Below are 72,089 nucleotides of genomic sequence, written 5' to 3'. Positions count from 1 at the left end.
GCTAGAGCAAGTTCTATCGGTTTTACTGAACTCATTGCTTTCGACTCAAAACATATGAGGAAAAAATTTAAAAATTTATACATATAGTAAGACTATATTCTGATCTCATCGGCACTAGATCCTAAATTTGTCTGCTATATATTGCTAAAATGAAAAAGAAAAAGAGAACTTAAACATACCAATGGTTCTTTTGCAATGTAGAACTGCTTCATAAATGGAGCTTTCAGAATCACAAGACCTGCGCCAATTATCAACAGAATAAGCTACACTTGTCCTGGGAGATGTTGCTGGAGAATATTCCCACTTCTTCACTTCCTTTCCACTTCTGCACCTACCAAGTCTACATCTTCTTATTTTTTGGCAAAAAGGCCTCAAAAAATCCAAATACTTGAGCAAAACTCGCCTTGACAAAGTCCGACATCTTCTCAACGATACACAACGATTCACCCTCCTAGATGAATGTGAATCGTTCAGTGTGACTGAAGATGTCGGAGAATTTGGGATGGAGTCGGAACTAATTACATCGTAATCAGATTCCAACTTCATCGGCTTCTTGACGAAAAGAGGCATCAAGAAACCATTGGAGATGAGTTCATCAGCATGAACAAGAGTTAAAGGAGATTCAGAAGTTGGAAAATCAAAGTTCAAATCTTGTGGATTAACATTAAAGAATCTCTTTGAAGGAGGAAGTGTAGGATCCATCTCAATAAAAGCAGTTTCATAATCATCTGATGCATCCATAGATGCTCTAAAAGAATCTCCCAAGTCCACTAACCAACTATATGAAAAGCTCTCAATAGAAAGAGACTGTGAAGTTTCCATCTTTTTGATATTCTAATTGATTGCAGATATTAAGGATCAGAGAAGGAAAGGCTCTGTAGAGATTTAAGGAATAGAAAGAGGGGACTTTTCATGCATATATATATGGAATAAATTCTGTGTATATATGTAAAGCAGTAGTGATTGAATTATGCACTATCCTTTCCCTAACAATAACATATGGGGTGGTCCGTGGTCAACTACAGACAACTTCAATTAATAACTGAAAACGAAATGAAGAAAGAGTAATGAAATAGAAAGACAAACCCCATATACACCCACGGTAGTTGCCTTACATTACCTTAATTTAGTATACTATTTATATTCAACTAGTTAACTTCACATACAAGTTGGTGAATATTGCCACTTTCTTTTTATGTTCTATTCTTGAAGAAATTAATTCTCCCCTGTAATGCTTATATAACGACTTCTAGACTGCCCATAACCATGCAACGCAAAAATATCCTATAAATACTTTGTCCTACCAGTAATAGTTTATACTTTATTCCACATTGTATTCTTGATATATTAATCCACTAAAACAACATGCTCATACTGCCAATCATAACCATGCATTACATTGTTAACACAACAAAAGCACAAACAGTTTTTCAGAGCATCTAAATGAAAACTTTAAAGAGTAAATGTTTCTTCTGATTCCAAATTCTGCTGTCAAAATCGTTAGTCCTTGTTGTGGTAAATACTACTCTGCTGCGGATTTTCACCTTTTTGGAGTCATAGCTAGGAAAATAACATGTATGCTTCGGTGATAAAAGAATATAATAAGAAGAACATGATATTTTAAGGATATTATTGATGTTTATAGGTAGATATATCAAGAAACAAAGATCTTCGATTTTTATTTGTTTCTTATTTAACATTCCCCCTTCCTTTCATGACAGCAAAGACAACAATCATTTCCATGGAAATGTGAAAGCATATCTTGATTTTACATACTATAACCTATAGCCATATCAAGAACTTTTGTACCATTCATTGGTGGATGCATCTGCAATCCAAACAAGGAAATATCAGAACTTCTCTTGGTAAAGAAATCTCAAGCTTTTACATCCACCAAACGCCTGAGTGGTGGCAATTCAACCGTTCACATTTTTTTGATGCTGAAGAGGATTGTCTTTTTCTTTTGGAAATTTGCACAACAAATTATTTACAAACAGCACAGAGAAACAAAAAAACCAAACAAAGGTCCCCACGATTGTCGGAGAAAGAGATTGACATTAAGGAAGCCCTTAGGGAGCAAAACCAGAAACTTGAAAGTGACTTAAAACCAAATGGTCCCCTCTCATTGTCTCCTGGGGTCTAAAAGCAATAGCAAAATATACAAATATTCTCAAACAATTAAGTTAGCATATAATTGTCTTCTAATGTGGACCAGTAGCATGGTGTAGGCAAACACTTTATCACCACAAAATATGACCCCCCAAAAGAATAATAAAGATAAGAGTACATTAGATGTCATCAAATTCTTTTAGGACTGTAAAGGTCACTTGATTTTGCAATGAGCTGAGGGCACTTGAAAAGTCTGGAAAATGTCATCTATAAACATGAATTCTACTGTGGCCAAGTCTTGAAGCAGTAGATAGATAGAACCATAATGACTTTAAGGTAAGTTAACCAGGTAATTTTGGAATTAGAGCCTTAAAATATGGTGTTACTAGACAACAAAAAAGGGCCAAAAATTAAGTCATTTACCATTCTGTCATATTTCTCTTGATGTTGTGCATCCCCTGTTCAATGATTACACACACAGGATTCCCAGACACAGAAATCGGAGAAATATTTTGTCCAACAATGTCAAAGAAGCATGGACTGCAAAGCAGAAAATTTCAGAACCAAATATTCATAAGACAGAGTATTTAACTCATATAAAGCAACATATATCAAATTTAAACGAGAAATGTCATTTTACTAAACAAAGAAATACAAAGGTTTTCCAAAGGATGTGCAACCGCATTGATGCTAATAAGTTACTCCCTCTATTTAAAAAAGATTGGCATTATTTTCTTATTAGTCTGCTCCAAAAAGATTGACACCTTTCAATATTTCCTTAATAGGAAGTATTTACAGTCACACAAATGTTATGGCAGGTTTCAAACCAAAAGTTTCAAAAGTTCTGCAGCCACACAAATGCAATGACTTATTTAAGACCACATATCTCAAAAGTCTTCCCCTTCTTTATTAAAATTTGTGCCAAGTCAAACTAAAGCAATCTTTTCGAAACGGAGGGAGTACAGAAACAACACTGATTACAACTCCTAGGAAATAGGAATACAAGTGCAAGTACCTTTGGTAAATTAAAATGTGCCAAGGCAAATGCAATCAAGCTCACCAAGACTGAGCACCATACAGGCTTATACGTTAAAAAGGATGGGAGAAGAAACCCAAGTAAAACAAATACGGAGAAGGTCCAAATATACCCTTTTATTTTTGAAAATGGTCTAAGAATACCCCTCGTTATACTATTGGGTTATTTATACCCCTGCAGAGTCGTACTTTAGGTTCAAATATACCCCTCATTTAATCGGAGTGACACGTGTCATCGTCTTATTGGCCAATTCTAAATATCTCTTAATTAATTAAAAATACTCATTATCCATACCCGAAAAATAATTTTATAAAGCAATTTTTTTTTGTAAAAACTAGAAAAAACTGGTTTTTTTTTTTTACTAAAACTGAAAAAAACGAAAAAATATTTTTTTTTCATTTTTTACAAAAAATTCTACTTCAAAAAAACTGAAAAATATTTTTTTTAAAAAATATTTTTGTAAAAACTGGAAAATAAAATTAAAAAATAATTTTCTAAAGCAATTAAAATCCGAAAAAACTGAATGTTTTTAAACTAAAAACTGAAAAAAAGAAAATATTTATTTTTTCAGTTTTTACAAAAATATTGCTTTAGAAAATTGCTTTTCAGTTTTTGTTCTTTAGTTTTTACAAAATAATTGCTTTATAAATTATTTTTCAGTTTTTTTAAAGCAATGTTTTTCTAAAAACTTAAAAAAAATATTTTCGATTTTTTCAGTTTTTAATTGTTTTAGAAAATTATTTTTCAGTTTTGTTTTCCACTTTTTACAAAAATATTGTTTTAAAAAATATTTTTCAGTTTTTTCTAAGCAGAGTTTTTTGTAAAAAATGAAAAAAAAAATTCGTTTTTTCACTTTTTAGTATAAAAAATCTATTTTTTCAGTTTTTACAAAAAAATAAATTACTTTATAAAATTGTTTTTCAGGTATGGATAATGGGTATTTTTAATTAATTAGGAGATATTTAGAATTGGCCAATAAGACGATGACACGTGTCCGTCCGTTTAAATAAGGGGTATATTTGAACCCAAAGTATGACTGCAGGGGTATAAATAACCCAATAGTATAACGAAGGGTATTATTAGATCATTTTCAAAATTATAGGGGTATATTTGAACCTTCTCCGAAACAAATATCCTCCCAAATGGGGACCCAAATTGAAACCACCACAGCATTGCAATAAATGAATATTCAACATTTGAAACTATGATGAGTAGCTAAGGATGTATTGGCAAGAGATTCTAGTTCACATGTAAGAGCCAGTTGACCATGGAAAACATTAGGCAGCCCAAGATTACCTCGAAGTGCCACTTGTCATCAATGCTATATGTGAACCTATAAGATGGAAGTGGACAGATCCTCGGAAGGCGGTGATGGAGGATCACAATACCAGCAAAGAGTGCAAGACCTTATGAAACATCAGTTAATAAACGCTTGCCCTCGATACTCTTTCCGAAATCTGCTGAATGAGTTCAGAGTGTGGAATTATTCAAGACCCAATGGACCAAAACGATGGGATTCACGGAAGCATTACCTGTGAATTCCTACCAAATTTTCAGAATAGAGATTGTCCAACCACTTCTGAATTCCTACCAAATTTTTCAAAAGTAAACACGGTGACACTTAACCCTAAAGCGCGCCGGTAAATTCCATCATACTAAACCAAATAACATGAAATGAAAATAATGAGAAATTTAGATAGGAATTGAGCTACGAAACAAGCCAAAGTAATTCAGAAAACATTTTGAAAGCATTTATTTGCACATTAACAGAAAAGCTTCCATATACAAGATGTATACCCTTTTGAAAGCCACCAAAGAAAAAAAAAATGGCTTCCCAGAGAATAGTAGGCTTAACATAATATTCATCCATTATATGTTAAATCTCATAATTGAGAATTAGAATGAAAAAACTAGTCTGAAATTTCCAGACAAGATTAGTCCTGATTTAGCACTCAAATCCTTTATATCAACAACAACCCACTAAAATCCCACAAAGTGGGGTCAGGGGAGGGTACTGTGTACGCAGACCTTACCCCTACCCCGATGAGGCAGAGATGTTGTTTCCGAGAGACTCTCGGCCTTAGGAGGACAGAAATAAAACAAGAAGAGACAATATATCAGTATCATCAACAGAAACCATAGAAAAAAAATAACATCATAAAAACCATAAAATAGATTGTATGCAATAACAATAACCAGTAATCAAGTCCCGGAGCTATAAAAAACAAAAAGGATAGCGTGGACACAACAATAACCACTAGCCATCTAAGAACAACCCTATCAAATCAGCCTCACCCCCGGTATAAAGTAGAAAAAGCTCGACTACCCCCTAGCCTACAACCCTAATGCTTGACCTCCAGACCTTCCTATCAAGAGCCATATCCTCAAAAATCTGCAGTCGTGCCATGTCCTGCCTGATCACATCTCCCCAATACTTCTTATGCCGCCCTCTACCTCTTCTCGTACCCACCAAAGTCAACCGCTCACACCTCCGCACGTGTCCGAACCATCTGAGCCTCGCTTCCTGCATCCTGTCATCCACAGGGGCCACATCCACCTTCTCCCGAATATCTCAATTCCTAATCTTATCCATCTTGGTGTGCCCGCACATCCACCTCAACATCCTCATCTCTGCTATATTCATCTGGATATGAGAGTTCTTAACCGGCCAATACTTTGCCCCATATAACATAGTCGGTCTATACACCGCTCTATCAAACTTACCTTTGAGTATCGATAGCACTTTCTTGTCACACAGGACTCCAGATGCTAGCCTCCATTTCATTCACCCACCCCAATGCGGTGAGTGACGTCCTCGTCGATCTCTCCGTCCAGCTGTATAACCGACCCAAGGTACTTGAAACTACCTCTTGGGGATGACCTGCGATCTAAGCCTCACGTCCATGCCTTCTTCCCTCCTCTATATCCTTATAAACAAATATTTGAAAATTAGACTGAGCATTATCTGAAAAAAGAGAACTCTCTAATCAACTCAAAGATATGCCGATACGGATTTTTGTTAGTCCCTTTTTTTTTAATCTCCAAAACTGTTAGTTTGGACTATCATTGTTTCCACTCATTACGAACCCTCCAAGGCTCCAGCCTTGTCATCAGTAGACCGATCAACACCACCTATGCCATATGAGAGCGCAACCTGAAGATGCCAACGCAAAACAATCTTCCATCAACTTATTGCCAATCTTGAAAGAAGCCTGAACTTTGAATTAGAAATAATTTTTTTTAACTTTAATTATCCTTTCCTCATTTGAGCCACTTATAAGGTCAAGACCAAATTATAAGGTTTCACCACACCAGCGACACCCAATCTTTGCCAGAGACGCCCCCTAGGACCTCAAAGCGACCATAACCACCAATCCTCAACTCCATTAATCTTCTACATCAAGGGCAGATGTAGTATCAAAGTGACAGGTTCAATTGAATCTATAACTTGCGACATGGAGTACAAATTTGTATAAAAATTTATTAAATTTACAAAAAATAATAGATATGAACCCATAACTTTAAAAATATCATGGCTTCAATGCTAAAAACTTTAAATATTGAACTCATAGAGTTTAAATCCTGGATCCGCCAGTGTTCTACATGGCACAAAGATCCTCGAAGGCAGAGTGGTTAGATTAATTTCTTCTGGTTGCTACTCATAGTGTCCCAACTCGACACCCTTTAAACAAACACCTGTGAGCAAATGCAGAACAAACAAAGCAGAAAACCCTGTAAGGCTTCCTAAGGAATATTGGTTTTTCCGTGCAATCTAACTTATGCCTCATCACACTAATTAATAAGAAAATAATTTTTGACCTAACTCAATTCCAAAAGCTAGTTCTGTTCACCTCAATTTGCGCCCTATTTGAGACGAACACAAATTGCCACATCCAATGCTGATGTGTGATACTAACACCCTTGCACGTGCGTAAACAACATGACATGGGGTCCAACACAGGTAAACCAAGAATTGAGATGAGTGCAGCTCTGATACCATAATAAAAAAAAATGAATCTTGGGCCTAACTCGAATTCATTGCCATCTCAAATCGAGGTATGCATGTTGTTTCTTGTGCCATTACTGGTGGTATCCCACATCGGATCATATCCATTTCTAGCCCATCTCTGACAAAAGGTCCCCCAAACCCTTCCCTAGTCTCCATTTGGCAATCCCTGATCTTTGCCCATTCGATCACTTGTTGCGCCTTTAATCGAAAGTGCTACTTCCTTTGTGTCGTTTTGTTATAACATAAATATACGGGAGAACTTTAACTATAAAATATTTTAAGTTCATCTAATAAGACTACTAAAATATGAGAACAATATGTGTCTACAAAAAATAATGGTCAACTATTTCTTGAGGGCAATTAACACACCATTCTTGTAAATACTTTTGAATCGTACCTTTTACAGTTTTTACCACAAAAAATAGAAGGTATTATAAATGCTAGTGAATCAGAGGCAGTACCTGTCTAAGGTCTGTAATCTGGTTTTGAACTAGCAAAAGATCATCGCAAAATTCAAAGATTCCAAAGCAAAATCGTCACTCCTAAAGCATGAAAGTCACAATGTGTACAATGCAACAGATACCAAGAAATCAGGGTGGAGCTAGAAGTTTACTTTTAGTCCAAACCCTATGTTTATATTAAGAAACCACTAAATATGCATAAAATTAAATTTAGAACCCATGAGCTAATACCTAATATTGCTATCTCAAAATTTAAAACTCATAAATTCTCATAAAAGTTCAAATCCTCTCTGCAAGAATAAATCATACTTATTTGATACAAATAAATATTGTTTTGATTAGAGACATTAATTACACTTGAAACCCACTTCAAACTCATTTACATGCTAAACCTACAAAGCAAAAGTGATGTTCAATTCATCATGAGAAAAGGAAAAAAAGAAAAGAAACTTTGGATATTTAAAAAAAATATTAGTATACGTGTCAGCTTGCTATACTTTGTATCACAAGTAACTCTAGTCACCTAGACTTAGGCAAATACAAAGAAATCCCGAGATTTAAACTCTTTTCTTCAAAATTTGCACCCACTCCAAATATCCTAACAATAACATTTACAAAGTCGCCATTGTTCAAACTATTTCTTTTCTCTTTACTCTTGGAGTGTAACGTCAACATTTCAGGTAGCTTTAATAGGAAAAAAACTCAGCTTACCTTAAAGAAGATAAAAGAGAACAGATTTCAGACATAAAATTGATGTTGACTATTCCATTAGTTTCATTTTATACACAGTGTTTAATAGAAGCAAGATATAAGAAAATAAGACTTTTGACACATTAATTAAAAATGTGTACAATATGTGAACTTTATGGTCTAATTAAACATGTAATCTCATTCTTATGAGAAAGTGTAGTCAAAATTAAGATACAGATATTAGAACTACAGAGTTTTCAAAGGAGTATAAAAAAGTGTCAATCTATTTTAGAACAAATAAAATAATATAAGATGGGACACAGAGTGTATGGAACATAGAGTAACTTATTTATTGATTAAAATGAAATAATTTTTTTTGAGATTCTTAGGACATGTCCGGGCATCGAGTACTGCTTCGATTTTTCTAATATTGAATTTTAATATTTTCAGGTACTATATTTGACTATTTAAATTTGCAAATATTGAACTTTATTACTAAATTTTTCTTCAAAATTTCTTCATTCCGTCTTACCTTAATTCTGTTTATTTTTCTTATTCTGGACAAGTGTTGAAAGGTCCAAATTTCAAGGGAAATTAATTTGTCTTGTAAAATGACGGGTGTAAATCCTCCCAAACATTGTCCCCCCCCCCCCCCCAAAACCCCACCCCCACTCCCCCCAAAAAAAAAAAAAAACAAAGCACAACTTCGGTGGACTGCCGCAGAAAGGAAAATAGGATTTCTCTGTAACGAGTTAAAATCTCGGCAAACTTCAAAGAAATTGTAACAATCCAAAATATTTTGTACATTTATTAAGCATGGGATTGGAGAATTAATTTAGTTTGTAATATTGGGTTAATTACTAAGCTAGTGAAGGAGATTAATTATAAGTATAAGATAGCATAATAGTTAATTTGCTAGTGGGCCAATTCACATTACATCTAATAGTTGGATAATTATGGGCTTTAGCTAATAAAAACAAGAATATACTTAAATAGCCACAATACCTAAGACTTAAACATAAAATAGCCGGCGAATATATAATATATATATAATTTATGTATAATATATATATAATTATGTATAATCATTATATAATCTATGTATACTGGCTAGAAAAAGTAAACAGTAAATTCAATCGGCTATTTGTGTAAAAGATCCATAAAAATAGGGCCTTTTCACTTTTAGCGCGTGCCAAAAATTATTTACATTTGATAGCTGAAAAAGTATATAAAAGTTGTATAATTTTTGTATATAACATATATATATATATACAAAATATATATATTTTTCAGTTATTATTTTGAGAGCGGCTATACAATATCATTTTCCCATAAAAATAAGAAACTATGCCCAACCATCCCAGTTGCTACTCACGTTAGGAGAGCATTAGGGCACTAGAATAAATAAGTTTAAAAAAATTAGTTTCTTGGTTCACCAAGACAGAAACTTAAAATGAATAAAAAGAAAAAAGAAAGAAAGATAAAGAGCATGTTTTAGCCTTGGGGATTTGATGGCAGCACCTTGAGAAATCTAAGGCGCTTTAGCATTGGGGAAAACCTACGAGAAGTAAGGACGTTGGTTTGCTCAGGTACTACAAATGTTTAGAGTATATTTTTTAATTAATTTTAGTCAATTAGTAATTATGGTAGTATAGGAGATATGAATGATCGTGCATAAATAGGGGACATAATAATTATTTAATGATGGGATGGTAGTCAATTAGTAATGATAATGATAATAATTTGGAAGAGAATAATCATTTAGTAATTGTGAGAGTTAGCTTTACTTTGAGAATATAAGGCATAAGGCAACATGTACTGTTTGGGCAATTTGCTTTGCTGAAAATAAATTTCGTGTTTGACTTTAATTGCGTATATATTTTGATTAATTTACTGAAGGTTGACTTTCATTTTGGCTTATCCTATAATTGTAAAATTTATTCACCTAGATTAATTAGTAAGTGTTATTCAATATTTTGCAAAAATGATGCCATTTTGTTGGTGTTCTAGACGTTTCAAGGTTGGAGAACTTCCTGTTAGCGATGTAAGTGAGACTTTAAGCTTTGATACTTGCTTTTTTCAAAACCCGTTTTAAAAATATTTTTTGTGTGCCTGGTCCATGTGTTGGGACAAACGTGTGCTTGGTAGAATCGGTGATCTTCGACTGGCCGTAAATGTATTATTTGATAAAAATACTAAAATTATTTTATAAGTTGTTTGATGGTGTGATACGGCCATGAGCCATGATGTTGGGTTTGATAGTTTGATACGGTTGTGAGCCATGATGTTGGGCATTGTGTATGCTTTATACATCACCCGAGTATTATGTATGCTTCTTGATATATTTGGGGTATTGTATATGCTTCAGTGAGCATTGTGTATGCTTCGTTATATATTTGAGGTATTGTGGTGCCATTGTTGATTCGTAAAGGTATCAGTTAATTTCTTTCACTACAGTTATGACAAGTCCCCAGTGTGTACTGTGTTAAGATATGTGTACTCTTGTTGGTTAATTCTTATTAACTCTGTTGATACATATATATATTGAGTTATTGTATAATTATCGTATTTATTATATCGTTATTGTTGTGTGTGTTTTTATTTTCTAACACTTGTTCCAGGGGTATTCAAAGTGGCGGGTCGATGATCTTACTGGTTATATTCACGTATAACTTACTCCTTACCTGCATGTCTGATGATAGGCTAGAAACCCGTATTTTAGCCGTAGTATTACACTCTAATTACAGCATTTTGTGTGTTTGAGCTTAAATGATAATGAATTACTCTTATTATATGTTTTATACCTTGCAGGAAATGATTTCAAGCTATTAAGATAATTTGGAGCTAAATCGAACAAGTTGGAGTTTTGAAATCTGAGTAAAAGCCCAATAAATTAAGTCGGAATTACGTTCGGGGGTCGAGGACCAAGTCTGGATGTCAAAAAGTAGATGAAACAATTTACTCTGAGAAAAAGACACAGCCAAGCCGCATGGGGCGCCGCGAGGCGCGGCGCGGCAGTGTAAAATTGGACTGACAGGCGTTTTACAAGCTCTCTAAATATTCCCACAAGCGCGCCGCATGGAGCGGGGCGAGTGTACAAAATTGTCATAGTAATTTCTTATTTCGGCTAGGAAAGGGTAGTTTCGTCCGGACTTATTTCTACATGGTATAAATACACCAAAAACTCAAATTTTAGAGAACTTTTGACCTATGAAAGATTGGAGAACCAACAAAGGCAAGAAGACTCAAGAATTCATCAAGATTTCAACCAACAATCGGTGCAATGCGGGAGTTTGTATCGAATCATTGGCGTTGATGTTTTCTTTGTTCTTAGACCTTATTGAGATGACTTTTTTCATTGCTATGGAGTAATTTCTATTAGAGTGTTGACAGATAAGTGTGTTGATAACTTGATTAGGATTTCGATTCTTGATAATTGTTGGAATTAATTGATAGAGTTTTAATTCGTATTGTTGAGTTATTTATTATTTTGCTTAATTGAAAGAGGAGTTTGATATTGAATTTCTTTACATCTTATGCTCTAGTTTAAATTCGTGATTCAAATAGGTAATCGAAAGAGCCTCTTGAATTATTAATCGAAATAGAAAATGGGAAAATATTCATGAGAAGATACCCTTTAAATCATAACAATCATTTTATTGTTGCAATTGTTTACCGTGATTCAATTGGATTAATTACTGAAATTAAAGTTTAATCGAAAGAGGAATATTAACTTCAAGTGTAAACTGATTATCTGTTGAATTCGTGAGAATCAACAGTATTATAGAGTGAACTAACTCAAGAATTGGATCCCGAATCAATTATCTTGTACCTGTCTAGTCAAATACCCTCCTTTCTCTCATAGATATTCTTCGTTGCTCATCTGTCGTCCTTTGTGATCAATTGTAAATTGCTTAATTTTTAGTATTTAATCGTAGTAATAGTCATCAAATCAAGTGTTAATTTTTCTGGTTAGTAATCAACTGAAGATTATTCGAACACTGTTTAAATCCAATCCCTGTGGAGACGATAATTAAACTATACTATCTTTGACTAGCGAGCAATAATTTTGTATTGTGTTTTGCGCTCGTTAAATTTTGGTGTCGTTGTCGGGGATTGACAATCAATAGTGTTTAAAATAGTTTTTAGTACTAATTCAGGAACAATTTTTTACTTTAATGTATTCACGTTTTCTCACTTGTGTGCAGGATACAAGTTTGATTTCTCAGGTGTATGACTCGATCTTCTTCAAAGGAAGTGATACCATACGAACCAGAGTTGGAGAAATGCCTGCGACAACTAGGAAAAGAAAGAGAATTAACAGAATATTTCTCGGGTCATACTTCGACTCAAGATAACATGGCAAACAAAGAGATTGATGGAGAAAACTTAGCTGTAAGAGAGGCAGCACAACAAGAAACTGCACGAATAGCAGTTGAAGCAGCCCGGAGAGTTGCTGAGGAGACTATCGAAGATGGTGAGTATTATACCCTATATTTTTGTAAGTGAAAGTACACCATAAATAAATTGATGAAAGTTCGGAAATGAGATGTTACATCCCGCATTTTTGTACGTTAAAATTTCGTCGTAAGTTAATCGACGTAAGTTCGGGAATGAGATTATTTTGGGATTATAAGTATTGTGCTACTTCAAACAAGTGATAAGTAAATTCGTGAAGGTGAGAGGGTAAGTGAATCGAAGAAAACGAGTTTCGTCGAAGTTTGACAATTTGGGATAAAATACGGTCTGAACTATAATACCCGATATTTATGGACTAGTACCATACAAGGTACCACATGACCATGACAGTAAGGTATACAAAGTATGTTAAAAGTGAGTAGTATTTTAAGTAATTTGAGATGATTCTTAATTATGTGAGTAATTGGTTAATTGTTGGATTAGTGGAGAATTTCCAAGTTAATTAGAAAATTGGTAATTTATTTAAGACATTTTAGATTGTCTTTTGGATAAATTCTTGAAACCAACATGGCAGCAACACAATATTACTAAGTAACTCTTAAGTCATTAGGATAGGTGGCACATTAAGGGGTCTTTGGGCAAGACTAGTCCCCAAAAGTGGGGCCCACACCCACTAATATAAAAGCCTCTCTAAAGCACAAATTTGAGATGCTTAATCTCATCTACAAATGTAACGGATCTCCAGCCAAGAAATCTTCATACGAAATTATACTACGTAATGTTATAGCAATGGGATTTTGCGATTCTAAGGGAATACGGTGCAATCTTTCTCAACGATTATCATATGAATTTTTTCCTACTTCGATCCGTCGTTGCGTGTTTTCACAAAAGACATATGTTAGAGGGATCATCAAGAGAATCGGCTCAGGTATGTTAAGGCTATCCCTTCTTTCTTTTTGGCTTGATCCATACGATAGAAACGAAACGAGCAAATGCACAATTTTCATAAATGACTCTATTCATAGAAATACTAGAGATGCCTATGTTCTTGATTCCCATATGTCTTATTATTCCATCGTTTGTTCATGGGTCTCGAAAAATACGTAAGTGGATAAAGTTTACTTTATGATATTAATCAAAGGCATAATGGTCTTATGACATTCCGAGAAAATTTTATTGACGTACTTCTCATGCATTGCATTCATGTACATTGACCCATGACCAGACGACGTTATATATGTGTATATATGTATATTATATGTATATGGGATATGGGAAAAGGTTACGGCGTTATATACGCACCACCACCTGATCAGCTGGTATACGTTGATGATTTGCCCACAGTGGCCGAGATGATATGATGGGATGCCCTCAGAGGCTTGATGATGTTATGAACGCATATACCTATGCATGGTATGACATTTATACGCATATGCATGGCATTGTAAATATTAATGATTCACAGAGTTATTCAGATTTACATGTTGAGTCTTTTACTCCATATTTCTCTCATGTCTATTATTTACTGATTTTCATTCCTTACATACTCGGTATATTATTTTTACTGATGTCCCTTTGCCTGGGGACATTGTGTTTCATGTCCGCAGGTACCGATAGGTAGGCCGAGTGTCCTCCAAGTAGTCTATCAGCTCAGCAAAAGATGTTGGTGCGCTCCATTTACTCAGGAGTTGCTTGTTTGGTCAGTATGATTTAGACGTGGATTTTTTGGTATGGCGGGACCTTGTCCAAACTTTTATGATAAGTATGTACTCTTAGAGGCTTGTAGACAGATGTCATGTATACGGATACTTATATGGACTTGTCGGCCTATGTTTTGAGTTTACAAATGATCATGTTGGCCTTATAGGCCCGTATGTCACGTGTATAAGTTTTTATATCAGGTTGGATCGTTCTATGTCGGGTAATTCCCTCATATTTACTCTATTTATCTCATGAAGCCCCTTTTGGCCCACTTACCTATGATGATGTAACAAGAAAATACGTTATATTGGTACTCGGTTGAGTAAAGTACCGGGTGCCCGTCGCGGCCCATCGATTTGGGTCGTGACAAAAGTGGTATCAGAGCAATTCTGTCCTAGGGAGTCTACAAGCTGTGTCTAGTAGAGTCTTGTTTATGGGTGTGTTGTGCACCACACTTATAAGTAGGAGGCTACAGGGCATTTAGGACTGTCACTCTTTCTTCTTACTCTAGATCGTGCGGTAGAGCTCAGTTGTAAAACTTTGAACTCCTGAGTTCTATATTATTCGTAATAAGATGATACCTACATCCAGAAAGACGGTTGGTAAGAGATATAGCTGTGGAAGAGTTGAGCCAGAGGAACACGATTTTTGCATCATGCTTATGATGGATAAATGTGAGGTCTTCAGCAGAACATGTGTGTACTAAGACGTGTAAGGTTCTTGATAAGGAGCCTTAAGGCAAGAATATCTACCCATATGGTGAAAAGCAAAGAGAGATTCAGAAGGTAGATACAAGTTTCAACAAGTAAAAGCAAGGTAAAGACAGGTACGAGGCACCCAGTTAATGAAGATTAACAGTATTTACAATTCAAGCAGAGAAATATAAGCATTTTGAGTTACCTTCAATTGTAACAGAGGTATGTATAATTAGCCACACCCATCTCAGTTATGCTCCATGGGAGCCAACATATATAATTTAAGGGAAGGACGGGATATCAAGAACCTGCTGGGGTTAGAGTAACCCAAAATGATGGTTGGATTGTTTGCGTCTGTTGACATTTCCGAAGGATATTGTAAATGTGCTAACAAAATCTCCTTGTGAGACACCCAGATGGTGTACTCTAGAATAATACATCTAGATATGAATACTAGAATGATCAAATTTGTTTTTACAAAGATAGGCACTGGAAGCCTAGGGGGGATAAATATTACCTTAGCGTGGCTCCCGTTCCTAGTAAAAAGAGAATGTTAGGCAACCCGAAGAGCCAGTGGATGGAGAAAGGGGAGCTAGAAGCAGAAGAATGTCTTGTTTGAGTTTTCAGAATAAAGTGATAGACATAGAAGTTAGCAGGAAATAAGAAGAGAGTTAATGAAGCATTATGAGTAAGATGTGATACATGGATGACAACAGTAGATCAAAAAGATGACAGTATTACAAAGTCTATAGACAAGGGGAGGAAAATATGAGAGGTGACAGGCCTTGAGGCAACAAAAGAGTATAGGCCATAAAGTCATATCCTCATTTCGAAAAATAAGTTCGTGACTCTAACGTGATTACCAGAAGGAAAAGTTAGACCCAGAGTAATAGAAATCAGTATGGATTGGTTTACAAGATAAACTAAACATAAATTAGGGGCTGAGTGGTTTGATATTAGTCGGCATCATAAGAAATTCAGAGATTGCGTTCCGGCTATAATAGAATGGACGACAGAGGAATAACCTTTAAAGGTCATTCAGGAAGACGCTTCCCTAAAGCAAGCAATGTGAACAAAATTAAGCTTAAGGGACTGTATGTGCCAATTACACTAAGTGTCACCCTCGCGAGTAAGGAATCTTGGTACAAAAGGATTATCGCAAGGCAAGTAAGGATCATCGATGATGTGCAAAGACGCCTAAGAGTAAGAGGAAAAATATCTATAGGTAGCTCGTCGTAACGCTAAATCTTAGTACTCCCCTAAAGGGGGGAATGTGGAGTGATATGGCATTAAATCAGAATTAAGTGGTTCTAGTAATTATAGAATGGTAAAGAAAGAATGCGATAAAAATAAGAAAGGAATGATATTGCCCTTATTCAGATCCTACGGATATACTACGATTCTAGAACATTATGCAAACGCGATGTCAAGGAAAGGAAGTAAGGGTTTCTGCCCAAGATATTATTGATAGATAAGGAGCCAGTGCGAGACGTAAGTTAAGACAAAGGAAATAACCCAAGAAAGATTACGCGGAATATTGATATGAGAATGGGCCAACGAGTAGTTAGTAGTTAATTCAGGAAGAGCCTAGTCATGGCTAGACAAGATGTTATAGACAAATCAGCAGACCATGCAAGATAAACATAGTGAACCCAAACATAGAGAATTCAGTCTCGTAGATATGACATCGGGACCCTTGAGAAATATTCAGCTAGGAGTTGGGGTAGTTAAAGGCACCGTATGAGTATTACGGGAATAAAAGAGAGTGCCACTGGGAAGACAGTCAAAATATCAGTTCAGAAGCAACCCTACAAGCACAAGGGTGTGGAGGTAAGTAACTACGGATAAATATAGGCAAGAAAGGACATCAAAAGGTCCGTCGAGTATATAATATAATAAGCTCACAGCTTTATAAGAGCCATAGGATCATCCCTAAAGACTACAATAAAAGACTAGCTGAGGAAGTAAGGAAGAAGGCTTCAACCTAAGCTCAGTGACCTAAGGAGGAAATGGTCTTATAACAACAGTCTCACAATAACATTGTACGCACTCCATTAGAAAATGGAACCTACCGTGGATAATGAACGGGAAGTAAAATCAGAAGTGATATTCAAGATCATATGAATTGTATAGAATTCAATATGTGTGGGCACTGAGATAAGCTAAGTATGCACGCAACAAGGAGGGAGAAAGGGCAGGAAAAATAATAGCTTACGTTTAAAGAAAGTTAAGAAGGAATGAAAGGAGTTATTCGATCAATGACCCAGAATTAGTTACGGACACACTTAAGATTTCAGAGTATTATCCGCGCAGCATATGTGTTGACAATTATACAGCCGTAGAAGTCTCCGGTATAAGTTAAAAAGAAGGAATTGAGTCCAGGTCATAGCCAAAGGATAGAATTGTTAGAAGATTGTATCATGGATATTCCATAACGCCCATGAAAGACTAAAGTAATAACTAATACCATGAGCCATAGATCATAAGATAGCTTTAGCCTATATAAAGGCTGATCAGAAGGAAGAGGAAACTAAAGAGTTACATCAACCAAGTAAATCAGGAGTCTGATTAGTGGACCCAGAAAATTATAGACATCATGATTGAGAACATTGCAGAATCACTCTTAATATCAGAGGTACAAGAGATAGTACAGTAGCTATATTTTATAATGGCTCTACGATAAAGCATGTTAGAAGAGTACCAGCCTCATAAGAAATCAGTATGAAGCTCCCACCAGATTGTGTATGCACCAGAGGTGCAAGTATTATAATGGAGCTTCAAGTTGTGGATGTGAATTATACCTATGTGGAAGGGAGGTTATGAAAGAAATAAAAGATGTGATGCGAGATTTTAAGGCAAGTAAGGTAAAGGTAAATAACGTACGAGATACTTAAGTACAGAATATCGTGAATAGTCCATACTTCAGACAAAAGGCTAGAAATGCTGGGATTCAGTATCCAGGAATGATAGCAGCGTCGTCAGTGGCATGTCTTCTAGCCTATGGTTTCTAGGTATCGAGAAGCCTGATTAAGAGAGTAAAGAAGAGTTATAGACGATGTGATGTCTCGCTTTATGTTCCAGAATAACATAAGGAAATCTATGATACTAGCGAGTTGAAAGGTTGCGAGTAATATAAATATATATGTGTAGGTCGCAAGCTATTGTATGGTAAAGCGACAAGATTTTAGGAAGAAAGGAGTAAGGATAAGAAAGGGCGAGTGAGAAGGTGATGAGAATGGATAAGTCCTCAGGATTAAGCCCATGAAAACAAGAGAGCTGATGGTTTCTCTAAGTTATAGAAAGCTCAGTATAGCCTGAATGAACTCAAAGGAGTCTAAGACTAGTAGCATTAGAAGAGATAGAATGCTGCCCTGGTAGTAGAATGAATGTGTAATTGTGATAGATGAAAGATGACGTGTGGGCCTTCGATTGTCCACGTAAGGTAAATCACATTGGGATGCTATGAAATACGATTATGGAAATATAGCATTGTATCGCACCCAGGTGGATAAGGAAAATCACTTCAAATGATCCTCAATGCAACGTGAGCCCTAGTGATTACGTAAGAGGTTTCAAGTTATCAGTAGTAGAGTGTAGATCAATATTGAGGTGAATCAACAATGGATGGATAAGGGTTACAAAATATGAGATGAGAGTAGGTCGTCATTCTTAAGATGGACAGTAATGAGGAAGCATTAAAGGACTTAGATTTATACATATATGATAAGCAGCGAAAAAGTAACCTGGAGTTTGGTAGCAAACCTCAGTAACGATAAATCGAAGTAAGAGTTATGGTATAATATGACCTACCTAGATGCAGTAAAGTCATACGAATGGATAACCGGGTCTATGAAATAAGATATAACAATATTCGTAAGTTCAACAAAGTATCGAGTGAAGAACTTCATTGTACTTATAGATGCCTAGAGGGACATCTTATTAAGCTCTGTATATGTTCACAAAATGACTTACAAAGTCAGAGTCATACAGGCTGCATGATAAAAGATAGCAACAATTACAAGATTGGAATGATTCCGACCATGAGTCGTGGTGTGAGAAAGAGGCCTAAAAGGGGGAATGCCCTGGCGTTTGGGATTCATTCACAGAACAATTGTCTAGATGGCAAGAGAAGTACTAAAGCATTCGCAAGAGCTATGGGTTATGAGAATGATAAGTACATCAGTCAACATTCGAGGATGAATGTTCCAAAGGGGGGAATGATGTTACACCCCATATTTTTGTACTTGAAAGTACGCCATAAATAAATTGATGAAAGCTCGAAAATGAGATGTTACATCCCGCATTTTTGTATGTTAAAATTTCGTCGTAAGTTAATCGACGTAAGTTCGGGAATGAGATTATTTTGGGATTATAAGTATTGTGCTACTTCAAATAAGTAATAAGTAAATTCGTGAAGGTGAGAGGGTAAGTGAATCGAAGAAAATGAGTTTCGTCGAAGTTTGACAATTTGGGATAAAATACGGTCCGAACTATAATCCCCGGTATTTATGGACTAGTACCATACAAGGTACCACATGACCATGATAGTAAGGTATACAAAGTGTGTTAAAAGTGAGTAGTATTTTAAATAATTTGAGATGATTCTTAATTATGTGAGTAATTGGTTAATTGTTGGATTAGTGGGGAATTTCCAAGTTAATTAGGAAATTGGTAATTTATTTAAGACATTTTGGATTGTCTTTTGGATAAATTCTTGAAACTAACGTGGCAGAAACACAAGATTACTAAGTGACTCTTAAGTCATTAGGATAGGTGGCACATTAAGGGGTCTTTGGGCAAGACTAGTCCACAAAAGTGGGTCCCACACACACTAATATAAAAGCCTCTCTAAAGCACAAATTTGAGATACTTAATCTCATCTACAAATGTTATGGATCTCCAGCCAAGAAATCTTCATATGAAATTATACTACAATGTTATAGCAATGGGATTTTGCGATTCTAAGGGAATACAGTGCAATCTTTCTCAAAGAAGATCATACAAATTTTCCCCTACTTCGATCCGCCGTTGTGTGCTTTCACAAAAAACATCTGTTGGAGGGATCATCAAGAGAATCGGCTCAGGTATGTTAAGGCTATCCCTTCTTTCTTTTTGGCGTGATCCATACGATACAAACGAAACGAGCAAATGCACAATTTTCATAAATGACTCTATTCATAGAAATACTAGAGATGCCTATGTTCTTGATTCCCATATGTCTTATTATTCCATCGTTTGTTCATGGGTCTCGAAAAATACGTAAGTGGATAAAGTTTACTTTATGATATTAATCAAAGGCATAATGGTCTTATGACATTCCGAGAAATTTTATTGACGTACTTCTCATGCATTGCATTCATGTACATTGACCCATGACCAGATGGCGTTATATACGCGTATATATGTATATTATATGTATATGGAATATGTATATGTATGTATATATATGTATATGGGATATGGAAAAAGGTTACGGTGTTATATACGCACCACCACCTGATCAGCTGGTATACGTTGATGATTTTCCCACAGTGGCCGAGATGATATGATGGGATGCCCTCAGAGGCTTGATGATGTTATGAATGCATATACCTATGCATGGTATGACATTTATACGCATATGCATGGCATTGTAAATATTAATGATTCACAGAGTTATTCAGATTTACATGTTGAGTCTTTTACTCCATATTTCTCTCATGTCTATTATTTACTGATTTTCATTCCTTACATACTCGGTATATTATTTTTACTGATGTCCCTTTGCCTGGGGACATTGTGTTTCATGTCCGCAGGTACCGATAGGTAGGCCGAGTGTCCTCCAAGTAGTCTATCAGCTCAGCAAAAGATGTTTGTGCGCTCCATTTGCTCCGGAGTTTCTTGTTTGGTCAGTATAATTTAGACGTGTATTTTTTGGTATGGCGGGACCCTGTCCCGACCTTTATGATAAGTATGTACTCTTAGAGGTTTGTAGACAGATGTCATGTATACGGATACTTGTATGGCCTTGTCGGCCTATGTTTTGAGTTTTCAAATGATCATGTTGGCCTTATAGGCCCGTATGTTACGTGTATAAGTTTTTATATCAGGTTGGGTCGTTCTATGTCGGGTAATTCCCTCATGTTGACTCTGTTTGTCTCATGACGCCCCTTCTGGCCTACTTACCTATGATGATGTAATAAGAAAATACGTTATGTTGGTACTCGGTTGAGTAAAGTACCGGGTGCCCGTCGCGGCCCATCGGTTTGGGTCGTGACTGTGAGGGTCAAATATTTAATCTAAACCAACCTTTGGTTGAAAACCAGCTCGAGAATGCAGCACCCAGGCCTGGAAGATCATTGGGTGACTATGCTAGAACAGTCTATAATCAAGGACTGTCAAGTGTTAGACCTCCACCCATAGCAGCAAACAACTTTGAGTTGAAGCAGGGATTGCTTCAAACCATTCAAAACAAATACATCTTCAGAGGGAAGGTGAATGAAGACCCAAATGCTCACTTGATGTACTTTGAAGAAATCATGAACACCTTCTAGTATAATGGAGTATCAAAAGATGCGGTATACTAGAAGGGCATTTCCCTTTTCATTGAAAGATGACGTGAAGCACTGGCTTCGTAGCTTACCCACAGGGCCGATCAGGACATGGGAAGAGATGACCAAAAATTTTCTTGACAAGTAATTCTCAATTGTAAAAACAGGGAAATTCAGAAGGGAAATCCACAATTTCTGCCAGAAGGAGACAGAAATGGTTTTCGAAGCTTGGTAAAGATTCAAGGAGATAGTTAGAAAGTGTCAGCACAATGGAATTGATTTGTGGATGTAACTCCAGGATTTTTGGGATGGACTGACACCTTCCTCGCGACGAACTCTGAATACTGCATGTGGAGGTCTACTAATGAAGAAAACTCTAGAAGAGGTTGTCTTAATCCTTGATCAATTATCTGAGGATGCTAACTAGTGGCCTGCTGAGAGTAATGATAGAAGAAAATCAGTTGGGGTTCACTAGGTGGACTCTAACACATCCATGCAAGCCCAGCTAGACGCTATGGCCAAGGAGATAAGAAAGCTGGCATTGGCGAAGGTACAAAGTGAGCCGCAAGCAGCATGTGACTTTTGTGGAATGGGACACCCTACACATGAATGTCAAGCTTCAGCTGAGGAAGTCAAGGATTTGGGGAACTATAATAGAGAAAACTTCTAAGGTGGGAACAACTATAATACTATAGATCAAAGACATCCAGGTTTTTCGTGGAGTTCACCTAGTGGGAGTTTTAACTCATGACAACAAAATAATCCTAGACCGGGTCAAGGACCACCAGGTTTTCAGGACCAGCAGAGGCAGCACTACCGGCCACAATAATCAAATCAGTCTAGTATATAAGATCTCATGAAGGCATTCATCAACAAAACAGATGAAAAATTTGAGACTCAAGGCACGACTATCCGGAATTTAGAAAGGCAAATGGGACAAATTACAAATTTATTATCTGAGAGAGATCTTGGGACTCTACCCTCTGACACTAAAAAGAACCCAAAGGAAACAATCAAAGTTGTATCTCTGAGAAGTAGCAAAATATTAGTTGACCCAGTGGTGAAAGCTAAACCCGAGGTGGTAAACAAGTAGGCTGAGATACCAGAAGAGAAAAAGAGTGAAAATCAGAAAGGCCAGAGTAGTGGGGTACAAAAGAGGATTGAAGAAAGTAGACATATGCCAGCTCTACCATTCCCTCAAAAGATGAAGCGGGAAAAACTTGATAAATGTTTTGGGCGGTTCTTGGAGATGCTCAAGCAACTTTATGTGAACTTTCCATTCACAGAGGTACTCACTCAGATGCCTACTTATGTAAAGTTCTTGAAGAAAATCCTGTCTAGCAAGAGAAAATTGGAGAAGATAACAATGGTCAAGCTGAATGCCGACTGCAGTGCCATATTGCAAAATAAAAATCCCCAAAAGTGTGGGGACCTAGGAAACTTCACCATACCATGCTTGTTGGGGAGTGATAAATTCGACAAGGCTGATGTTTTATACTTTAATACCATATGGGGAGGGAGGGGATGATTTGTGTGGTATCCAATTTTTCCCGTGCACATATTATAGCAGGACCTGGTTCTTCTATGTATTCCTTATACTACTGTTGCAGAATAATAAATGCATAAATTAAAGAATACAAGGATTTTTACGGGAAAAACACCCGGCTCAAAATGTAAAAAAATCATGACCTACTTCCCAGTAGGATTTTTCCAAAACTCTTCACTAAATCACTAAGCCAAAAACTGCATTTACAAAACACTTTTGTAAACCTAGGATTAACTCTAATCCCGTTGTGGCACACAACCTCTAACTGTTGCGACAACTTCAAGTTATCTCTAACTTGAATACTTTGAGTACCTATTACAATTGCCTCTAGATAAAGCTGAAAGGTACAATATGAAAATACCTACTACAATTGATCTAGAATAAAAGATAGACACTTGGAACTGGTTCTTCTATCTGGTTCATGTAGCTTCAGGTTCGCACACTTGAATCACATGCTAACTGCTTGCAAAATGCCTTGCTATTTTGCTCTCAATTCACGTTTAACTTCTGCTTTTGTGCATCACTTGTAGAATGAGAATATCCTACAATATATAGAGTTAGTAGATGAAGAAATAACTAGAGTTCTATTGCTACTCTTCCTTGTTGGAAGAGTTCTAGTTGATCTCAACCTCTAACCCCTCAATTATCTTGGATAGTGTTCTATTTGATTAAGGAGTCCTTCTCTTTATCAATTATGCAACCCTTTTTGATCAGGAGATATTAATTAGACCAAGTTAAGCTTATCTCCTTCACGTGCATCCCACATGCTTGAATTTGCTCGTGTTTATGCACACAAGGGATGGACACGGTTCATGCCTGAGCTTCATTTGTCAATCTTCAAAACTAACCTTCACGTAGGCCAACAAAGGCTCTCTGTGATTCTGGTGCATCTATAAATCTAATGCCTCTGTCTGTATTCAGGAAACTGAAAGGTGAGCTTGGAGTGATCAAATCAATACTAGAGTCCCTACAACTGCTTACCAGACCACCATTTTACCTGAGGGAATCATTGAGGATATTTTAATTGTGGTGAACAAGGAAGTGCCTCTAATTATAAGGATGTCATTTTTATGTACATACAGAGCTATCCTTGATATCTATGAGGAGCAACTTATGCTCAGAGTGGGCAATGAGAAAGTGGTATTCCAGATGAAGAGGATGATGAAATACCCCAGTGATGAGGCATCTGCCTACTCGTGCTTCAAGCTAGATGTTGTTGGGGAATTGGCTGAAAAATACAAGTTTGACAAGCTTATGGGGGATACTCTAGAGAGGTGTATTACTCAGTCTAGCATAGTGGAAAATAAAGATCCTGAAATAAAGAAAGAGGTTGAAGCTCTTGAAACTGAGGATCAAGTGGTTAATGAGGAGGAACTAAAAGAGGAGCTTCTAAGCCTAGTGTGGAATTGAAAGTCCTCCTTACTCACTTGAAATATGCTTTTTCTTGAAACTAACAATTTTCTTGTGATTATTTCTGCTTACTTGACAGGTACACAGGAGTAAAAGTTGGTGGAGCTGCTAAAAAGGTAAAATAAGGCCATTGGATGGAGTATAGCTGATATTCAAGGAATCAGTCCAGCCATTTGTATGCACAAAATTCTACGAAAGAAAATAGCAAGCCAGTGGTGCAGCCCCAATGCAAGCTAAACAAAAATTTGGAAGAGGTAGTGCACAAGGAGATCATCAAATTGCTAGATGCGGGAGTGATTTTCCCCATCTCTGATAGCTAGTGGATTAGTCCAGTGCAAGTTATACCTAAGAAGGGGGCATGGCAATGATGAAGAATGAAGACAATGAATTAATCCCCACAACAACAGTCACTGGGTAGAGAATGTGCATTGATTATAGAAGGTTGAATGATGCAACAAGGAAGGACCACTTTGCACTTCCCTTTATAGATCAAATGCTCGAGAAAGTGGCGGACATTGATGCTATTATTTCTTGGATGGGTACTCAGGATACAATCAGATACCCATTGCCCCAGAAGATATTAAGAAGACCACATTCACTTGCCCGTCAAGTATTTTTGCTTACAGGAGGATGTCATTTGGGTTGTGTAATGCACCTGCCACTTTTCAGATATCTATGATGTCTAATCTCCGATTTAAACGGGAAATGTCTAGAGGTATTCATGGATGATTTCACCCTCTTTGGTGATGACTTTGAGGATTGCTTGAAGAATCTGGAGCTTGTGCTTGAACGTTGTGAAGCCACTCACTTGGTTCTTAATTGGGAGAAGTGCCACTTCATGGTGAAAGGGGAAATTGTCATGGGCCACAAAGTGACTGCACATGGCATTGAAGTTGATAGAGCTAAGGTTGATGTAATTGCTAGGCTCCCTCCACCGACTTTGGTGAAGAGCATAAGGAGTTTCTTGGGACATGCTGTGTTCTATAGGAGGTTCATCAAAAACCTTTCCAGCATTACCAAGTCATTGACTGCATTGCTAGTGAAAGATGTCAAGTTTATTTTCACTGTGGAGTGCTTAAGAGCATTTGAATTGATAAAGGAAAAGCTTGTGAGTGCTCCTATTATGGTAAGACTTGATTGGAGCCAGCCACTAGAGATAATGTGTGATGCTAGTGATGTAGCTGTGGGGGCAGTTCTGGGACAAAGAAAAGATAAGATGTTTAGGCATATCTACTATGCAAGCAGGACGTTGAATGATGCTCAAGTCAACTATGCCACTAATGAGAAAGAGTTTTTTGATGTGGTCTTTGATTTTGACTATTTTAGATCATTTCTAGTAGAGAGTAAAGTGATTATACACATTGATCACCCAGCCTTGAAATACATGTTGAGTAAGAAGGAGTCCAAGCCGCGTATGATGTGGTGGGTGTTGTTGCTCCAAGAATTTGACTTGGAGATCAAAGATAGGAATGGCATAGAAAATCAAGTCACAAATCATCTATCTCGACTTGAGAGACCTCCAGTTGAAATAGTTGAAATAAGGGAAGAGTTCCCTGATGAGAAAATTTTCTCTATTATTGTGGTCTCCGAAAGGCCGCCTTGGTATGCTGATGTAGCCAACTTTTTGGCTAGCGGATGGTTGCCTCATGACCTCTCTCGTTATCAAAGAAGGAAGCTTCAAGGTGAGGTAAAAAGTTATATTTGTAATAACCCCTTCTTGTTTAAACTGTGTGCAGATGGTGTGATTCGAAGATGTGTGCCTGAAGGAGAAATGGCAAGCATTTTGTCTCATTGCCATGATGGAGCAGGTGGAGGACACTATGGTGGAAATCGCACTGTAACAAAGGTCACGGAAGCTGGTTTCTATTGGCCTACTTTGTACAAAGACGCACGACCGTATATTGATGCATATGACAAGTGTCACAGGGCAGGTAATATTAGCAAGAGGGATGAAATGCCTCTCAACTCCATTCTGGTATGTGAACTTTTTTACGTTTGCGGCATTGAATTCATGGGTCTGTTCCCATCGTCGCATTCTTATGAGTATATCCTAGTAGCCGTTGACTACGTCTTTAAATGGGTCGAAGCAATCCCTACTAGGACCATTGATGCTCGGGTGGTGTGTGAGTTCTTACGGAAGAATATCTTTACCCGTTTTGGGACACCTCTAGTGATTATCATTGACAATGTGTCACACTTTGTGAACAAGCAATTTGTTGCATTGCTGTCTAAGTATGGGATCACATACAAAACAGGAACCTCGTACCATGCCCAAACTAATGGTCAAGTTAAAGTTGCTAACTGTGAACTTAAATGAATTCTTGAAAAGACGGTTAGTGCTTCTCGTAAGGATTGGTCTATACAGTTGGATGAAGCTCTATGGGCGTACAGAACTGCGTTCAAAACAACCATAATGGCTTCACCATTCAAAGTAGTGTATAAAAAATCATGTCACCTACCTGTAAAGATATAACATAAAGCTTATTAGGAAATTAAGATGCTTAATCTTGATCTTAGTCTTACAGGTGAACACGGGTTGGCGCAGATGAACGAATTTGAGGAGTTTAGACTGGACGCGTATGAAAATGCGTGAATCTTTAAGGGGGAGACAATGAGGTGGCATGATCGCTTGATTAAGCCAAAGGATTTTCATGAAGGGGACAAAGTCTTACTATACAATAGTAGACTTAGGTTGTTCCTCGGAAAATTCAAATCAAGATGGACAGGTCCGTATGTGGTAAAACTTGTCTCACCATATGACGCCATTGAAATCCAAGATAAGGAAGGGAATGAGATCTTTAAAGTGAATGGGCACAGGTTGAAACCGCACATGGTTGGTGTTGCGCCCCTTTTTCTCTCGAAAGTGGGCCTCGATGTGTGACAACTCTTTTAAAGGAGGTATTAAAAGAGAAGAGTCGCCACCTAACGATTTTTAAGGTGCATTAGGGACCTATTATGCAGATAACTCTGTTTTGACTAGTCAGCATCACCAAATATCGGGTAAGGGCTCAAATTACCTTGGAGAGAAGGTGTTAGGCACTCTTCGAGGTCCACAACTATGGGTCCCGGCTGAACTTTAAACTATGCGGATTATTTAATTAGGTAGGTGATCAAATAAATAAAGAGAGATTAGAAGTTGAAAAGTCTTATTAAAACATATGAGGATTGGTACAAATCTTAGTATGGCTATAAGGATACAACTACATTGGTCTATATTAAACGACTAAGTGTGGGTGTCAAGTATGTAAAGAAAGGGGGGTCCTAAGTTTTTTAGCCTAAAGGATCACCCCGTGCAACATAAATAATACTTCACAACTTCCTTTAAGTAGGAGTTGCTCATATTATTCAGCGGGCACAGACTATCATCTCCTGCTACCCGATTACTATGTTGAAGTTGTTTACCTAAAAGCGTTCGAATTCAATTCTAAGTCGTACCCTATACGCGCGCTACCCGTCCCATGCCTATGATCCAGGAGGCTTTGGACCTACTATTTGGGTGGTTCTAAACTTTGCTTAGGTTGCTCAAAAAATGATAAAACTAAGCGACATTTAAAATAGATAGGACTTCACGTAAAGACAATTAAAGGCCCAAGTTAGCCTCCACACATAACAACAAATGCACGCGGGAAGATTTCTGGTTATGCAGTAGACGATTTCAGAATTAAAACATATTTGGGTTGTTAAATCCTATAGGCATGGTTCCTATGTGATTCTGATTAATATTATCCAGACAGTATTGCAGCGTATAGGCCGGTTAAAGCATCACAAGTCCTATAGGCATGATTTCTAGTGGATATGCTACAGCGATGCAAATTGAAGGAAAATTCAATGATATTTATTTTCTGTGGGCAGGTTCTCCAATAACATGTAGCAGCAGGGATAATTGAAGCATTTGAACTCATGCTTTGCTAGTAGACAAGTAGTGTGATTGTGTGCTTCTCTTAATGCCATGATTTCTACAGTGCACATAGAGATTGAATGGCATATATAGCAGATGAATCATTGAATCCTATAGGCATGTTTTCTACCCTTGCATGAAAACATCAGAATTTACCCATTCCCCATTTTTACTAACACCCAATTGTTTATTACAAAGTTATTACAGGCCCAACAATGAATATGATTACAAATATTATATAAATAATGACAACAGGCCCACAGCAGGCCCAAAAGAAATACCCAGCACTGCTGGGCCTTCAACAATTCTCCCGTGGTATACCCAGATTTTCAATAAGGAACCATATTCATCAGCACAACTCAGAATCCATAGAAGAGCTCAAAACCAAATCACACAACCATAGATCAACCATATTACCCAGGCATTAAATCACTTAAACCAATCAGCTTACATGTTCATTAAACAATAGGAAGAAGGAATTGCGTGGGGTAGTTCAGGTCTCAGTAGTAGAGAAAGTGGCTAAAAGTCCCCGAAACCCTAGTGTGTCAGAGTTCACAAGAGTCTCAAATGGAACCCGAGAAATGCTCACGCTAGGTAATAAATGAGAGAGAATGGGCAACGGTTAAGGGGCAGAAATTGAGGAAATACACTTATAGCTTAAAGTAAACATAGCAAAGTTGAGCATACAGAGCAACTAATCAAGCAGATCACGGGACTTAGAAGCAGGTTCAGCAGGACTTCAGCACTTAGCAAAGTAGCACATAAGCAGTCCATATTGAATGAGTTAGGGGAGAAACAAGTTTGCAGGATTGACAAACGTTATCATACACAGGTGCATAATACCAAACAAGTTTATGTAAGGCACCGACTTAGAGATTTGAAGTCTAAAGGTCCTAATTATGTCAAACATGGTATGGAAACACAAACTAAGATGGCCATTCTAAAGGTTTCAAACAGTCATTAAGGATATAAGACTAAGCAAAATAGAAACATGCTGTGAGGGAGTAGATCATAGTTGATAGAAAAGGTCTTAGCACAGATTAGAACACATTACATATGCAAGACTATCATTACAGAGATTCAGAACAGAGTGGGAAAGCAAACACATGTCAAATAGCAAATGTAGGCATTCAGGTATTGACACAGTAGACTAATTAACTAGAGAAAGTCCAAGTTATGCCAGGGATTCATCCTAATATCATAAAACAAAACAGTTCAAACATGGTAGGGAAAACAAGATGAGATAACTGTTCTAAAACCTCAAGCAATCACTAAAGGGGTATAGGATCAAGTGAGCATGCTGAGTAACACAATATCAGGGAAACAAGTCATATTTAACAGTGAAGGTCTTAACACAGGTTATTACAGATGTGAGGCATTCATTACAGAGATTCAGGACAAAGCAGGTAAGCATATTCATGAACATTCAGGCCCCAATACACTAGCTAAACGAGCTTAGGAGGATTCAAATTATCTAAGTTAGACATAGACAATCTTAGAACTAGCAACATTAGGAGAAGTTAAATGCTAAATAGATTTAAAATGAGTGTAATACTAACAGAGTTGTGTATAAAGTAGCCTAGAAACACATTAAGCCATAGATTTCATAAGCGAGAGTGTCACGACCCGAAATTACCCACCAACGGGACCGTGATGGCGCCTAACATTTCACTTGCTAGGCAAGCCAACGTTAGAGAATCTTAACCAATTTCTTATTTCCATTCAGTAATTAACAATAATTAACTAAGATGAAATATAATAAGTGTGGAATATCATAAAACTGTATTAATTACTACCACCCGGATCTTGAGTCACAATTCACGAGCATTCTAGAATTTACTACAAGTAATAATCTTAAAGAAATACAACTGTCTGAATGAAAGAAACAGTAGAACCGAAAAGATAGGTAGGGACTTCAAGGTTTGTGAACGCCGACAGATCTACCTTGAGTCTCCGGATAGCGGACCAAAATATATTTACCCGTTCACCCTCAAGTATCTCTTTCCCTTTAGAATTCACCTCCAACCCACTCTTATCTAATCATAATTAGTTTAATATCATCAATTATCGCTAAAGGAATCAACTTTAATGCATAATTATAGTTTTCCTAAGTTTTTCCAACAAAAGTCAAAAACTGACCCCGGGCCCGCTTGGTCAAAACCTGAGGTTCGGACCAAAATATATTTACCCGTTCACCCTCGAGCCCGAATAAATAATTGGTTTTGGAATCCGACCTCAAATTGAGGTCTAAATCCCCAAATTTCCAAAATTCCTAGTTTCTACCTAAAACCCTTAATTTTACCATGAAAACCTTAGATTTTAGGTTTAAATCTTGTAAAATATAGTGAAAGATTGAAAGAAACCAGTTTAGAATCACTTACCTATGATTTAGGGAAGAAATGGTCTTTGGAAAATCGCCTCTTAAGGTTTAGGTTTTTGAAAATATGAAGAATGAATGAAAATTCCCGTCTAAGTCCCTTTTACTCAGCTGCAGGTGTCGCAATTGCGACCTGAGCTTCACAAATGTGAAGCTCGCAAATGCGAAGGAACAATCACAATTGCGATGCCCTTCACAATCCCGTTGCCTTCGCAAATGCGAGGAAAGTGTCGTATTTACGACCACTGAACCTCGCAAATGCGAGTAGATGTTCGCATTTGCGAACCTGCCCTTCCCAGACTCCCTTCGCAATTGCGAAGGTAACCTCGCAAATGCGAGAACTGCTGGCCCAGGCATCTGATCGCAATTGCGATGCCGACCCTGTTATGTTCGCATTTTCAATGCCTGATCTCGCAATTGCGAGATCAGAGGCCTGCAAAAGGTTCAGTTATACCAGCAAAATTTTCTAAGTTCAAAACATCCTGTGGCCTATCCGAAACTCACCCGAGCCATCGGGACTCCAAACTAAACATGCACGCAAGTCTAAAAATATCATACGAACTTGCTCGCGCAATCAAATCGCCAAAATAACACCTAGAACTCCGAATTTAGCACCAAATCAAATGAAATTCTTAAGAACACTTTAAAATTCATATCTTCTCAACTGGACGTCCGAATCAGGTTAAATCAACTTCGTTTCTCACCAAATTTCACAAACAAGTCTTAAATATCATAATGAACCTGTACCGGGCTCCGGAACCAAAATACGGACCCGATACTAACAATTCCAAATATCAATCAATTCTTAAAAATAAATAATTTCCAAACTTTTAGTTTTCATCAAAAATTCATAACTTGAGCTAGGGACCTCCGAATTTGATTTCGGACATACGCTCAGGTCCCATAATTCGGTACGGGCCCGCCGGGACCGTCAAAACATGGATCCGGGCCCATTTACCAAAAATATTGATCGAAATCAACTAAAATCAACTTTTAAGGCATAAATTCTTATTTTTATCAATTTTCAACATAAAAGTTTTTTGGAAACCTGATCGGACTGTGCACGCAAATCGAGGGTAAAAAATGAGATTTTTAAGGCTTAAGAGCTCAGATTCGAGTTCTAAAATATAAGATGACCTTTTAGGTCATCACATTCTCCACCTCTAAAATAATTGTTCGTCCTCGAACGGACATAGAAAAGTACCTGGGCTGGTGAAAAGGTAGGGATATCTACTCCGCATATCGGACTAGGACTCCCAAGTAGCTGCCTCAATAGGCTGATCTCTCCACTACACTCGAACTGAAGGGTAACTCTTTGATCTCAACTGGCGAACTTGCCGGGCTAGAATTGCCACTGGCTCCTCCTCGTAAGTCAAATTCTTGTCCAATTGGACAGAGCTGAAATCTAATACATAGGACGGATCACCGTGATACTTTCGAAGAATGGACACATGGAATACCGGATGAACAACTGCTAAACTAGGTGGCAACGCAAGCCTGTAATCCACCTCTCCCACTCCCTCCAGAATCTCAAAAGGTCTAATATACCTAGGGCTCAATTTGCCCTTCTTTCCTAACCTCATTACACCTTTCATAGGTGAAACCCAAAGCAATATTGTTTCTCCAACCATGACTGCAATACCACGAACTTTACGGTCGGCATAACTCTTTTGCCTAGACTGAGCTATGCGAAGTCGATCCTGAATAATCTTGACCTTATCCAAGGCATCTTGTACCAAATCGGTACCCAATAACCGAGCCTCTCTCGGTTCAAACTAGCCAACTGGCAAACGGCATCGCCTTCCGTATAATGCCTCATATGGAGCCATCTGAATGCTCGACTGGTAGCTGTTATTGTAGGCAAACTCCGCTAACGGCAAGAACTGATCCCAAGAACCTCCAAAGTCAATAACACAAGCGCGAAGCATATCTTCCAATATCTGAATAGTGCACTCATATTGTCCGTCTGTCTGTGGATGAAATGTTGTACTCAACTCAACCCGCGTGCCTAACTCACATTGTACAACCCTCCAGAAGTGTGAGGTAAATTGCATACCTCGATCTGAAATAATAGACACGGGCACACCGTGTAGGCGGACAATCTCACGAATGTAAATTTCAGCTAACCTCTCTGAAGAATAGGTAACTGCCACTGGAATGAAATGTGCTGACTTGGTCAACCTATCCACAATGACCCAAACTGCGTCAAATTTTCTCTGAGTCCGTGGGAGCCCAACAACAAAATCCATAGTGATACACTCCCACTTCCACTTAGGAATTTCTAACTTCTGAAGCAAACCACCAGGTCTCTGATGCTCGTACTTAACTTGCTGACAATTCAGACACCGAACTACATACGCAACTATATCCTTCTTCATTCTCTTCCACCAATAATATTGCCGCAAATCTTGATACATTTTGGCAGTACCTGGATGAATAGAACACCTGGAACTGTGTGCTTCTTCAAGAATAAATTCACGAAGCCCATCCACATTAGGCACACAAATACGACCCTGCATTCGCAAAACTCCATCTTCCCCCACAGCAACCTGTTTGGCATCACCGTGCCGCACCGTGTCCTTAAGGACAAGTAAATGAGGATCATCATACTGCCTCTCTCTGATGCGCTCATATAAAGAAGATCGAGCGACTGTGTAAGCTAGAACCCGACTGGGTTCTGAAACATCTAACCTCACGAACTGATTAGCCAAAGTCTGAACATTTGTAGCTAACGGCCTCTCACCAACCGGAATATACGCAAGACTACCCATACTCACAGCCTTTCTACTCAAAGCATCGGCCACCATATTGGCCTTTCCGGGGTGATACAAAATGGTGATATCATAGTCTTTCAACAACTCCAACTATCTTCTCTGCCTCAAATTAAGATCCTTTTATTTGAACAGATACTGAAGGCTACGATGATCAGTAAATACCTCACATGAGACACCGTAGAGGTAATGCCTCCAAATCTTCAGCGCATGAACAATGGCTGCCAAATTCTAAGTCATGAACAGGATAATTCATCTAGTGAACTTTCAACTGTCGCGACGCATATGCAATTACCTTACCATCTTGCATTAATACTGCACCAAGCCAAATGTGAGATACGTCACAATATACCGTATACGATCCTGAACCTGTGGGTAATACCAACACTGGCGCCATAGTCAAAGCGGTCTTGAGCTTCTGAAAGCTCAACTCACACTCGTCTGACCATCTGAATGGGACACCTTTCTGGGTCAATCTGGTCAATGGACTTGCTATAGATGAAAACCCTTCCACAAACCGACGATAATAACCTGCTAAACCCAGGAAACTCCGGATCTTTGTAACTGAAGTAGGTCTAGGCCAATTCTGAATAGCCTCAATCTTTTTAGGATCCACCTTTATGCCTTCTGCCGATACAACATGCCCTAAAAAGGCAACTGAGTCTAACCAAAACTCACATTTTGAAAACTTGGCATATAACTGATTATTCTTCAAGGTGTGAAGCACACTTCGAAGATGTTGCTCATGTTCCTCTCGACTGTTGGAGTAAATCAAGATATCATCAATGAATATAACCACAAAAGAACCCAAATAGGGCTTGAACTCCCGATTCATCAAATCCATTAGTGTTGTTGGGGTGTTGGTAAGCCCAAATGATATTACTAGGGATTCGTAATGCCCATACCGAGTTCGAAAAGCTGTTTTAGGGACATCAGATACCCTAATCTTCAATTGACGGTAACCAGACCTCAAAATTATTTACCCAAATTAACGAGTCATATTTAACACCACCTGGGCAGGCACCTATCTCGTAGGTTAAAACTCAATAATTACAACACGTATTTGGTAAGTATGCACAGAGAATTTCATACAAAATTGTTTTTTCAAACAAGCCTAGCAGGCATGACTCCCTATTAGTACTATAGCACAAATTTAATTTTTCACAAGGGAGAATTTAAACACAAGAATATTTTTTTATCACAAAGATCTCGTCCTTATATAACTTCCACCACAGCTCATAGCCCGGTTTAAACATATCAATTTATTTTAAAATACGAGGACCTCGACCTCAGTTCTGAATCACAAGTAATATGTACATCTTGCCAATCGAAACTTTCCACTTTCTCCTTTTAAATAACTTTCGTTAGACAAAATTATAACACATAATGAACCCCACACCGGTAGGGCATATAATTCACAATTTGTAATAAATTATCCAAAAATACATCAAAACATACCGAAATAAGTACCAGAAAGGCACCTTTAGCCTCATAGATCTTATTAGAGTCCATCATGGAATGATAGGTGTAGTTATCTCCATAAAAGCTCCCAACAGAAGTAAACACATAAGAAGATTATAGAATTACGAAGCTCACTCATAAGTGGAGCACAATAGGAGGACTCGTCTTGATACTCAGAACCGAATCAAGTTAAGGAAATTATTCCTTTATTTTAAATCGAGGTCGTACCTATAACGACACCATCTGATGTAACGACCTCCACCATACCATAAAACAAATATAACAACGGCTGGGTCTCCACCTCTAGGACGCCTTCTACCCGCCTGTCCTCCACCCCTAACTGACCGTGTGAATGATGTGGTAACTGCAATGGGGCACGTAGCCTGAGTGCTTTAATGAAATATATCTCTCCCAAGTTTGGGATAATTTTCTCATGATGCCTAGTGTCTCCGTATTTATAACAACCCCTTTGTGGGTTTGGCTGCTCATATTGAGTATGTGCCAGATAACTGGAATAACCATTGTAGGAAACTCATATCAGTGGTGTATTAAAAGAACATACTGGAGCACCTCGATTAATCCGATGTGCGTACTAGGCTGGTCGACTACCCGAGCTTCCGCCATAATGATTTATACTTGCAAAGTAGAATCCATTGAATCCCCCAGAACCTCGAGACGTCTTGGTCTCCTATGTTTCCTTCCTGAACACGTTCTAATATCTCGGCAATTTCTACCACTAGCGAAAATGAAGTATTAGCCTGTAGCTCCCGAGTCATACAAAATTTTATGATCATAATTAAGTCCTTTAATGAGTCTGTGGACTCGCTCTTTGGCTGTAGGAAGCAAAGTAGGAATATGACGGGCTAACTTATTGAACCTGATGGCATATTATTACACCGTCATGGTGACCTAACGCAACCGTTCAAACACTATGTGTCGCGCATTATGGAGAGTCCGGGAACAAACTTTTTCAAAAGCGTTTATGAGAACTGAGCCAAGTGGGCTGTGTTGCATTGGCTGGTCTGCCCTCTTCATAGGCTTGCCACGGACACCTGTGCAGAATTACCTCTCTCAAGGCCAATTTCTTCTTTTGTTATGCTGACTTAACACTGTTGAGCTTACCCATTTCTTAACATACTCTTCGATTCTTCTCAGAGGTAACCCTTACCCCTATTTATACACAACGATCACAAAAGTAGAGCTCCATACAGACAAATCTTGGCACGAACCACATAGTCCAGAATCTTGTCAACCACTGTACTTCCTCCAAAGCACCCCAAAATCCGTAACCATGGCGTCCACGCTGAGTAGACCTTCTGTAAATTTAAAGTTGTTTCTCTAACTCCTTGGGTACTGAAGTATAGGATTATTAAGTAGGCGGACATACCGTAAGTCCCAACCTTATCCTCTACAATATCTCAGTCCTCAAACACATGTAAATTTTGGGAGAACCTTTCAGTACCACATATATACATTTAAGGCCAAAACTGATATAACACATGACTCGCAATCCATTCATTGATAGTGGACTCCCCCACTCGGCGCCAAGTCATAGTTTACCACGTCTGATAGTCCATAATATTAACCTTTACAATTCGTATAAATCAACCAGATGCCAAGGTACGTTGCACCCCCCCACATTATTCACTGGGTGATCTCTTTATAGGTCCGCATCTTCAGTCGGAATCACACGTTGAGGCAATGTTCGAGAATCTCTGGCTCCCTCGTAGTTCATCTGCGGCATCACGAACCATCGACGCACAACTGATACCGAGTGCGCAATGTCATACAAAAGTAGATACAAAGGAATGTGACATATAAGTTTCAAGCAAAATCATTGCCGCACGATAAGGAATGAAAGAGGTGATATTGTTCCTAAACTTCATAGCCTCTGAGAGATAAGTACAGACGTCTCTGTACCGATCCTTCAGACTCTACTAAGCTTAGCCTCTGAGAGATAAGTACAGACGTCTCTGTACCGATCCTTCAGACTCTACTAAGCTTGCTTGTGACTCGTGAGACCTATGTAACCTAGTGCTCTGATACCAACTGTCACGACCCGAAATTTCCCACCGACGGAACCGTGATGGCGCCTAACATTTCACTTGCTAGGCAAGCCAACGTTAGAGAATCCTTAACCGATTTCTTATTTTCATTCAGTAATTAACAATAATTAACTAAGATGAAATATAATAAGTGCGGAATATCATAAAACTGTATTAATTACTACCACCCGGATCTGGAGTCACAATTCACGAGCATTCTAGAATTTACTACAAGTAATAATCTGAAAGAAATACAACTGTTTGAATGAAAGAAACAGTATAACAGAAAAGATAGGCAGAGACTTCAAGGTCTGTGAACGCTGACAGATCTACCTTGAGTCTCCGGATAGCGGACCAATAGAAAAATCTCGATCAACCGGAATTGGTATCAAAGTCTGCACAGAAAGTACATAGTGCAGCATCAGTACAACCGACCCCATGTACTAGTAAGTGTCGAGCCTAACCTCGGCGAAGTAGTGATGAGGCTAGGACAAGACACCCACATATAACCTGAACAGTATAATCATGCTAGTGGAAACAACAGTAATAAAGAAATAACGCAGAAATAATGGGAAGGGAACATACAATGGGGGAATACAACATAAAGAGTGAGAATAATAAAAAAATAGAATTGAACCGAAAATCCTTAAATGAATTGAGCAATTAAAACAGCAAGGAAAACTGCACGGCATCACCCTTCGTGTTTTTACTCTCAACCTCACCAAATAAATAAATAGAACGGCACGGTATCACCCTTAGTGCATTAAAAATCTCATAATATATACGACATTACCCTTCGTACTTTAAATCTCTAATAGAACGGCACGGCATCACCCTTCGTGCTGTAAATCTCTCATAATATACACGGCATCACCCTTCGTGCTTTAAACCTCTCATAATATACACGACATCACCCTTCGTGCTTTACACTCTTCCTCACAATATAAATAATACATGTACGGCATCACCCTTCATGCTTTACACTCCTCCTCACCAATCACAGAATCAATAACAACGGATAGAGAGAAGTTTCACAAAGAAATTAATATTTCATCAATGATTACTTTCACAATTTAACATCTCAAACTCGAATCAATATTCATAATTTTATCAACCTTGGTAGAACCGGATACAAGTCTCCCAACATTTCAACAACAACAATAAGTATGGATAACAAAATTTAAGGCTACAAATTTGCAAGAATGGAATTTTACTCGCATGCTATGACTCGATCACAACGGATAGATGCTCGCCACCTCAACTATACATCGTATTTAACAACAAAACATGTAGCAAATACTCATACAATACCTATTCCCTCAAGCCAAAGTTAGACACGACACTTACCTCAATTTCCCAAGCCACTCACTGCTCATGTATCGCTTCCCCTTTAGAATTCACCTCCAACCCACTCGTATCTAATCATAATTAGTTTAATATCATCAATTATCGCTAAAGGAATCAACTTTAATGCATAATTACAGTTTTCCTAAGTTTTTCCAACAAAAGTCAAAAACCGACCCCGGGCCCGCTTGGTCAAAACCCGAGGTTCGGACTAAAATCCAATTATCCATTCACCCTCGAGCCCGAATATATAATTGGTTTTGGAATCCGACCTCAAATTGAGGTCTAAATCCCCAAATTTCCGAAATCCCTAGTTTCTACCCAAAACCACTAATTCTACTATGAAAACCTTAGATTTTAGGTTGAAATCTTGTAAAATGTAGTGAAAGATTGAAAGAAACCAGTTTAGAATCACTTACCTATGATTTGGGGAAGAAATGGTCTTTGGAAATCGCCTCTTAAGGTTTAGGGTTTTGAAAATATGAAGAATGAATAAAAAATCCCGTCTAAGTCCCTTTTACTCAGCTACAGGTGTCGCAATTACGACCTGAGCTTCGCAAATACGAAGCTCGCAAATGCGAAGGAACAATCGCAATTGCGATACCCTTCACAATCCCGCTACCTTCGCAAATGCGAGGAAAGTGTCGCATTTACGACCACTGAACCTCGCAAATGCGAGTAGATGTTCGCATTTGCGAACCTGCCCTTCCCAGACCCCCTTCGCAATTGCGAAGATAACCTCGCAAATGCGAGAACTGCTGGCCCAGGCTTCTGATCGCAATTGCGATAAAAGCCTCGCAATTGCGGACCCTGTTATGTTCGCATTTTCAATGCCTGATCTCGCAATTGCGAGATCAGAGGCCTGCAAAAGGTTCAGTTATACTAGCTAAATTTTCTAAGTTCAAAACATCCTGTGGCCTATCCGAAACTCACCCGAGCCCTCGGGGCTCCAAACCAAACATGCACACAAGTCTAAAAACATCATACGAACTTGCTCGCGCGATCAAATCGCCAAAATAACACCTAAAACTCTGAATTTAGCACCAAATCAAATAAAATTCTCAAGAACACTTTAAAATTCATATCTTCTCAACTGGACGTCCGAATCACGTCAAATCAACTCCGTTTCTCAACAAATTTCACAGGCAAGTCTTAAATATCATAATGAACCTGTACCGGGCTTCGGAACCAAAATACGAACCTGATACTAACAATGTCAAATATTAATCAATTCTTAAAAATAAATAATTTTCAAACTTTTAATTTTTATCAAAAATTCATAACTTGAGCTAGGGACCTCCGAATTCGATTCCGGGTATACGCCCAGGTCCCATAATTTGATATGAACCCATCGGGACTGTCAAAACATGGATCCAGGCTCGTTTACTAAAAATATTGACTGAAGTTAACTAAAATAAAGTTTTAAGGATTAAATTCTTATTTTTATCAATTTTCAACATAAAATCTTTCCGCAAACTTGCCCGGGCTGTGCACGCAAATTGAGAAGGGTAAAATAAGATTTTTAAGGCTTAAGAGAACATATTCGAGTTCTAAAATATAAGATGACATGTTGGGTCATCACGTAGAGCACATGCAAATTAGCGACACATAAAAAATAAAATTGCAAAAGGTCAAGCGACTTACCAGTTAAAAGGACAACAATAAAGAACAAAAATTCCACAAGAACCTAGAATCTCAATGTGTCAAAATTCCTAAGAGCTTTAAAAGAACTCTGGGCAATACTCGCACCAAGAGAAAGTTCGAATAATAGAATCTCAGTGGCCTTGGCTTTCAGCCAGCCAAAAATAAAGTACAGAATAAGAGAATGAGGGAATCACAGAATAAAGCTCTAATTTTTAGTGAAAGTATATCGATTCAGCTCCCTCTCAAATGGGAATGGGGAGGGGTTTATATAGTGACAGAAATCGAACAAGTAAACAAGGAAACACTGTAAAATCAAACATAAATAAGGAAGTAATAACATGCAGAATCAATAAAAATCGGATTAGGAAAAAAAATAGGTAAACCCTAGTTGACAGAAATCAAAAATTGGCCGGAAGTCTTGGATAATCGGACCCATATAGCATGGTCATGATGTATATGGACTAAATATTGTCCAGATTCAAGCAATTAAAATTGAATGGCCGGATTTTGAGAGATAGTACTTGCCATGTTTAGGCAAGTTCTAGGTGATACCATAGTTTTATAGAAAATAACGAGATAATACACAAAGGGTAAGGAAATCATGGAGAGAATCCATGGTTGAGACGGATTTGGAGAGATTTGATAGGGCATCTAGGGTTTCTGTGGAGAGGAGAAGAGAGAATTTTAGGGCGGCGGGTTAAAGAGAATGAAAGGATTAGGGTTGGGGTGGGTAATTAAAATGAGGGGAATAAATGAGGGTCATTGATCTTGAAAGATCAACTGCTGGGATTTAAAATGAACGGGGCGGGTTAATTAAAACTGGTACCGATCGGGTCTTGTAAAAAGATCGTTTGACTTTGGGCCGGGGTTACTGGGCTAAGGTGTTGGGCCATTTTTTAGTCCGAAAATTGGTTTAAAAATTGGGCCAGCCTTTTAAACACACTTAATTTATAAAAATAATTAGTAAATGAATAAAAATATTTTTATGTACTAAAATTATTTAAATAATGATTTAGCATTATAAAAATACTATTTTGACGCCAATAATATAAATACGGAGCATTTATATATGAATATAGGCTATTATTGCAAGATTGTGCAAATAGCTTTAAAATGCTAATGTAATTATTAAAAAACAATGAAGTGAAAATATTATGAGACATATATGAGGATACAAAATAGTAATTTTGGATGATTAAGTCATCACAAATAATTTAAAGGGATAATTATTAATTATTTATGTAATTTAAATGCAAGAAAATTAATTTTAAAACTCTAAAAATTATGAAAAATTATAAAAAGTGCTTGTATAGATTTGTAAGCTAAATAATGATGGAAAAATAATATTTTGAAAGTATATATATTATTTGAAAAAATATGAGGGCAAAATTGGGTATCAACAGTTGGAGGATTTGGCAAGCAATCCTCTAGCATCATGATCAAATAAGACTAAGTGACAGAGTCAAGCTGACAACTATAACTCAGAACTACTTATATCCCCTTTTTCTTGCTTTTATAGAATAGTTAGATAATTGTAGTGTAGGATTATTAGAGTTTAGGATCTTTGATCATTATTTGAAGAGATATGATCATGAATTGGACACACAAAGTTAGTATATAATAGAGTTGGGGTGCAATCCGTAGGCTAAAACGTAAAAAAAGGAACTCTAAGAAAATTGGCCTAACGTGCCGCATAGGGCGCCGCGCTAGGCCAATGGGTTGACTCTGACAGAAACACCCTCTATGAACTTCTCCGCTACCGCGAACGTGATTGTATAATTTTTTGTCGGGCAGATTTTTAAAAAAAAAAATTAAAACGGACCCCAGTACTACTCTAACCCCCGTCTCCCCCTCTTTTCCAACTTATTCTTTAACTCTCCTCTCTCATTACACTCTAACTCAACTCCCAAACTCTTTCTTCTTCTCCAATTTCTTCCACACCCACCTCCTATTACACCCATCCATCTTCAAGGTAAGTTCTTCTTCTCCTCTCTTCTCTTTATTTTAGTAATTAATTGAAGTATTTAGGTAGTTCTAGTTTAATTCAACCTAACCCTCATTAGTTGTAGTTTTGATAATTTATTTTAGTTACTTTGCTTCTAATTTGACCGAAATTGTACTTGATTTTGTGGGGATTTTTGTTGTTAATATGCTTGTGGATGATTGTTGGATTATTTTTATGGTATTGGAAGAATTGTGTGGTGAACTATGGTGGGTGTGTACTAGGGCCAAAAATTAGAAGGTGTTTTATGCAAAATTGAACCACTTTGTGCTATTGTTACATTGTGGTAGTGTTGTGGTTGTTGTTGGGTGGATGATTGGTGTTATTGTGTAGTGGCCCTAGACCATTTGAAGTTGAAATTATGAGTTGAACTTGATGAATACAATGTGTTTAATAAAATGCCCCAATGATATAGAAGGTGAAGTTGTGTTTAATTAGAGAATATGTATTATGAGATAATGTGATGCTTGATGATAAGTGTGGGGTTGGAGGTCATGTTCTTATGTTGTGAAACTTTAACGTGTTAGCCCCGGGTGCTAATCAATTGATCACCCCATGTTAATATGTTGCTAGGTGCTAATTGGAGTGTCTAATTCATGCTAAGTACCTGTGTAGTGTTATATGGTAACTTCTTAATTTTGTTAGTAGCGAATTAGTATAACTTATTATTTTTTCTTTCTTCGTTACTAGTTTAGCTTCTTGATTTTGTAGTTTACATTAGTATAGTCCGTGGTTATGTTGTTGTAATATTATGTTGGTGGTTGGGTTAGTTGTTGATTACGTGTGACGTGCTTTCAATGGGGTAGTCTGAGTCCCCAATATACATTGTACTTGTGAACATGCCAATAACATAAGGGTGGGGTGGTTACCCCATTTGGTCTTGTTTTTGTTTTAAGTATTGTGGCTAATTTTGTTCGTCTTGTGCATGTACAATATCTTGTCGTCCTAGCAAATGTTCTAATACAAGTTCCTCTGAGGTTGCCTCTAGTAGCCGTCGAGGAGGTAGGCGGGCACCTCCCCCGCCCCAGTGGAGGAGGAAGAGGAGCGCATTGATCCAGATACGGATGTAGTATCGAGCTGAAAGTATGGCATTCAAATTGTGCCAGCTCATGCTAGGGTGTGGTACTGGACCTTTGTTCTGGCGGTGAGACCCGACCCGAAAGTTGGTATTGATGATGGTAAGCTAGCCAGGAAGTACTCAGGGATTTACAACAATATCAGATACCAGGGATTTGAAAGTTTGTTCTGTCCCAGTGAATTGGTGAATGTGAACATGGTCAAGGAGTTCTATGCTAACTGGCAACCTGAGGCCAATTTAGATGCGGTGTATGTAGTAGATATGAGAGGCAAGATGATTCCCTTTTCCTCAAGGGTAATAAATCAAATCATGGGGTTCACGGAGCACTCTCATAAGTTGTTCCTGAGGTTGCTGCGTCTGCCCCCTATCCTGATATTAGACGCCAGTTGTGTGGCGTGGGTTCTCTTGCCACATGGACGCGAGATACTAATGAGTTCCACAAAGACATGAAGAAGTGCAATTTACACGTATTCACTTATAACTTACTCCTTACCTGCATGTCCATGCAGATACTATTCGTGACAACGGAACTAGTAGCTGACCAGTTGGATAGTGTTGATACAATTTCCACAAAGTGGTGGGTCGATGATATTACTGGTTATATTCATGTATAACTTACTCTTTACCTGCATGTCCATGCAGATACTATTCATGACGACGGAACTAGTAGCTGGCCAGTTGGATAGTGTTGATACAATTATTGAGGTGAGCCACCGAACATTGTTCGTGTAGGCTGCCAAAAAAGTCTATCATTTATTCATATTGATGTCTTTCATCTTGGGATTTACACACTGATCTTGAGTCTTTTGTAATTTTCTTAGATGCTCCATGGTCTATTGTGGGATTGGGCTAGAGTATTATTCCTCTATTTTGGTTATTACTATTCATACATATTTGTGGAATTATTTGGATCATTAATTATTCCCATTTAATTTGTGAAACATTGAAACTTGCAATTATGTCAGTTTAGCCTTGAATAAATGCTAAGTGCATGGTATAAGCTGGTTCGTCCAGCGAGTAGTGTTAGCTGGGTGTCACTCACATCTAGGGAGTATTTTGGGACGTGACAAAGTTGGTATCAGATCTTAGGATTTAAGTTCCGGTTCATAGAGCCGTGTTTGGTATAGTCTTGTTCATGACTATGTAGACGTTTATACTTATGACGTTGAGGCTACTAAACATTTAGGATATTTTCCCTTCTTTCATTCCTTATTCGTGCGTTAAGATGTATCGAGTTTAAAATTGGAATGTGCATTTCGCAGACGGCTAGGACACGCATATCCTCCTCTGCTGGATGATACAATTGACTTGGAAATTTTAACAATACACGTGCGGCTGAGAGTATCCTTGAGTACATGGGATATTTTTGTGTATTGGCGGTTGAGATTTAACAGTTTTTAATTTTTTTGATAACTATTTTCAAAGGAACCTCTACAAAAAATTTTATAGAAATTTTGAGAGTTAGTCAAATTTTTGAACATTGAGAATCCATGTGAATGGTGAAGTGGATTCAACATTCGAGGTTAGTAATCCGATTAGGAGAGGGAAAAAGTTAAGCTGGAAAGTAAGAAGTATAATAGCTTAGCCATATTTAGGTTGTTGGGCTTAGTGGTGAAGACACTTTGGGAAAAGTATTTATACAGTTCTCATCTTAACTCCTCTTGAAGTAATTCCTTATTATTAGTAATATCATGATGGTAATATTATAAAAGTGATTGTGGCATGACTGTACATAAATCAAATGCATTGAGTATGACCATGAAAGTGGCAGTACGTGATACATAACGTGATCATGGTGGGTGTCCGTGGGTAAATTTCACCTTGTGAGAGAGAATAAGGCTCAAGTATGAGGCTTAATACACCAATATTGTAAGAGGTTGAATAAACTCAGTGCACATGAGCATGATTAATTATTAAAGTAATGATAAGACGTATAGTACTGAGATTGTCCTACACCATGATAAGAATAGATAAACCATAAAAGAAGTTTGAGGTATAATTGGCGTGGTTCAAGTTTAGCTTTTAGCTTGAATTGAAATTTTTTTGTAATAATAACATTTACGTAAGAAAATCAAATGTGGATGTTTGGTTAAATAAAATTAAAAAAAATGGCAGAGCCATGGTTAGTAGTTATAATATGCATAATAATGCAACTTTATTGATGAACACATTGTGTATTCCTCAGGACATCCATTTATAGAGATGGTATAATGTATATCTCTAGGTCAAGTTAGACTCATTTCGTAGAATTCAGCCCTTCACCTTAATAATCTTGAAACATGATTTAAAGACGTAAAAGATGATCATAATCCAAGTGAAAATGACTTCATTAAATTCCATTATTATCGTATTGTTTTCATTATTGGGGATAGAGATCAAACAAATTCGGTATATTTGTGCGCTTTTATTACTCTGGATCTCCGTTCTAGTTTAGGTGATAACTTACAAAAAAAAAACATATGAATTTTTGCAAACATGGTTGTCTTCAAGAGAAATTGAAAATGGAGCATTGTGTGGTTAGTCTAGACGTTCATTGAGTAAATTGTGGTCCTAGTTAGGCTCATCAAGAAATCAGGCCTAGTTTAGTCCGAATTTCTTAGATAACATATTAGCCTATGCAGCGATATATTCGGTAGTCAGTGAAATGGCACGTGTCTGCATTTTCATGTGTGACAAAGCTAAGGTAACAGTTTATGAAATATTTACGCAGGGATGTATGAATATGTTCTAGCGCCACTGTACATGAGAGTATTTTGTAAGGGCGTATGGATGTGTTCCGGCGTTGCCGTACATAAGAGTGTTATGTAATAATGTTCAAATATATTTCAAAACTACCATATGTAAGAATTATGGATGTGTTCCATTGTACGACCATGGTTGTGGCGATTATATGTGTTCCAGCAAAATGAATGTATAAGAGAGTATGAATATCCAGTCCCAATACTAGTTGGATAGGTATTATATAACGAGTGATTCATGATCAGCTATTTTGACCGAGTTTGTATCCCACAATAGTTACTAGCTTGTTATGCAGATCATGTTATTTGAGGAAAAATAATGTTTTTGTAATTCTCTAGTTGATTGGTTCGAACCTGGGGAATCACAGCTATTGGATTTAGATTTGGTTTAGCAAGGCTTGTAGAAGGTTGCGTTAAATGTAAAAATGACTTCAAACAAAAGAGAGTAAAAAATAAAAATCTTACACCGATAAACGAAATCGTGATTTAAAGTTCATAAAACGTGGAATTTTTTTTTAAAATAAAATTTCCCGATGAAAGGAGTTATGAGATTCGGGCGGAAAGGTAGGCGAAGTTCAAAATATATTGGTATGTATAAGATTTTGGATTGGATTGGATTGGTATTGTTATAGGCTTGCTTTGCCGTCGAGGTTGTCAGTTGCTCACATATCTTTCATGTGTCTATGCTTAAACGATATGTAAGTGATGATAGCCATAAGATCCATCCTGATGATGTAGAGCTTGATGAGAACTTAACTTATGAAGAAGGTCCATTAGCTATTATTGATAGGCAGGTATGACAATTAAGGTCGAAGAAGCTTGCTTCAGTGAAAGTGTTATGGCGCAACCATCCAACAGAGGAAGCTTCACAAGAGATCGAAGCTTACATACATAGCAAGTATCCTCAATTGTTTGAGATATCAGATAGACTTTCTAACACGTTCGAGGACGAACACTTATTTAAGTGGGGGACAATGTAATAATCCAAAATATTTTGTACATTTTTTAAGCATGGGATTGGAGAATTAATTTAGTTTATAGATATTGCGTTAATTACTAAGTTAGTGAAGGAGATTAATTATAAATATAAGATAACATAGTAGTTAATTTGCTAGTGGGACAATTCACATTACATCGGGAGAAATTAAAAAATAGTCAGATTTACAAGTGGTAATTGAAAAATTGCCACAGTTTCAAAAGTAATTGAAATTTAGCCATTTTTCATGTAAAGATAAATCTGAACGAAAACACTGTTCAAAATCCGGAAAATACTCAAGCATAATATACTGGAGTTCCAGTATAATATACCGGTCTAGCATAATATGCTGGAAGTTCATACGCAGGTGCACCAATCTCCAGTATATTATGCTGGACCGGTTGGACCGGTCCGTGTTGCAGCAAAATAGTGGCTATTTTTCAATGACTTTGCAAACGCTTGCTATTTTTGAATTACCAGTCAGAAAACTGGTTAGCCCGTGCTATTTTTACCATTACATCTTATAGTTGGCTAATTATGGGCTTTAGCTAATAACAATAAGAAACTAGGCCTAACCATCCCAATTGCTGCTCACGTAAGGAGAGCATTAGGGCACTAGAATAAATAAGTTTAAAAAAAATTAGTTTCTTGGTTCACCAAGACAGAAAAAATTTTAGATAAAGAGCATGTTTTAGCCTTAGGGATTTGACGACAGCACCTTTGAGAAAGCTAAGGCGCTTTAGCATTGGGGAAAACCTATGAGAAGTAAGGACGTCGGTTGCTCAGGTACTACAAATTTTTAGAGTATATCTTTCAATTAACTTTAGTCAATTAGTAATTGTGGTAGTATAAGAGATATGAATGAGTGCGTATGCCATGAATAGTGGACATAATAATTATTTAATGATGAAATAATAATGATTATATGATTGATAATTTGTAAGGATGATATATGGGATTTAAATTTGGACGAAGACTCTGTCACTGCCTCTCGATATCTATCTACAAAATAAGATGAAGCTACTACTTGAAATCCTTACTACTATATTTAAGAATGGAATGTAGGAATCATGATGATATGATTGGAAAGTAATGATGATGATAATAATTAGGAAGAGAATAATCATTTAGTAATTGTGAGAGTTAGCTTTACTTTGAGAATATAAGGCATAAGTCAACGTGTACTGTTTTGGCAATTTGCTTTGCTGAAAATAAATTCTGCGTTTGACCTTAATTGGTGTATATATTTTGATTAGTTTACCGAAGGTTGACTTTAATTTTGGCTTATTCTATAATTGTGAAAATTATTCATCTAGACTAATTAGGAAGTATTATTCAATATTTTACATAGTTTGATGACGTTTTGTCGGTGTTCTAAACGTTTCAAGGTTGGAGAACTTCATGTTAGCAGGGTAAGTAAGACTTTAAACTTTGATATTGTACTTGCTTTTCCAAAATCCATTTTAAAAATATTTTTCGTCTACCTGGTCCATGTGTTAGGACAAGCGTGTTCTTGACAAAATCGGTAGTCTTCGACTAGCCGCAAATATATTATTTTATGAAAAATACTACAATTATTTTATAATTTGTTTGATGGTGTGATACGGCTGTGAGTCATGATGTTGGGTTTGATGATGTGATACTGTTGTGAGCCATATATTGGGTTTGGTTAGAGGTGTTTATCGGGCGGATCGGGCGGATAATTATGTTTAACGGTTCGGCTTATCCATTATCGGAATATAAATCGAGTAATCCACTAGCTATCCAATAAGATAACATATCGATTGGTATCGGATTAACGATTATCGGGCGTTTTATCGGCTAAACCAAATAATAAAATTTGAACAATCCTAATCTTGTGAATACTAAACGGCAAAACTGCATAGTCCACTAGCTTTTATATATTTCCGTTGTGGGACTCTATATGAGCCTCCTCTTTTAGCGACTCTACTGTTCATGTTTCAACTAGTTGGTTTGGTGATTAGATTACTCTTAATTGGTTTTTATACATGTATTACCCCCATGCAGCTGGTGTCCAAGATCATCAAGAGAGAGACGAGACTGACGAGTGACGAGTGATGAGCACAAGCAGATTCAGATTGAGAGAAATTTTGATTAGGGATCAAGGACTTAGGAAATATGATTGGTCAACTTCTCACTCTCTGCTGCGTACCTAATTCAATTGAGAATTAGAAATTAGAGATTTAGCCATTTAGGATTTCAATAGTACTTTATATACATAGGAGTAAAAGTATAAAATAAAAAATTTTAACGGGTTTAAGGTTTATCCGATAAGATAATTGAGTAATCCGTCCCCAAACCCTTAAGCCGTTAATTATAAAATCTCAATCCATTCACCAACCGTTATCCAATAACCCGATACCAATTAGCTAATAAGCCATTAGTTCTATTCGGTTAACGATTACGATTCGGTTTTGAACGGTCCTAGGTTTGATAGTTTGATACGGCTATGAGCCATGATATTGGAAACTATGTATGTTTTGTACATCACCCGAGCATTGTGTATGCTTCTTGATATATTTTGGCATTGTGTATACTTCAGTGAGCATTGTGTATGCTCTGTTACATATTTGAGGCATTGTGGTGTCGTTGTGAACTCATAGAGGTGTTGGTTAATTTCTTTCACTACAATTATGACAAGTCCTCATCAGTGTGTACTGTGTCAAGATATGTGTACTCTTATTGGTTAATTCTTATTAGCTCTGTTGATACATATATCTATTGAGTTTTTGTATAATTATCGTATTTATTATATCGTTATTATTGTGGTGTGCTTTTATTTTCGAACATTTGTTCCAGGGGTATTCAATGTGGCAGGACGATGATCTTACTGGGTTATATTCACGTATAACTTACTCCTTACCTGCATATCCATGCAGATACTATTCGTAACGACGGAGCTAGTAGTTGACCAGTTGGATAGAGTTGATATAATTATTAAGGTAAGCCACCGCATTATTCGTGGAGGCTGCCAAAAGAGTATCATTTATTCATATTGATGTCTTTCATCTTGGGATTTACACACTCCGACCTTGAGTCTTTTATAATTCTCTTAAATGCTCCATGGTCTATTGTGGGAATGGGCTAGAGTATTATTCCTCTGTTTTGGTTATTACTATTCATACATATTTATGGAATAGTTTGGATTATTAATTATTCCTATTTAATTAGTGAATCATTGAAACTTGTAACTATGTCAGTTTAGTCTTGAATAAATGTTAAGTGCATGGTATAAGCTGGTTCGCCTGGCGGATAATGTTAGCTAGGTGCCACTCATGTTAAAGTTTTTTTTTAATTTTGTTTATTGGAATGGTTTTTGATTCATAATTTAAGCTCATTGTCACTATTTTTGTTTTCTCCACACGAATCAAAATCTCGAAGTACACTTCAACTATAATTTTTATGATCTGATGTCACGTGAAGCTTAGCATAAGAGTTGTCCCACATCGGCGCATTAACTTAACTATCCGATGCTTATATTTTTGTTTAGTACTACCGAAGTGCACGACCTTACTTGAACAAAATTTGTTCTATAGGCTCGTACCACTTTAACCTTAATTCCTAAGGAGGTGGGAAACTAAGTATCATTGGTGAGGCATGGCTGAGAGAATCAGAGCACTGATTAATAGTGCACATGGTTCCTTGGGGACCTTGGATCAAAAGAGGATCGTTCTCATCTCTCATTTCCAGGATTGAGATGATCTCATAGCTGTCTGACAGACTCGCCCAATCTTTTTGCCATCCCTGATTAATTAGCATGCCATGCTATTAGAATCGAAAGAAATTGAATTCAGCAGAGATGAATTGGGAGAGAGACGGCCCATAGAAGATTCGAGAGAAAATAGCAAACTGCAATTGATAAAATGAGCATCTAAGTCAGGTATGTGACTAGAGTTGTGTTTATATACAGACCCACATACAGGAAAATAAACTGACCCATCTACCATTTATAATATAAATAAATATGGACTCAGCAAACTAGTGGCCCAGATACAAAAATAACAGCCCAACTAATAACAACCCAACTATTCTAACATCCCCCCTCAAGTTGGAGAGTAGTTAGTCACACCTACTTGCTCAAGATAAAACGACGAGTCACACCATGGAGTGGCTTCGTAAGCATATCGACAAGCTGCAGCCTGCTGGGGACAAAAGAATAAGAAATTAGTCCATCCTATAACTTTTCACGTACAAAATGACAATCTAGCTCGATGTGTTAGATGCGCTCGTGAAATACCGAATTCTTTGCAATATATATAATTGACTAACTATCACAATGTAAAGGAATAGGTACAATGGAGGTGACAGTGAGTTCAACCAATAATCTGGTAAGCCAAGCTAACTCAGCAACGACACGTCGCATGGATCGATACTCTGCCTCGGCTGAAGAGAGACCCACAATGTGTTGCTTCTTGGATTTCCAAGTAAGAAGAGAATTCCCAAGAATAACCAGGTAACCACTTACCGATCTGCTTGAATCTGGGCAAGCTGTCCAGTCAGAGTCACTGAAAGCATGGAAGGAAAATTCATCATCTGCACTCATAAACAACCCTTGACCCAAATTACCCTTGAAGTATAGAGAACATGGTAGGCAACAGCTAAATGTGAATCACAAGGAGCATGCATAAACTGACTCAAACATTGAACTGAGTAGGCAAGTAGGATCAGATAAAGGCTTCCTATCAATAGCCTTGAGCTTCTAATTAGCATCTAAAGGACTGATAACAGAAGTGCATTCTAAACATTCAAATTCGGTTAAGAGATTCAAAGCAAATTTTCTCTGAGAAACAACAATACCAGCAGATTCTGACATAATTTCCAAACCAAGAAAATAATGCAAATGCCCCAAATCCTTAATTTTTAATTGATTGTCCAAAATATTTAAGAGAAGAAATTTCCTTATCATCATTTTCACTCAAAAGTATATCATCAACATACACAACAACAACAGTAATCAAAGAATCAACAGATTTAATAAAAAGAGAATAGTCATTTTTGGAAGCAATATACCCCCTGAAAATCAAAGAATCACTTAACTTGGAGTACCATTGTCTAGAAACTTGCTTTAATCCATACAAAAAAAATTCAACATACATACCAGATTATCACCAAAAACTACCATCCCCTGCGGGATCCTCATATACACCTCTTAATCAAGGTCTCCATACAAAAATGCATTGTTCACGTCTAATTGAAACATAGGTCAATGCCTCTTAACAACCACCGCAATAATAGCTCTAATGGTGGTCATTTTAACCATAGGAGAAAATGTCTCTATATAATCAACCCCTTCAGTTTGTGTGCCCCTCCCCCTCCCCCCAATTTACTACTAACCTGGCCTTAAATCATTTCAATACTACCATCTTCCCTATGTTTCATTTTGTATACCCATTTATTCTCTATGGGTTTCTTGCCGGGTGGCAAGGATACTATATCCCAAGTTTTATTTGCTTCAAGTGCTTCAAATTCTTTCACCGTGGCTTCCTGCTACACAGGATTTAAATTTGCTTGCTGGAAAGTTACAGGTTCATGCACATTATCTAGACTCTTAACTAAATTCTGATTAGTGAAACTCAAACTACTAAAGCAAACAGACTTGGGCAAACAATTCAAGGAAGTTAAAGTAGGACAGATATAATCTTCAAGATAAGAAGGGGGTTGTGATTTCTAGAAGGATATCTTCCAGGATGAGTAGGATCAGAAGAAATGGAGGGAGAAACAGGGACAGAATATGAAGGATTAGAAGAACTAGGAGACACAATTGGACTGAATAAAGGTGCATCCATATCACCACTAGAAGAAACATTGGAGCTAGGTTCATGAGCAGAAGTTTGTACAAGTGCAGGTACATGATCAATGTGAGGTGATTGTTCTGGCTCTGGAAAGACAAATGGAATATATAGGAATAGTGTCTTTGGTGTGGAGGATTTACAAAATGGAAAAATGTTCTCATGGAATATCACATCTCTTGAAATAAGTGTTTTCTTATCGGACAACTGTAGGAGTTTGTAAGCTTTCTTTCTAGGTGGATAACCCAGAAAAATACATGCAACTGACCTAGGAGAAAACTTGTCACGACCCAAAATTCCAACCTGTCGTGATGACGCCTATCTCGCTACTAGGCAAGCCAATAATATCAATAAACCACTATTTCTTTTAAGTTTGAAAATATAATAATTAAATACAATATAAAATTACAAAATACTGATACGAATACTCTCCAAAATCTGGTGTCACTGAGTACATGAGCATCTAATATTAATACAAGTCTGGAAAAATAAAATACGATCTATAATAGTCTAAGACCAAAATACGGTAAACAAGAAGATAGGGAAGGAGAGACAAGGTATGCAAAACACGACAGCTACCTCTGAATTTCTGAAAGATCAACTGTACGAGAGAATCAACACCCGCTATGTTCAGAAGCACCTGGACCTGCACACGAAGTGCAGGGTGTAGTATGAGTACAATTAACTCAGCAAGTAACAATAATAACTAAGAAACAGAAGATAGTGACGAGCTACACAGTTATAGTTCATTTTTAGTAATTCCAGCAGTTTAAGTCAAATCAATTTTATACAGTTCATGTTTATGTAATTCGGATATAGAATCTTTCTAAGAATTTCACAACAATGACAGATAGCAACTAAATGTAACAACAAATGAAAAGCAAGTACAGCCTCCCAGGTCAACAGTCACTCAACTCGTCACAATAGCTCAACCACTCAGCTCTCAGCCCTCAGCACTCACACTCAATGGGTACCCGCGCTCACTGGGGGTGTACAGACTCCGGAGGGGCTCCTACAGCCCAAGCGCCATAATTCGCAAGGAGAACTCACGTGCTGCACGGACAATTCACGTGCTATAATATCATGCACGGACAACTCACATGCCATATATCCTTACCTCACCGACAGACCCTCGGCCTTACTCAGTCCCCAACCTCTCTAGTCTCTCGGGCTCTCGAAAATCACAAAGATCAGTCCAAACAAAGATAACATAGTAAATCAACAAATATCAAGAAAGACTGAGGTATGATGCACAAGTAAAAGCATGACTGAGTACAAGACAACAATTAGCAAATAATTCAACAACTACGCGACCTCTGTAGGTCCCAACAATACTATCACATTGCCTAAGCATAATTTTTAACATGATTTACAGTCAAATTTTTTCAACACAAAGAGAGCTTATAGCTAACAACAGGTTATTCAACTTTATAGTTTCACGGGACGGACCAAGTCACAATCCCTTCGGTGCACGCCCATACACTCATCACCTAGCATGTGCTTCACCTCCAAAATAATCACATGACTCAAAAATCTAGGATTTCATACCCTCAGAACCATATTTATAACTGTTACTTACCTCAAAATGTGAAATTTTTTACTTTGATATGCCTTTGCCTCGCAAATCGGCCTCTGAATGCCTCGAATCTAGTCACAAATAATATATTTCAGTCAATAAAATTTATTGGAATTAATTCCATAAGAAAATACTAATTTTCCATAAAAATCCGAAATTTAGCTCAAAAATTGCCTATGTGGCCCACGTCTCGGAACCCGACAAAAGTTACAAAATCTGAAAGCTCATTCAACCACGAGTCTACCCATACCAATTTTACCAAAATTTGACCTCAACTCGACCCTCAAATCTACAAATCGTATTTCCAAATTTCTAAGTTCAAGTCTCCGATTTACACCTCAAAATCATGTAATCTAGTCGGATTATTCGATGATAATTCAATATTATGGAGTAGAAATGATCACAAGGGACTTACCTCAAGTTTTCCTTGAAAATCTATCAAAAATCGCCTCTCCTCAAGCTCCAATTTGTCAAAAATGGCGAATGGGACGAAGTTCCCTGCTTTATAATTCTGCCCAGACATCCCTCGATCCTGCCTCGATCCTGGGTCATCGATCGTGTTCGTCGATCCTGGGCCTCGATCTTGGGCCTCGATTCTGACCCTCGATCCTGGTCCTCGATCATGGCCCTCGACCCTGGCCTTCGATCCTTCCTTCGATCGTGGCTTTGATCTTGGGCCCTCGATCATGGCCCTCGACCCTACCTTCGATCATGACTTTGATCCTGGGCTCGATCATGGCCCTATTCTGGGCACGATTCAGGGCTCGATCCTGGGAGATGGAATTTGCAGTAGAAGGAAATTGCAACAGCTATTTTAGTCCACTTTTTGATCCGTTAACCATCCGAAAGTCACCCGAGGCCTTCGGGACCTCAACCAAATATACCAACAAGTCCTAAAACATTATACGAACTTAGTCGAGTCTTCAAATCACATCCAACAACACTAAAAACACGAATCACACATAGATTCAAGCCTAATGAACTTTGACACTTTCCATTTCTACAAACAACGTCGAAACCTATCAAATCACGTCCGATTGACCTCAAATTTTGCACATAAGTCATAAATGACATAACAAACCTATTAAAATTTTCAGAATCGGATTACGACCCCGATATCAAAAAGTCAACCCACCAGTCAAACTTCCCAAAAATTCAACTTTCGGCATTTCAAGCCTAATTCCTCTACGGACCTCCAAAAAAATTTTCGGACACGCTCCTAAGTACAAAATCACCATATAGAGCTATTGGAATCATAAAAATTCAAATCCGAGGTCGTTTACACATAAATCCACATCCGGGCAACTTTTCTATCTTAAAATTTTCAATTATGAGACTAAGTGTCTCATTTCACTCTGAATTCCTTCCGGACCCGAACCAACTAACCCGATAAGTCATAAATCAATTATAATGCATAAATTGAGCAGTAAATGGGGGAACGGGGTTATAATACTCAAAACTACCGACCGGGTCGTTACATTCTCCCTCTCTTAAACAAACATTCATCCTCGAACGGGTTTAGAGTAATACCTAGAGTCTCAAATAGGTGTGGATATATGCTCCGCATCTTCTGCTCAATCTCCCAGGTAGCTTCTCCTACTGGTTGGCCTCTCTACTGTACCTTCACTGATGTTATGTTCTTTGACCTCAGCTTTCGAACCTGCTAGTCTAAAATAGCCACCGGCTCCATATCATAAGTTAAATTACCGTCCAGTTGTACTGTACTGAAATTCAGAATATGAGACGGATCCCCGACATACTTTCGGAGCATAAATACATGGAACACTAGATGAACACCTGATAGACTAGGTGGCAAAGCAAGTTCATAAGCCACCTCTCCAATTTTCTTAAGTATCTCAAAAGGCCCAATATACCGAGGGCTCAACTTTCCCTTCTTCCCGAACCTCAACACACCCTTCATGGGTGAAATCTTGAGTAGAACGTTTTCCCCAACCACGTGAACAACATCACGAACCTTCCTGTCAGCATAACCCTTTTGTCTAGACTGCGTCGTACGAAGCATTCCTAAATCACTTTGACCTTCTCTAAAGCATCCTGAACCAAGTCAGTACCCAATAGCCTAGCCTCACTCGGCTCAAACCAACCCACCGGAGAACGACACTGTCTCCCATATAATGCCTCATACGGAGCCATCTGAATACTCGACTGGTAGCTGTTATTGTAAGTAAACCGCGAGTGGCAGAAATTTATCCCAAGAACCTCCAAAATCAATGACACAAGTGCGTAGCATATCCTCTAATATCTGAATAGTGCGCTCGGACTATCCGTCCGTCTGAGGGTGAAATGTTGTACTCAACTGAACCTATGTGCCCAATTCTCGTTATACTGCTCTCCAAAACTGTGATGTAAACTGCGTGCCTCAATTTGAAATGATGGACACTGGCACACTGTGTAGGGGAACAATCTCGCGAATATAAATCCCAGCCAACCGCTCCGAAGAATAATTAGTACCAACTGGAATAAAATGCGTACATTTGGTCAACCGATCTACTATCACCCAAACAACATCAAACTTTCTCAAAGTCCGTGGGAGCCCAACTACGAAGTCCATGGTAATATGTTCTCACTTCCACTCCGGAATTTCAAGTCTCTGTAGTAATCCGCCCGGTCTCTGATGCTCGTACTTTACCTATTGACAATTTAAACACCGAGCTACAAATCCAACTATATCTTTCTTCATTCGCCTCCACCAATAGTGCTGCCTCAAATCCTGATACATCTTCGCGGCGCTTGGATGAATAGAGTACTGTGAACTGTGAGCTTCCTGGAGAATCAGCTCACGTAAACCATCTACATTAGGCACACATAGCCTGCCCTGCATCCGTAATACACCATCATCTCCAATAGTGACTTCCTTGGCGTCACCGTGTTGAATCATGTCCTTAAGGACAAGCATATGTGGATTATCAAACTGGCGCTCTCTGATGCGATCATATAAAGAAGACCGAGAAACCACACAAGCCAAAACTCAATTCGGCTCAGAAACATCCAATCTAACAAACTGGTTGGCCAAGGCCTGAACATCCAATGATAAAGGCCTCTCTGCTACCGGTAAGTGTGCTAACTACCCAAACTCTTCGCATTACGACTCAAGGCATCGGTCGCTACATTGGCCTTTCCGGGATGATAGAGAATGGTGATATCATAATCCTTAAGCAACTCTAACTACCTTCGCTGCCACAAATTAAAATCCTTCTGTTTAAACAAATGTTGTAGACTCCGATGATCGGTATATACCTCACACTGGACACCGTACAAGTAATGCCGCCAAATTTTCAAGGCATGAACAATAGCTGCTAACTCAAGGTCGTTGACCGAATAATTCTTCTCATGTGCCTTTAATTGTCTGGATGAATAGAAAATCACCCTACCGTCTTGAATAAGTACTGCGCCGAGACCAATACACGACGCGTCACAATACACAGTATAAGACTCTGAACTTGTAGGCAACACCAATACTGGAGTTATAGTCAAAGTTGTCTTGAGCTTCTGAAAGCTCTCCTCACACTCATCTGACCACCTGAACGGGGCACCTTTCTGGGTCAATTTAGTCATAGGCGATGCAATAGACGAGAAACCCTCCACGAAGCGACGATAATAACCGGCCAAGCCGAGAAAATTCCGAATCTCAGTAATTCAAGATGGTCTGGTCCAACTCTGAACTGCCTCTATTTTCTTCGGATCCACCTTAATTCCTTCACTGGACACTATATGTCCCAAGAGTGCCACTGAATTAAGCCAGAACTCACACTTAGAGAATTTGGCATAAAGTCTCTCCCCTTTCAGCCTCTGTAATACAATACCCCCAAGTATTTTGCATGCTCTTCCTGGCTACGTGACTACACCAGAATATCATCAATAAATACTAAGACAAATAAATCAAGATATGGCTGGAATACAATATTCATCAAATGCTTAAATGCTGATGGGGCATTGGTTAGCCCAAAAGACATCACAAGAAATTCGTAGTGGTTATAATGAGTTTTGAATGCCGTCTTTAGAATATCCGAATCCCGAATTTTTAATTGGTGATACCCCAATCTCAAATCAATTTTGGAGAACATCCTTGCTCCCTGAAGCTAGTCAAATAAGTCATCAATACGCGGCAACATATATTTATTCTTGATTGTAACTTTGTTCAACTTCCTATAATCAATGCACTACTGCATAGTACCATCTTTCTTCTTCACAAACAGAACCGGTGCACCCCAAGGTGACACACTAGGCCTAATAAACCCCTTTTCAAGGAGTTCCTGAAGTTGCTCTTTCAATTCTTTTAACTCAGCTGGTGCCATATGATACGGAGGAATGGAAATGGGCTGAGTGCCCTGCACCAAGTCAATACCGAAATCAATATCCCTGTCGGGTGGCATACCCAGCAGGTCTGCAGGAAATACATTCAGAAAGTCTCGCACGACCGGTACTGAATCAATAATAAGAGTATTTGCATCAACATCTCTCACAAAAGCCAAATATGACAAACATCCCTTTCTATCCATATGTTGGGCCTTCAAATAAGAAATTACCCTGTTGGGAACAAAATCAAGAGAACCTCTCCATTCAATCTTTGGCAACCCCGGCATTGTCAACGTCACAGTTTTTGCGTGATAGTCCAGAATAGCATGACGTGGAGACAACCAATCCATACCCAAGTTTATATCGAAATAAACCATACCTAGTAATAAGAGATCAACTCTAGTCTCCAGTTCCCCAATAGTTACCACAGACGACTGATACACACGGTCCACAGTAATAATATCGCCTACCGGTGTAGACACACAAACAGGTGAAACTAAGGACTCACAGGGCATGTCCAGATAATGAACAAAATACGATGATATATATGAATAAGTGGATCCAGGGTCAAATAATATAGAAGCCTCCCTGTGGCACACTGAGACAATACATGTGATCACTACATCTGAAGCAACAGCATCTGGCCTGGCAGGAAAAGCTAGAATCGGGCCTGACTGCCACCTGACCGGCCTCCCCCTCTTGGGAGACCCCTAGCTGCCTGACCCCCACCCCGAGCTGGCTGGGCGGGTGGTGTAACTACTGGTGTTGGTGTCGTTGGTTGAGAACTCTACTATGGAGCCCCACTCAACAACCTAGGACAATATCTCTTGAAATGACCCAATTCTCCGCACTCGAAACAACCCCTCCTCTGACGGAACTGCTTCTCCTGATAACCCGAAGAATTACTTGTAGAAGCCTGAGCGAACGAGGCATGATGAGAACTCTGCGCTGGTAGTGCACTGAATGAAGACTGGCATGAGTGAGCACTGTAAGAACCCTGGCTAGCTGATGCACCACCATGAGCGGGACGACCCGTCTGAGCGTGTCTGTAAGAACAACCCTTACCGCGGTAAAACTGACTACCTCAAGGAACACCGCTGAAATCAACTGAACCAAGAGGCATCTTAGCCTCCCTCTTAACCCATTCCTAATTGCGAACCATCTCAATCTGACGAGTAATGTCGACCACCTCGTCGAAAGTAGAACCAGACACCCTTTCTCTAGTCATGAGTAATCGCAACTGAAAAGTGAGGCCATCTATGAACCTCCTAATCCTTTCCCTATCTGTGGGAATCAACCAGATAGAATGACGGGCCAATTCTGAAAATCTCATCTCATACTGTGTCATGAACATATCACCCTGATAAAGCTGCTCGAACTGCCTGACTGAGGCACGAACTTCTCCAGGAATAGACCAGAGAACTGCTGCTAGGTAAGGGGTGCTGCACCGACCGGCCTACACCTCTCATAAGCCTCCCACCATCTAAAGGCAGCCCCAAAAAATTAAAAAGTAGTGAATGAGACTCCACTGGTCTCTAGAATACCCGCTGTCCGAAACATCCGTTGGCACTTAACTAGAAAACCCTGAGCATCCTCTAACTCAGTACCACTAAATGGTGGAGGTCTAAGCCTCTCAAATCTCTCAAGTCTCCTCTGCTCATCGTCTGCCATAACAGGAACTACCGAGGCCTGAGCAGCTGCAACCGGCTGGGCTGGTAGTGCCCCCGGTATATGAAGTCCCTATACTACCTGGTCTAGAGTATGGGCAACAGGGGTATGAGTACCTCCTCCGGCCTGAGAACTGGCAGGTGCGGCCTGAGCCGAAACTACCAAAGCAAGACCAGTGCAAATTGTCAATATTTGGGCCAAAGTCTCTTGAAGGCCTGGAATCTCAATAGGCATACCTGGTGCCTGAGTTGGTCGTGTCGGCTCAGCTATATCTGGAATATGCTCCTGAGCTGGAGCAACTGGTGGTACTACAGGTGCGGGTCCAATTATGGTACGAGCTACACCTCGACCTCTACCTCGGCCCCGACATTTACTTTTGTTGTGTGTTTATTTCCAGACACTTTATTTTTTTCAGACCTTTATTTGTATTATTCTAGAAGCTCGTGCACTGGTGACACCAATTCTGGGATGGTATTTAGACACCATTATTTGTATGGATTAATCACTATATTTCAGACTTTACTTCCGAAATTATTTCAATTATTATTAATAAATTTAAAAATTATTTTTAAATAGAAAATATTATTCTAACGTTGGTTTGCCTAGCAAGTAAAATGTTAGGCGCCATCACGGTCCGAAGGTGGGAATTTTGGGTCGTGACAGTTGGTATCATAGCGCTATGTTACATAGGTCTCACGAGTCACGAGCAAGATTAGTAGAGTCTGAAGGATCAGTACGGAGACGTCTGTACGTATCTCTTAGAGGCTATGAAGTTTAGGACAATATCACTTCTTTCTTATTCTGTCGTGCGATTTTATTCTATCATCGATGATTGAATCATTCTACTCTTATTCTCTCATAGATGGTGAGAACACGTAATACCTTTACCAATGGACAGGGACCAAAACCCCCAGTGGCAACTATGGCCAGGGGTAGAGGTCGAGGCCGAGGTCGTGCTAGAGGCCGAGGTAGAGCTCAGTCTAGAGCTCGAGCAGCTGCACTTGTTATAGAACCTCAGGTGGACCTTTAGGAGGAAGTTCCAGTTCAGAATGTACCAGCTGGACCAGTTCAGGTCCCGGAAGGATTCATAGCTACTCCAGTGCTTTAGGACACTCTAGTCCGTTTGGTGAGTCTTATGGAAGGCGTGGCCCAGAATGGTACCAGCCATTTCACAGGCTGGGGGAGGAGCACAAACTCCCACTACTCCCACTCCGGAGCAGATGGCTCCCCAGAATCAGGCTCCAGCAGCCCCGCCAGTTGGGATAGTTCAGCCAGTTGTTGCGGCACAGACCGGTGATAGGCCCGCCATGTCTTTTGAGGCCTTATTGAGACTGGATAAGTTTACCAAGCTCTTCCCAGTTTGCTTCAGTGGTACACCTTCTGAGGACCCACAAGATTATCTTGAACGTTGCCATAAGGTGTTGCGGAACTTAGGCATAGTCGAGACAAATGGGGTTGACTTTGTTGTGTTTAAGATGACGGGTTCCGCCATGAGGTGGTGGAGGGATTATACATTGACTAGACCAGTTGGATCGCCTACACTTACTTGGGAGCAATTCTCTCAATTATTCCTGGAGAAGTTCCTTCCTAACACACTGAGAAAGGAATTTCGCAAGCAATTTGAGCGTCTACAGCAGGGCAGTATGACTGTTACTCAGTACGAGTCCCGTTTTGTGGATTTGGATTGCCATGCTCTCCTTTTACTACCTACTGAGGGAGAGAGAGTGAGGAGGTTTATTGAGGGACTCACTCACCCTATCAGGCTTCAGATGGCCAAGGAGACTGGAAGTGAGATTTCTTTTCAGGCAGCTACTAATATCGCGGGGAGGATCAAGACGGTTCTTGCACAGGAGAGGGGCAGAGGTCTGATAAGAGGCCTCGTCAGTTTGGTGGTTTCAGTGGTGACTTGTCTGGAGGCAGGGGTAATTTTGGTAGGGGTCATCCTCCCAGACCGTTTCATTCAGCACTTCATGCATCTCACAGTGCTTCAGGGAGTCACGGTCCTATTATGCCTTACTATGGGCAGCCAGCATTCAGTTCACATTCAGCTCCTATCAATGCACCGCCACTCCAGAGTTACTACAGCGGTTATCCGGCCCATTTGGGTTAGCTTCAGCTTCAGCAGCCACGGCATCAGGATGGGTGTTATGAGTGTAGGAACATTGGCCACATCAGGAGGTATTTCCCTAGATTGGCGAGTAACAGATCTCGATAGGATACACGTGCCATTATACCGGCACCGGTTGCTTCACCTCCTGCTCAGCCAACTAGAGGTAGGGGTCAGGCAGCTAGAGGTGAAGGTCAGGCCATTAGATGTGGAGGTCAGACCGTTAGAGGTGGAGTCCAGCCAGTTAGAGGCCATCCTAGAGACGCAGTTCAGAGTGGTGGGGCTCAGCCCTGATTTTATGCTTTTCCAGCTAGGCCTGAGGCCGAGTCATCTGATGTTGTGATCACAGGTATTATTTTAGTTTGCCATAGAGATGCTTTAGTTCTATTTGATCCAGGATCTACTTATTCCTACGTATCCTCCTATTTTGCTTCATATTTGGTTGTGCCTTGTGATTCTCTGAGTACTTTTGTGTGTGTATCTACACCGGTGGGAGACTCTGTTATAGTAGATCATGTCTATCGTTTGTGTGTGGCTTCTATTAGTAGTCTTGAGACTAGTGTGGATCTTCTACTTCTTGATATGGTAGATTTTGATATCATCTTGGGTATGGATTGGCTATCACCTTATCATGCTATATTGGATTGTCATGCCAAGACAGTGACTCTAGCCATGCCGGGGGTTACCTCGGTTAGAGTGGAAAGGAATTCCTGGTCATTCTGTCATCAGGGTTATTTCTTATATGAAAGCTCGTCGTATGGTAGAGAAAGGGTGTCTAGCCTATTTGGCGTATATTCGCGATCCCAGTGCGGATGTTCCTTCTATGGACTCAGTACCACTTGTTCGTGAATTTCCAGAAGTATTTCCTGTAGGTTTTTCGGGGATGCCACCCGACAGAGATATTGACTTCTGTATTGATTTGGCTCCGGGCACTCAGCCCATTTCTATTCCACCACATCGTATGACACCATCGGAGTTGAAAGAATTGAAGGAGCAATTACAAGACTTGCTTGATCAGGGATTCATTAGACCCAGTGTCTCGCCCTGAGGTGCACTAGTATTATTTGTAAAGAAGAAAGATGGTTCTATGCGAATGTGTATAGATTATCGGTAGCTGAACAAAGCTACTATTAAGAACAAATATCCACTGCCAATAATTGATGATTTATTCGATCAGCTTTAGGGTGCCAAGGTATTTTTGAAGATCGATTTGAGGTCTGGTTACTATCAGTTGAAGATTAGGGCATCCAATGTCCCTAAGACAGCTTTTCGGACTCGGTATGGGCATTACGAATTCCTAGTGATATCATTTGGGTTGACAAATACCCCATCAACATTTATGGATTTGATGAATCGGGTGTTTAAGCCATATTCGGATTCTTTTGTGGTTGTATTCATTGATGATATCTTGATTTACTCTAGTAGTCGAGAGGAGCATGAGCAACATCTTCGGAGTGTGCTTCAGACTTTGAAGAAAAATCAGTTATATGCCAATTTTTCAAAATATGAATTTTGGTTAGACTCAATTACCTTTTTGGGGCATGTTGTATCGGTAGAAGGCATAAAGGTGGATCCTAAAGTAGATTAAGGTTGTTCAGAATTAGCCTAGACCTACTTCAGTTACAGAGATCCGGAGTTTCCTGGGTTTAGCAGGTTATTATCATCGGTTCGTGGAAGGGTTTTCATCTATAGCAATTCCATTGACCAGACTGACCCAGAAAGGTGTCCCATTCAGATGGTCAGACGAGTGTGAGTTGAGCTTTCAGAAGCTCAAGACTGCTTTGACTACGGCGCCAGTGTTGGCATTACCCACAGGTTCAGGATCGTATACGGTATATTGTGACGCATCTCACATTGGACTTGGTGCAGTATTAATGCAAGATGTCAGGGTGATTGCATATGCGTCACGGCAGTTGAAAGTTCACGAGAATAATTATCATGTTCATGACTTAGAACTGGCAGCCATTGTTCATGAACTGAAAATTTGGAGGCATTACCTCTACGGTGTCTCGTATGAGGTATTTACTAATCATCATAGCCTTCAGTATCTGTTCAAACAAAAGGATCTTAATTTGAGGCAGAGAAGATGGTTGGAGTTGTTGAAAGACTATGATATCACCATTTTGTATCACCTCGGAAAGGCCAATGTGGTGGCGGATGCTTTGAGTAGAAAGGTTGTGAGTATGGGCAGTCTTGCGTATATTCCGTTTGGTGAGAGGCCATTAGCTGCAGATGTTCAGACGTTGGCTAATCAATTCGTGAGGTTAGATGTTTCAGAACCCAGCTGGGTTCTAGCTTGCAAAATCGCTCGGTCATCTTTATATGAGCGCATCAGAGAGAGGCAATATGATGATCTTCATTTACTTGTCCTTAAGGACACGGTGCGGCACGATGATGCCAAACAAGTTTTTGTAGGGGAAGATGGAGTTCTGCGAATGCAGGGTCGTATTTGTGTGCCTAATGTTGACGAGCTTCGTGAATTAATTCTTGAAAAGGAACACAGTTCCAGTATTTTATTCATCCAGGTACCGCCAAAATGTATCAAGATTTGCGGCAACATTATTGGTGGAGGAGAATGAAAAAATATATAGTTTCATATATAGCTCGGTGTCTGAATTGTCAGCAAGTTAAGTACGAGCATCAGAGACCTGGTGGTTTGCTGAATGGAAATGGGAGTGTATCACTATGGATTTTGTTGTTGGACTCCCACAGACTCAAAGAAAATTTGATGCAGTTTGGGTCATTGTAGACAGGTTGACCAAGTCAGCATATTTCATTCCAATGGCAGTTACCTATTCTTTAGAGAGGTTAGCTGAAATTTACATTTGTGAGATTGTCCACCTACACGGTGTGCCCGTGTCTATTATTTCAGATCGAGGTATGCAGTTTACCTCACATTTCTGGAGGGCTGTACAACGTGAGTTAGGCACGCGGGTTGAGTTGAGTACAACATTTCATCCACAGACAGACGGACAGTCAGAGCGCACCATTCAGATATTAGAAGATATGCTCCGTGCTTGTGTTATAGACTTTGGAGGTTCTTGGGATCATTTCTTTCCACTTGCGGAGTTTGCTTATAATAATAGCTACTGGTCGAGCATTCAGATGGCTCTATATGAGGCATTATACGGGAGGCGATGTCGTTCGCTAGTTGGATGGTTTGAACCGGGAGAGGCTCGGTTATTGGGTACCGATTTGGTATAAGATACCTTGGATAAGGTCAAGATTATTCAGGATTGACTTCGCACAACTCAGTCTAGGCAAAAGAGTTATGCCGACCGTAAAGTTTGTGATATTGCATTCATGGTTGGAAAAAGAATATTGATCCGGGTTTCACCTATGAAAGGTGTTATGAGGTTCGGAAAGAAGGGCAAGTTGAGCGCTAGGTATATCGGACCCTTTAAAGTTCTTGAAAGGGTAGGTGAAGTAGCCTACATGCTTGAATTACCACCTAGTTTATCAGCGGTTCATCCGGTGTTCCATGTATCTATGCTCCGAAAATATCATGGTGATTCGTCCCATGTATTAGATTTCACCTCAGTCCAACTGGACAAAGATTTGACTTACGAGTAGGAGTCGGTGCCTATTCTAGCCCGGCAGGTCTAGCAGTTGAGATCTAAGAGTTATCCGTTAGTTCGGGTGTAATAGAGAGGTCAGCCGGTAGAGGCATTTACTTGGGAGTCCGAGTCGGATATGCGGAGTAAATATCCACACTTATTCACCAGCTCAGGTACTTTTTCTAACTTCGTTCGAGGACGAACGTTTGTTTTAGAGGTGGAGAATGTAATGACCCAAAATGTCATCTTTAAATTTAATAAGTAATTCTGTGTTCTACGACCTCGAAAAGTACTATTTTTCACTCCTCGACTTGCATGCGCAGTCCGTACAATTTTTCAAAAAAATTTTGTGTGAAAAATGGATTAAAATGTGAAATAGAGCTTTAAAACTAAACTGAGTTGACTTTGGTCAACATTTTGAGCAAACGGACCCGGATCAGTGTTTTGACAATTTCGGTAGGTCCGTATCATGACTTGGGACTTGGGCGTATGCCCGAAATCGAATTCTGAGGTCCCTAGCCCGAGATATGGAATTTTGATGAAAAATTAAAAGTTTGAAAGTTTAATGATTTTTAAGAATCTACTGATGTTGGATTTATTGACACCGGGTCCGTATTTTGGTTCTGAAGCCCGATATAGGTCCACTATAATATTTATGAATGGAAATGGGGTTTCGGCCCATTTTCAACCATTTTTAATTTTTGAGCTCGGGTAAGGCGATTCTTGGGCGATTTTCACAGGAAAATATTGGGGTAAGTGTTCCTTATCATTTATTGATTATATTTCATGATTCCGTACTCTTTTACACCATGAATCCGTGAATTTAGGGAAGAAAAATTAGATTTTTATAAAATCTTCCAAAAACGGAAATTTAAGATTTGAAAGTCTATTTGATATCGGAATTGGATAATTTTTGTATGGTTGAACTAGTAATGGAACGGGTGTTCGAATACCACGAGTTTTTCCGGAATTTGAGATGTGGGTCCCACTGTCGAATATTTAAATAAATTTCAGATTTTTATCTGGAAAATTATTAAATTCATATGGAATTAATTCCTATGATTCATATTGAGTATATCGAATTGTTTGTGAATAGATTTAAAGCTTTTGGAGACAAATTTAAAAGGAAAAGCTTTGGTCGAGTAATTGATTGGAATTTGCAAAGCGAGGTAAGTATCGTGGTTAACCTTGACTTGAGAGAATAGAACCCTTAAACTATTTGTTATGTGAAATGCATGTGAACAACGTATAGGCGAGGTGACGAGTATCTATACGTCGTCAAATTAATTGTTTGCATATTTACTTGAAAAATAATAAATTATTTTAATCATGAATTAATTGTTATAATAATTGTTTCTTTCCTATTCTTTGACAAATATTAATTCTTGAATTCCTGCAATAATTGTTACATGCTATTTGATTTATGTGTATTAATTGCTACTTGACATTTAGCATATTTAACATTAAACTGCCTATTTTCTCCCTGGTTTCCTTAATAAATTGCTATTTATCATTGTTTGTTTCATAATTAAATCATAATTATTGTATATTTGTTGTTTTAAAAAATTTATATTAATCATTGCATTCATTGGAGTAATTTCTTCTATAAGAATTGGTAAATGAATATATTGGAGGATCAGGTTGCACGCCGCAACAAAATTGATTGAAATGAATATATTAGAGGATCGGGTTGCACGCCGCAACAGACTTATTAAAAGTCTATATTGGAGGATCGGGTTGCACGCCGCAACAGACTTATTAAAAGTCTATATTGGAGGATCGGGTTGCACGCCGCAACAGACTTATTAAAAGTCCATATTGGAGGATCGGGTTGCACGCTGCAATAGACTTATTTAAAAGTCAATATATATACTTGATTAAAAATAATTATATGAGAGGATTGAAAATGAATATATTGTGAGAGCGGGTTGCACGTTGCAACAGAATTGAATTTGAATATATTGTGAGAGCGGGTTGCACGCTGCAACGGAAATTGATGGAAATGATAATTGGTTATGACTGCTGAGTTGGCTTCAATTATTATAAATGAGTTACCTGATTTATTTCTATTATTTGTTGTTGTTACTAATATTGCGTACAGGTTAATGTAAGTGACCCGCCTTAGCCTCGTCACTACTTCGTCGAGGTTAGGCTCATCACTTACCAGTACATGGGGTCGGTTGTACTGATACTACACTCTGCACTTCTTGTGCAGATTTTGGAGTTGGTCCCAGCGGCGTACCATAGACTTGCTCGGATTTCAGCTACCAGAGGAGACTTGAGGTATAATTGCATGGCGTCCGCAGTTCTGAAGTCTGTTTAGTTGTGTGTTTGCTGTGTGTTTATTTCCAGATAGCTTATTTATTTCAGACCTTTATTTGTATTATTCTAGAAGCTCGTGCACTGGTGACACCAATTCTAGGATGGTATTTAGAAACCGTTATTTGTATGGATTAATCATTATATTTCGGACTTTACTTCCGAAATTGTTTCAATTATTATTAATAAATTTAAAAATTATTTTAAAATAGATAATATTATTCTAACATTGGCTTGCCTAGCAAGTGAAATGTTAGGCGACATCACGGTCCGAAGGTAGAAATTTCGGGTCGTGACACTTTCAAATACAGCAGTTTAAGTCAAATCAATTTTATACAGTTCATGTCCATGTAATCCGGATATAGAATCTTTCAGAGAATTTCACAACAATGACAAATAGAAACTAAATGCAACAACAAATGAAAAGCAAGTACAGCCTCCCAGGGCAACAGTCAGTCAACTCGTCACAACAGCTCAACCACTCGGCTCTCAGCCCTCAGCACTCAATGGGTACCCGCGCTCACTGGGGTGTACAGACTCCGGAGGGTCTCCTACAGCCCAAGAGCCATAATCCTCACGAACAACTCACGTGCTATAATATCCTGCATGGACAACTCACTTGCCATATATCCTTACCTCACCAACAGGCCCTCGGCCTTACTCAGTCCTCAACCTCTCTAGTCTCTCGGGCTCTCGAAAATCATAAAGATCAGTCCAAACAAAGATAACACAGTAAATCAACAAATATCAAGAAAGACTGAGGTATGATGCACAAGTAAAAGCATGACTGAGTACAAGACAACAACTAGCAAATAATTCAACAACTACGCGACCTCTATGGGTCCCAACAATACTATCACATTGCCTAAGCATAATTTTTAACATGATTTACAGTCAAATTTCTTCAACACAAAGAGAGCTTATAGCTAACAACAAGTTATTCAACTTTATAGTTTCACGGGACGGACCAAGTCACAATCCCTTCGGTGCACGCCCACACGCTCATCACCTAGCATGTGCGTCATCTCCAAAATAATCACATAACACAAAAATCTGGGGTTTCATACCCTCAGGACCAAATTTATAACTGCTACTTACCTCAAAACGTGAAATTCTTTACTCTGTTATGCCTTTGCCTCGCAAATTGGCCTCTGAATGCCTCGAATCTAGTCACAAATAATTTGTTTCAGTCAATAAAATTTATAGGAATTAATTTTATTAAAAAATACTAATTTTCCATAAAAATCCGAAATTTAGCTCAAAAATCGCCCGTGGGGACCAGGTCTCGGAACTTGACAAAAATTATAAAATTCGAAAGCCCATTCAACCACGAGTCTACCCATACCAATTTTACCAAAATCCAACCTCAACTCGACCCTCAAATCTACAAATCTTATTTCCAAATTTCTAAGTTCAAATCTCCGATTTACACCTCAAAATCATGTAATCTAGTCGGAGTATTCGATGATAAATCAATATTATAGAGTAGAAATGTTCACAAGGGACTAACCTCAAATTTTCCTTGAAAATCTATCAAAAATCGCCTCTCCTTAAGCTCCTGGGACGAAATCCCCTGCTTTATAATTCTGCCCAGACAGCCCTCGATCCTGCATCGATCCTGGGCCTTCGATCGTGTTCCTCGATCCTAGGCCTCGATTCTGACCCTCGATACTGGGCCTCGATCATGGTCCTCGACCCTGGCCTTCGATCGTGGCTTCGATCCTGGGCCCTAGATCATGGCCCTCGACCCTGCCTTCGATCCTGGGCTCGATCATGGCCCTATTCTGGGCACGATTCAGGGCTCGATCCTGGGAGATGGAATTTGCAGCAGCTACCTTAGTCCACTCTTTGATCCGTTAACCATCCAAAACTCACCCGAGGCCTTCGGGACCTCAACCAAATATACCAACAAGTCCTAAAACATCATACGAACTTAGTCGAGTCTTCAAATCACATCCAACAACAATTAAAACACGAATCACACATAGATTCAAGACTAATGAACTTTGAAACTTTCCATTTCTACAAACAACGCCAAAACCTATCAAATCACGTCCGATTGACCTCATATTTTGCACACAAGTCATAAATGGCATAACAGACCTATTAAAATTTTCAGAATCAGATTTCAACCCCAATATTAAAAAGTCAACCCTTCGGTCAAACTTTCCAAAAATTCAACTTTCGGCATTTCAAGCCTAATTACTCTACGGACCTCTAAAAACTTTTTCGGACACATTCCTAAGTCCAAAATCACCATACGGAGCTATTGAAATCATAAAAATTCAAATCTGAGGTTATTTACACATAAATTCACATCCGGGCAACTTTTCTATCTTAAAATTTTTAATTATGAGACTAAGTGTCTCATTTTACTCTGAATTCCTTCCGGACCCGAACCAACTAACCCGATAAGTCATAAATTAATTGTAAGATATAAATTGAGCAGTAAATGGGGGAACAGGATTATAATACTCAAAACTACTGGCCGGGTCGTTACAAAACTTATTCCTGAAGAGTTTAGGTATAATAACATAACAAAGACATCCAAAACTTCTCAAGTAGGTATAAGTGGGTAACACTCCATAAAGTAATTCATAAGGAGTTTTAGCAGACAAAACAGTGCTGGAAAATATATTTATCAAGTATGTAGCTGTCAATACATAATCACCCCAAAAATGAATTGGTGATTTGGATTAGAAAAGTAATGCTCTTGCTGCTTCCAACAAATATTTATACTTTATTTTCATAATCCCATTTTGTTGGGGTGTGTAAGGATCTGTGATTTGATGGATGACACCTTTATATTGAAGAAACTGAGAGGCTTCATAACTGGATCTAAGTTATAAAGCATTATCAGTTCTAATGGATTTTATTTTTAAATTGAATTGTGTTTCAACCATGGAAAAGAAAGAATTTAGAATAGACAATGCATTTCTTTTATGACTTAGTAAATGAGTCCAAGTATATCTACTACAATCATCTACTATAGTAAGAAAGTACTTATAGTGTCATTGTATAGAAGTGTGATACGGCCCCCAAATATCAACATGAAAAAGATCAAAGATATTCTGAGAATAGAAAACACTTTGTGAAAAAGGAAATCTTTGTTGTTATCACAAATGAAAGGTTGTCTATTACAATGAGGGATATCAATACAATTAAGTATTTACAGTTTTGAAAAAGGAAGATGGCCTAATCCGTTGTGCCATAGTACATGAGATTTGGTACTAGTCACATTATTTGTAGAAGCATAAGGAATAGGAACAACATGATGAATACTCTGTGGATCTTTAGCTTGGACAGTTTTGGAATTGAAAAGATATAGCCCAGTTGTCACCTTACCAAGTTCCAATGACCTTTTCAGAGAAGGGCTCTGTAAATAACAGGAATTGTTGGTGAGTATCAAGATTAAAGATATACCAACTAACAATTTGTGTATAGAAATGAGATTAAATTTAAAAGTTAGTACATATATAACCTTAGAAAGTGTAACAGTAGAATTAAGTATCACGGAACCATAAAAGGATATTTTCACTTTATAGCCGTTAGGTAGAGTGATGAGATATGAAATGGGTAAAGAAATAATATTTGAGAGTAAAGATTTGTTGGATGTCATATGGTCAGATGCTCCAGAATCCAAGATCCATGTATCAGAATTTTGTATTGAAGTCAGACAAGTACAACTACAACCTGTATGGATAGAGCAAGTAGAAATACCTGAAAATTTAGCAACAACAGGGACAGACTGAGATTGAGTATTTTCCACCACCTAGACATTCCGAAGGATGTTCA

At 38.4% G+C, this 72,089-nt stretch overlaps 1 protein-coding gene and 1 non-coding gene across 2 annotated transcripts in view; one reads left to right on the top strand and one right to left on the bottom strand.

The window, feature by feature from the left end:
* LOC107764853 (putative membrane-associated kinase regulator 6) overlaps positions 1 to 949 on the bottom strand; it is a 1,600-nt gene extending 651 nt beyond the window's left edge. The window contains exon 1 of the mRNA XM_016583439.2: positions 180 to 949. Coding sequence (XP_016438925.1) covers positions 180 to 822 — 643 coding nt within the window. The 5' untranslated portion in view covers positions 823 to 949. The remainder of the gene's footprint in view (positions 1 to 179) is intronic.
* Positions 950 to 50,465: 49,516 nt separating this feature from the next.
* On the top strand, positions 50,466 to 50,684 carry LOC142180517 (small nucleolar RNA U3). Its single transcript, XR_012709138.1, has one exon. It is a non-coding gene; the product is annotated as a small nucleolar RNA U3 (small nucleolar RNA).
* Positions 50,685 to 72,089: the final 21,405 nt, after the last annotated feature.

The sequence above is a fragment of the Nicotiana tabacum genome, chromosome 4 (genome assembly GCF_000715075.1).
Source record: "Nicotiana tabacum cultivar K326 chromosome 4, ASM71507v2, whole genome shotgun sequence".
NCBI classification, from domain to species: Eukaryota; Viridiplantae; Streptophyta; class Magnoliopsida; order Solanales; family Solanaceae; genus Nicotiana; species Nicotiana tabacum.
Note: the sequence above shows the minus strand (reverse complement) of the source record. Positions and strands in the feature narration are given on the sequence as shown.